At 36.0% G+C, this 72,089-nt stretch overlaps 1 protein-coding gene across 1 annotated transcript; it reads left to right on the top strand.

Annotated features, from left to right (window-relative positions):
* Positions 1–20,285: 20,285 nt before the first annotated feature.
* LOC131032398 (receptor-like protein EIX2) lies at positions 20,286–63,989 on the top strand. The gene is made up of 5 exons (XM_059210699.1): positions 20,286–21,582; positions 21,962–23,517; positions 61,916–62,164; positions 62,939–63,121; positions 63,420–63,989. The coding sequence occupies exons 1-5, from the start codon at positions 20,286–20,288 to the stop codon at positions 63,987–63,989; spliced, it is 3,855 nt and encodes a 1,284-aa protein (XP_059066682.1).
* The last annotated feature ends 8,100 nt before the right edge of the window (positions 63,990–72,089 follow it).

Below are 72,089 nucleotides of genomic sequence, written 5' to 3'. Positions count from 1 at the left end.
GAATTAATTAGTGCTATTAATAGGTTAAGACTACAAAGAAGAATTTTTTGTTAGAAAAATTTATATGTAGATGGTGGATGAATTAAAAAATTAACAAAATAATTACAAATTATTAAATTGTAGGTAGATAAAATTTAAAATAAATTATTTTTCCACCATGTCATATTATAATACTATGCACTATCATTCAAAAAATTAATAGGGTTAACAATTTTAGAGAAAAATTTAAAGAATTACAATTTTTTTTATTAAAATTGAATGACAAATTAGTTTTGAAATGACCATTTCTAAAATCAACCAATAAAAAATATATAATAGAGTGAAGATATGTCATATAAAATAGTGATATGTCATTCAAACCATAAATATAATTGACATTTGTTTGACAAATTAAATGCTTTAAAACATTTTTTTTATCGATAATGTTATGTTTTATTAATAAAGAAAGGAAAGTACATCTTCAGAAGGATACCACTTGTCCAAAACCACCCAAAAACCATCAAAAACCACCTACCCAAACCACTAACATAGTCAACCATCCCACATAAGTTCAAAATTACAGTCCCATCCAAAAAATACTGTATCAATTAACAAAAAATAGTAAATCAATACCAAGACAAAACCATAGAGTCTAAAATAGTAACGAGAATCAAATCCCGATCAAAATATGCAACCAAAACAAATTACACACTACCTGGGAGGTTTGCCAATGTGGGTTTCTCATCTGCCACCTCCATCTTCCTATGCCTTGTCCTCGGATGAAGCCTCTGACCGCCCACCTCCACATCCCCTACTTCCTCTTGAGCCTGTCTGATCACTTCCTCAAACTCCATGATTTGAGAAAACATTTTGAGTGCCTCCCACTCTCTCCTTGTCATCTCCCTAAACCTATCTTTCACCACTTCTTGTTGTCTAAGGAAAGGGATGTATCTACCCCTTAGTTCTTTGTGAAGCACATAAATTTCCTCTGAGACATCAAAGCCTTGCCTTGGAAAAACCCACTCCAATAAAGATTTCGGGTTGTCAAGGTATTCCACTGATACAATTGCCTTCATCACCCTCCTGACATTTGCACATGAGGAGTCTAACTTGAGCCCCCAAACCAAGATAAGGGAATAAATGTCTTCCCTGGTGCGGTAGCGGTGCCCAATTACCTCCAATTCCTCCCCCAAAACCAACTACACATTGCGAATTAACAGTGGATCCTTGGACCAAAATATATTTCTCAATCTTCTTTCTGAAATCGAGCTCAAGAAAGTAGTTAGGAGTTTAGTTGTTTTCAGTGTGAAAGTTGCCTCCATTGCTTCTCCGAACTACCAAACAATCACTATCAATGTAAAGCTCTATCTTGGACCAAAAACTTCCAATGTATGCTATGACAGAAAAACATTTTTTTATATTCCTCATAAATGAATTTCCCACATCCTCTACCGCCACTGTAGAAAAACTTGACATTAATTTCCCACAACATTTAAGCGATCCCAAGTCCTCGAACAGAGAAGTAGGCGTCCTTTTCTCCCACATCATATTAACTGACATCTCATTTAATCCGATTAAGCATGCCACTGTACTATGTCATCATTACCTCCTCACCAACACATCACCCAATTATCCAGCATGCACGCCACATTGGATAAAGTATTTGCCACCGCATTTCCCCCTCTTCTAATGTGAAAAATTCAAAAATCCTTGAAAGTATTAAGTTTTGACCGAATAATGAAAATAAATTTATCTAATCTCCAACTCATTGAAGCTCCTTTCACAATTGCATCTATCACCACTTTTGAATCTCCTTCTAGATACACTCTTGGAGTTTTCATGTTCTTAGCCAATTCTACCACTAATAAAGCAACCTAAACCTTTACTTCATCATTAGTCCCATCTCACAACCTTTGCACCCCTTTGAAAAGGATCTTCCCTTCGTCATCCTAGGCCACACAACTCGCACTTGAGATGCCTAGATTCCCTCTCAGTGCCCCTTCAAATTGATTTTGATCCATCCCTACTTTGATCTAGACCATTTCTCCATCTCCTTATTATCCCCCAAATTCAAAGGTTGAATCCTTGAAAACCCATGAGCGGATCGCTTTAAGACATTATTTTTAAAAAAAGAGGAAATTTTGATTTTTTTTCCCTTATTGTTTCTGTAGTCACATAAATCTGTCCACTTAATTAAATGAATACTTAGTATTTATTTGATTATTTAACCATCAATCAATAATTAATTAAATTTAATTCATCTTAACCCTCTTCTCCTATTAATTAAATAAATTATTCAATTTATTTGATTTAATTCACTTAACCAAATTCAGACCATTAATTAAATAAATAAATCATATTTATTTAATTAAATATTCTCTCACATTTAAATAAATTAATATTTATTTAAATCCCCCAAAATCCCACCTCTCACATTTAAATAAATTAACATTTATTTAAATCACCTTTATCCTCTACCCACTTGCATTTTAATACAAATGCAAGTTACACAATTATTTTAAATAAATAATTTATTTAAAATCACATTTATCCTCCACCCACTTGTATTTTCCTACAAAAGCAAGTTGCACAATTATTTTAAATAAATAATTTATTTAAATCACCTTTATCCTCCACCCACTTGTATTTTCCTACAAAAGCAAGTTGCACAACTATTTTAAATAAATTATTTATTTAAAATCCTATTTATCCTCATCCACTTGAAACCTTTAATGGTTTCCCTTAAAGTATTCAAACTTGATGGCTTTAAAGTCTTCAAACTTGATGGCTTCCTTCTATAGTCTTCTTAAGCCTTTAATGGTTTCCCTTAAAGTCTTCAAACTTGATGGCTTTAAAGTCTTCAAACTTGATGGCTTTAAAGTCTTCAAACTTGATGGCTTCCTTCTACAGTCTTCTCAAGCCTTTAATGGTTTTCCTTAAAGTCTTCAAGCCTTTAATGGTTTCCCTCAAAGTCTTCAAGCATTTTAATGCTTTATCTTCATTTTTCTCATTTAAATAAATTAATATTTATTTGAATATTTATCCAAATGCAAATTACACCATTTAATTGAAATAAATGATTTTATTTTAATTGAAAATACCAAAATTTCTCCCACTTGCATTTTCCTACAAAATCCACTTGCATGCCTAAACCCCTTCTAGAATTTTCTAATCACTTCTAAATAACCTAACCCCTTCTCTAAACTTTGTCACATTCCTAAGCAAAAGGGAAGTCACTTCTCAAACCCTCAAAGTCTTTGATAACCATTAAAGGCTTTCAACCTTCAACCACTAAATGGCTCAAAGTCTTTGATAACCATTGAAGGCTTTCAACCTTCAACCACTTAATCCCCAAAGTCTCCAATAACCATTAATGGTTACCTCAAACCCTCCCACATGGTTAAAACATTTGTTTTGACTCAACCTCTACCCAACCCAAAGGTCTCATCAGGCCATTAATGCTTTGACCATGATTATCTCTTAAACATTTGCACAAAGGTTTATCCTTGGATTAACTCTTAATCCAGTGGGTAATCTTAATTTGGACTTGACCCTTAGCCTCTAGATAACCATGAGGTCTTCTCAGGCCTTTAATGCCTCCAACCTCTTCTCTCAACCCAATCCCCTGTTGACACTTGTCACCATTTTATTGGTGCCAATTGTGCACATGGATTCCCAACTTTCAAACTTGGCCCTTGATTAAACCATTCAATCTTAACCCTTCATTTCCCCATTTCTTCTATAAATAGAACCCTTCTCCTCAAGCAAAAAAAAAGCATTTAGAGTATTGTTGTTCTACTAGCATTACCATAGAGCTTTTTCATAGCATCACTATCTACTTTTGCATAGTATTTGCTTATCATATTCAACCATCTTGAATCTCCATATGGCATCCATGGCTAGTGCTAAAAGCTGAGAGCTACACTCATTTGGGACTTGGAGAGGAGAGGAACAAGGGAGGAGCAACTATGAGCATCTTGATTAGCTATTTTATTCTATGTTTATATGCTTTCTATTTCATGCTTAATATCTCTCTTGATATGCCTGTTTAGGATAATCTTTTGTTGCTAACACTAACGTTTGTTTGTTGTTCTCTTGTGTGTGTTGCCATCAAACAAATTTTCTAATCCGTTTTGCAGAGCATCATTTGGTGAACCCGACATGAAGCCAAACACCAAAAAGATCAACTTTTTTTTTAACCAATAACATGTTTGAATGTTGAAAATGTCACACAGGTTGCGCTTTTGACACTATTTTGGTGTGTTTGAGATTATTTTGGCACTATTCACCCTGTTTCAGTGCTTTTTCCTTCTCTGTCTTTCCCTTTCTTTTAGTGCGTTTGTGTTAAATAGTGCCTCTGTTCAAACGCAGACTAGCACTATTGTAACAAAATGTTGTACAAATCACCTTGTAACCAAAAAAAAAAAAAAAAATTAGGCTTGTAGAAGCCCACCAAATAGGCGGATTTCACTAACTATTTTTCTCTTTTGTGTAGATTTAAATTAGATTAAAAAGTAGATTTATATTTTTTACTAACTTGTTTTTGAAGTTGGTTTTAAAAATGAATTCACTTTTTATTTTGGTTTAAAATTAACTTCACATTTCAAATTTGGGCTTTTAAAAAAGAATCACACATTTGTTTGGGGCTCTTAAAAAGAATTTCATTGTTCCAAGGTAAAAAGAACCACAAACTTATACAAAACAACTTTATTTCTTGCAATTTAGGAAACAAACTTCGTTTTGGTGCTTAAAATCAACAAAACAAAATTTATTTTCTTGCATCAACTTAAAAGAAATTTACAATCAACACTTTGTTTTGGGCGATCTAAAAAGAACCAGCCATTTTTCCTTCAAGCTCAAAAACAATTTTACTTCAAGCAAGATGTGTTTTCAATTCAGTTGACTAGGATTTCAAAGTTCCTAGTTTACAAAATATTTTGCCTTTGAAGTTAAAAAGAACACCATGACTGTTGGAGCAACATCTCCAAATAGTTAGATCACATTGCAATGACAGATTAAAAAGAACAAGTGTTTTTCGTGCTTGGCACACTTGTGCAAAGAGTTGGTCGAGTGGTCCTACTTCTAACACACACTATCCTCTCCCTTGGCTTTCGTGGTCCTAGGTGCAAGAGAAAAGTGTTAGTAACACTCAAAATTTTATCTTTTTAAGAGAGGCCTGCCAAGAGACACATCACTCTTGGGAACGACCTCGAGTGGTAAATCCTTCGAGCCGCTATAGAAATCAGGTGTGAGCGAAAGCTGTAGCCTTGGGTATAGCTGTTCCTACAGTGTAACTGGCCGAAAGGACAAATGGGCCCCACCACTGGTTACAAGGCTCTTAAGTGAGTCACTGCAGAATGAACTTATGTCCAAAAACATCGAACATTACTAAACACCTTTAAGTAGTAGCCCACCCATTCTATTGATTGAGGATATTTGCGATATAATTTAGTGCAAGAGCATAGATGGTTTTGCTCCCAAGATACTCACCATACATATTTCCTTGAGTAGAAACATAGCTTTTTGAAAAGTCACTTGTGGCTTGATAAAAGTGGTGACTCCCCCATCATAGGGATCATCTATTTGTTATGCTCATGCAAGACTTAGTATATCACATCCTTACCTACCAAGGCGGGATTCATAAGGTATGTAGTACCAAAGTCGAAGAAATATCAAGATGTGGGCTAAATTTATCACAACTGGCCATTTGACCTTAGGGATAAAAAGTGTTTGAAGTGTGTTCGTTTTAAAGACCAAATGCAAATTGAGCTGACTTCAGGCTTTGGAAATACACCTTAAAATACATCTAAAGGAAGGGTCATATACAAGTCCAAGGATTGGGTTGATCTAGACCCATACTCATTTGTGCCTTTGGAGGCAACATTCTTGTGTTTGTGTGCTTGCTTTGTTTTCTTGTCAAAGAAAAATCAGAAAATCACTTCCCAAAAACAAAGTATTCATCCAACCAAACATCTGTCAAAACAACCAAAAACATCAAAAATAAGATACAAACAACAAAGAGTCAAATTTTATGACCATTCTTCACATCTTGCGAAAGAAGAAGCATCATCAGAATATCAACTTGAAAAGGAGACCATTAAGCTCAAAGGCTTTGATCAAAAGGAGGAAATTCTTCTATCTCAATAGACAAATTTTTGTCTCACATAGAGTCTTTCTACATCGCATGCGTCTATACCTTCAAGGTAAAACAAACGAGTTTGATTCAGAATCATTGAATCGTAGAGCTTTTATGCAATATAGGGCTCTGAGTTATCACAAAAATCAAGGAGGAAAGATTAATCCCAACTTCTTCCCAAACATCTGCATCACCTACAACACAGCTCGAGAAATACCATCAACACCTGAAAGGGAAGAGATAGAGTTTGTCCCATTTGTAACACAAAGTTTTTATTGAAGTTGAAAACAAAACATCCATCATCTCATTCATACATCATTATTCCATCATCAATCCATCCCAAAACTCTCAAAACATTAAGACGTTCTTGTCCCAAGGTTCCTTTTTAGATATCGCTTGAATCCAACACATCACATCACTTTTTAGATTGTTTCTACATCTAGGATAAGCCCATCCTAAGAGACACATCTACGCAGGTTAAAACTAGTGCATGAGTGAATCCTCTCATTACTAGGTAGTCAAAATCTATAATACATCTCAGATTTCTCTACACCTTATCACATCCAAACTCCTCAAAAAAACAAGCAATTCAAAGAAGGAATTTCGGTTACATCTACCTTAAAGTGTTAGAGATCCACATACAACACAAATCACCAACCATCAATCTTTCATTTCATCGACAACTCATCATCATCTTCAATCAACTTCAACAAAAAGACTTGCAAGCAAAATGGCTCAAACCCGATCACGGTCAAGGCAATGAGAAATAGAAATTGAGGAAGAAGAAGACAAAAATCTCAATGAATTTCAAGAAGCACTTGGAGGAAATGCAGATGACGAAAACCCAAGTACTCCCACTCTTGCAACAATCAAAAGGGCTCAGCATAACCCTCACTTTAATAGATTGTTTGATGAAATACTCAGGAGCAATGCGGATGCTCACTTCTTAAAACTCACTCAAGAAGGAGCCAAACTCCCCTCTAACTTTGATCTTGCCCAATTAAGACAAGCATTAGAAAGACAAAGTCGCCATGAGGAGGAAAGAGGTAGAAATCACATCAGATATAACATTCCTCGAGGTAACCCACCACCTCCTCCTCCAAATGAAATAGAGATGTTGCGGCAACAAGTCGAGAATCTCGCCCAACAACTTCATAGTGGTGTTAAGACCAATCAATTCTCACTTAACGACATTTGTCCCTATCCGTTTGATAGGAATCTTTATATGCCACCCTTTCCACGAGGATTCGAAACACCCAAATTTGAAAAATATAGAGGAAAGGGGGATCCCCGTGATCATGTCTGAGAATTTCATTCCGCTTGTCTTGAAGTGGCATATGAAGACACATACCTAATGCGCCTTTTTCCCCAAAGCTTGGGAGGAACAACCACATCATGGTTTTCCCAACTACCAGGTGGCATTAGAACATTTGAGGAACTCATCCAGAAGTTCCTATCTCATTACTCTTATAACATTGAACGCGACATCACCATGGCTGATCTGTGCAATACCAAACAAAAACCAGGTGAACTATTCTCAGTATTCCTGCAACGATGGCGCCAAATGTCTAGCAGACGTTCTCTTCAGTTACCTGAACGAGAACTAGTGGAAATTTTCATTTCCAACTTAAACGAAGAAATGGAATTTCACCTGGATGTCAAAGACACAGACTCTTTTAACGATATGATCGCCAAGGGTTTAAAATGTGAAAGGGCACTCATCAAGAAAGGACTCATCAAAATCTTTAATGAACCAAAAGATGGTCCTCGCCCTCGCTTCAATAGTGATAAACCAAACTTCTGGAACAAGAATAAGAATATCGTCAACGATGGGGTTGTGGATGCTCAAACTATCTAAAATGCACAACCTGTGGTTCGATTTGCAAGACAAAATCCTCCACCTCAAAACAACACAAATGTTCCTTCTAATCAAGGTCGCATCACATCTCATGATGAACCTAGACCTCGTCAGCAAAAACAGAAACGCACATACACTCCCTTAGGGGAACCCATTGAAACAGTGTTGCGACAACTCCTCTCTCAAAATTTGGTCACTCTACCTAAACTATCAAACTATGAACCTCACATCAAACCAGCATGGTGGCGAGATACTGAACACTGTGAATTCCATCAAGGAAGAGGACACAAGACAAGTAATTGCCACCGATTGAAAGATCTCATTCAGGATCTTATTGATCGAGGAGAAATTGAAATTGAAGGACATGACCCAAAAACGACCAATAATGATCATCTGATGTTCAAGAATCCACTTCCATCACAAGATCAAAGGGGTCCTTCCACTTCCCAGCGAGGTACTGATACCACTGATTATACATAGGCTGCGTATAACTATACTATAAATCACCTGTATGATGCCAGTGAACAAATTGCAACTATAACCTTCAAAAATCCCACCTCAAATTGCAATGTTGTTACATGTCGTGGCAAGGTCACCATCAAGGCAGCTCCACAGGGCACCACCTCCATCCCAAAGCAGTACAATCTTGTGGAACACTTAGATAAAATGTCTGCGCTTATATCCATTTTAGAGCTATTGCGCCTATCGCCATCTCATAAAACAATCTTGGATCAAGCACTCCAAGAGGCGTCAGTCCCTACAAACCTGAATACGGACCAGTTTCAAGCCATGGTTGGAAATCTAAAGTCATCACCTTGTCTCACTTTTTCCGAAAGTGACAACTCTTCTTTCCAACAACCTCATAATGCTTCGCTCCACATTGAAGGCTTTATCAACCAACACAGGATCAAGCGAGTCTTGATAGATAATGGAGCAAGCCTAAACATTTGTACACTACAGTTGGTCACAGCATTGGGATATGCAATAGAATCAGTGGATCCTCGCAAGAAGATCACCATCAAGGCCTATGATGATGCAGAGCGTTCATCCAAAGGAGCTGTGGTACTACAAATCCGAGTGGGCCCTGTGGTAAAGCACATCATCTGTCAGGTTCTGGACCTTCCTCTGCCATATAATCTATTATTAGGGAGACCTTGGATACATGCCATGCAAGCTGTTCCATCTACCTACCATCAATGTATCAAGTTCCCACATAACGATACAGAGATCACAATCCTGGGCGATGCAAATCCCTTTGCATTTTGCCATAATATCAGCCATCAACCAGAAATTACTGTTCCTAATAATAGGGAAGCCATTTCCTCCACATCATATGTAAGTCCCGCCTCTCTTGCCAGTTCGAACACCCCTATACCCAAGCAAGAAAAGCTTAAGATGAAAGTAGCAGAGGAAGGTCTTGGAGAATACAACTTGAGTCAGCTCTTTTGTGTGGGACAAATGCCCACTTCTCCTAGAACACATGGTAAACCACAACAATTACTCCAGCAACCACTAATCATGCCAGCATGTGCCTTGACGCCTTTCATCCTTGGAAAGAGTCAAGAGGAAGAGACACAAGATGAGGACCTAGCGGAATGGATCTATAAAGATCCCATCACCATTGATAAACCGCAAGTTACACTTCCTACAGAACAGTATGGCAAAGGCCTCCTCATTATGCAAATAATGGGATATGATGGTCAGAGTGCTTTGGGATACTGCAAACAAGGATGACATGAACCTCTACTACCAGAATTCAAGCCCAAAGGTAATACAGGCCTAGGCTTTGAAAAAGAGATCCTTCCTAAACTTAGATTCAAAGGAAAACCCAGCAAACCATTTTGCCCACCTACTGCAAAGAGGACACCTTTCATAATCAAAGCACCATCAAGCACTATCCCCACTGCCCCATCAAGGCTCACAACTCCACCGCAACCATCACCAATGCCAAACATCCCACCAATCGAACCAGTAATCCCATCCACGGTAGCCATCACATCAATAAAACCATTCGCAGCAACAACTGTATCCGAACTCGCAGCAACATCTATGGCACCAGCCGTTCCAATAGAAGTCACTAAGTCAACACTGTCGATACTTCCAGTAACAAATCCTTTAATCCCCATCAAAATTCCTGCAGCACCGATCACTACAAAGGTACATAAACCAATCACGCCTGCAGTATTCAACTCCAGCGACATCCTAGTATGGTATAGCAATCGGATGCTGGAAAGTGATTCAGAGATCGACTCACATGAGTGGGAATTTGATTCTGCACAGCTTAACACTTCAGATGAGGAAGGCACATCACCACCTCCACCACGCAAAGATATCCCTATTTACGGAGAAGCACAGATAAAGACCACTTGGGTACTTGAGCTGGAAACATCTTCCACAGACCCTACATCTCATCCTATGCTTGATTCTGATAGGGAAAGTACCATTAACAACCTTCACCATAATGTCTTAACCCTCACTGATACATCTAATGCACTTAACCTAATCGATGAAGTAATGCCCATTATCCACCCTGAACTCATCGAATGGACCCAATCAAATCCCCCATGTCTTGACCTCTTCCAAAACAATGAGGCTATCATTGACTTTTTGGAATTAAGGGATAATCTACCAAGCGGGGATCACAAAGTTAGATTCGCCATTGAACTTAATAGCGCAGCATACTTCGGGGCGGATGCCAAACCCTTCAGCTGCAAAAATATAACAATAAAACATGGATCTTCTAGTGAAAACCACACTGTGGCACTGTTTGATCTGACAAAAATAAAAAGAAAGAGCGTATCCAATGGTGAAAACCTCTCTGAGGTGCCTAAGGATGAAGGGTTTGACATTCTCCCTGCTAATGCACAACAGGAACGATCAACGATTCTTATCGAGGAAACCAATGAATACAATGTGGGGACTCCTGAAAATCCTCATATTATACATCTGGCATCTCTTCTCACTCCAGAGGAACAACCTCAATTTATAGAGTTCTTCCAGAAGCGTCAGATCAACTTTGCATGGTCATATGCAGACATGCCTGGGCTTGATCCTGATTTAGTCATGCATCACCTCACCGTAGCAAAAGGAGCCAAACCTGTCAAGCAGAAGCTTCGTAAGATGCATCCCCAGATTGCAGTGCTAGTCAAAATAGAACTCAAGAAACTCCTAGATGTTGGTTTCATTAGGCCAATTGATTATGCAGAATGGATCTCCAACATTGTGCCTGTCGGCAAACCAAAAGGGGGCATCCGCATTTGTACTGACTTCAGAGATCTGAATAAGGCATGTCCTAAAGATGACTTTCCCCTACCAAATATCAACATCATAGTGGATCTAACAGTAGGACATGCGATGCTTTCACTCATGGATGGCTTTTCCGACTACAATCAGATAAAGATCGCACCCGAAGATCAACATAAGACAGCCTTCACATGTCCATGGGGCACATACTGCTGGAATGTAATGCCTTTTGGTCTAAATAATGCAGGAGCGACCTATCAAAGAGCGATGACCACCATCTTCCATGACATGATGCATACTATGATGGAAGATTATGTGGATGACTTACTAGCAAAATCACTCACAAGAGATGGGCATCTCCACATCTTAGATAAAATCTTTGATAGACTGGAACAATACCATGTTCAACTCAACCCAAAGAAATGTGTCTTTGGAGTGACCTCCAGGAAGCTTCTAGGATACATTGTCTCAAGCAAAGGCATTGAGGTCGATCTAGCAAAGGTTAAGGCAATAATGGACATGCCACCACCAAAGAATATCAGTTAGCTAAGGACATTACAAGGACGGCTTCAATCCATCCGAAGATTCATTGCAAAATTGGCTGATAAGTGTCACCCATTCACACATTTGCTACACAAGAACATCCGCTTTCAGTGGGATGACCGATGCCAGCAAGCATTTCAGGCGCTTAAAGACTATCTCATGAATCCACCATTGTTGATGCCACCAGATCCAAGTAGACCATTGTTACTTTATATCTCAGCGACAAGTATAGCATTAGGTGTATTATTGGCACAACATAATGCAGAAGGCAAAGAGTGTGCTGTATACTACATCTCTCGCACACTGGTTGGCTATGAACTCAATTACACACCTATTGAGCGAGCTTGCCTAGCAGTAATCTTAGCAGCCACTAAATTGCGGCACTATCTGCTGACACACAAGGTACAACTCATCGCAAAGATTGATCCACTCAAGTACTTACTTAGCAAAGCAGCATTGACAGGTCGCTTGGCCAAATGGGTGATGATTCTAAGTGAATTTGACATTGAGTATGTGGACCGTAAAGCTATCAAAGGTCAGGTTATTGCAGATCAGTTGGCTGATGCACCTCTCATAGGCGATCATCCTCTCATTTCCAATTTTCTAGATGAAGAGATATTCATGATCACAACAGCACAACCATGGAAACTATATTTTGATGGTTCATACACTAGGCACGGCTCGGGGGCAGGCATTCTGTTTATCACACCTCAAGGTGATAGCATCCCGAAGTCTTAGAGGCTCACATTTCCATGCACAAACAACATAGCAGAATATGAGGCTTTGATCATATGACTCAGACTAGCCATACAATGGAAATTAAAAGAACTACAAGTATATGGCGACTCACAACTGGTCATTTGACAAGCAACAGATGAATATCAGACCAAGGATGATAAACTCATGCCATACAAGCAAATGGTGGACAATCTAAAGATATCATTTATTACTATCACCTTTGAGAAGATACCAAGAGATTAGAATCGAGCTGCTGACACTATGGCTACTATCGCATCTCTACTACATCTTCCACAGAATTCAACACGCTACGAGTTCTTGGTAGAATAGCTTTGGATTCTTGCTTATGATATCCCCGAATCCGAAATGATATGTCGCCTTGTCGGTTCTGAATCCCCATGGTATGGTGAGTTCTACACCTATCTCCGCGATCATACCCTTCCTCCCAACCAATCAACTAACCAACGAAAAACCTTCATTCGCCAAACTTCTCGATATACCATTATTGCCAAAACCTTCATTCTCCTTCGATGTCTAGAACAGGATGAGATAACAAAGGTTTTGGAAGAGGTACATGAAGGAATTTGCGGGACTCACTCAAGTGGTCCATCACTAGCCAAGAAGATCATGCGAGTTGGATACTATTGGCCATCTATGGAAAAGGATTCCTACTACTTTGTCAGGAAATGCAAGAAATGTCAAGTTCACGGCGACCTGATACATGCACCAGCACAGGAACTGCAACCAATCACAACACCATGGCCTTTTTGTTAATGGGGCCTTGACCTTGTGGGTAAGATTCATCCATCTTCATCCAACGACCATAAATTCATTATTATCGCTACCAAATATTTCACAAAGTGGATCGAAGCTGTTCCACTTACCCAAGTCACCGGCAAGTAGATCGCCTCATTCATCCTCAACTACATCATCTGTCGGTATGGTGTACCCATGTCCATCATCACAGATAACGGTCTTCCTTTCAAAAATCAGGATGTCCATGAACTTTGTGAGAAATTTCATATCCAACACCGCTTTTCCACTCCCTATTACCCACAAGGCAATGGTCAGGCCGAAGCATCCAATAAAAACATATTGAGGATCCTAAAGAAGACAGTCAATGATGCCGGCCGTGATTGGCATGTTCAACTAAATCCAGTGATATGGGCATATCGAACTAGCATTCGAACCCCTACAGGTGCAACTCCTTATTCATTGGTCTATGGTGCAGAAGCTATCTTGCCTATTGAGGTCGAGATACCATCATTACAGGTTTCCTTGCACAATCTCATCGATGATGAAGCCTACAGAGTATCCCGTCTTCAGGACTTAGAGTTACTTGATGAGAAACGACAAGCTGCATACAATCACCTCAAAGCCTATCAGCAGCGCATGAGCAGAAGCTACAATCACCAAGTTAGACCTCGTACATTTGAGGTAGGTGATCTTGTTCTATGAGAGAATCCTCGCAACCAACCAAACAGAGAACATCAGGGCAAGTTTGAATCAAACTGGCTGGGCCCATATGTTGTCACTGCTGTGTTCGGGTCCGGGGCATATCAATTGGCTACATTAGAAGGAGAACCGCTTGCAGATCCAATCAACAGCATGCACCTCAAACGGTTTTATACCTAAGCTGAACAGAGCATCAGGCTCCCCTACATACTAGAAAATACCAAAAACATTCAGAAAAATGTCCTGAAGAAAATACAAAAACATTCAAAAAAGTAAAGAAAAAATCATGCATCCAAACGGTGAACAACCACTCCGGTGGCACCTTGGGTAAGTGCGATGGTGAAAACCTGGCAAATAGGCACCACTCGTAAAGGCTATGGCTCCATTGTCTTTCAGACTTGTTGCGATCGCATCTACTTCATACATACATCCATCCATCCAAAACCATGGCTTGTTATTCCTCTGCAATTATGATAGTACTCCATACATCTTGCATCCCGCTTTTTCATAGTCATGTCTAAAATTGGGGGCAATGCCTTTAACCTATTGATGGAAGTGGATTCTACATTGTCTTATGATTCATTAAGTTCTTCATTCAAAGCAATCGTCAAAAATCCAAAAACATTCAAAAAAAAAAAAAAATCTCACAAAAATCCAAAAACATTCAAAAATGTCTCAACAAAAATACCAAAAACATTCAAAACAATTCAAAATCCAAAAACATCGACAAACCATTGAAAATCACCCAAAAACATGGCAACACCTTGTACATATTCATCCGATCAGATACAAAACAAACATTGACAAAATACTCACACAAATGACCACTTATCACTCGACCAACACAATCAACATCAACAATCCAAACTGTCTTAAACAAGGATGCATCCTTCCTTATCAAAACAAAGACAAAATGACATTTTCTTTGACAAGAAAATTGTGTTAAGCTATCAAATACTTGGTTGATTTGTGAAGTAATTCATTCGTTTATCTGTATCAGGATCTTGCAGCATTGTTTTGTATCATTTGCACATTATTTCCAATGAAGTTCTGGGGCATGTACTAATGGTGTCTACGTGGGAAGTTCACTAAGCTATGTGATCTTATGCAAAATGCAGTCATAGATCACTACGGCTTGCTGACTACAGTGTATACCTCGACCATATGAGCATGAACCATTACCAAGGATCCATATTCTTTATTCTTTATGTATATACTATTTGTTTGTAGGTACAATGCTCTTTCTTTGGTTCCTCCTACCTCAACCAAACTGGATAAAGGTTTTATCTCTTATTATGGTATGCACTTGTCTCAGGATATGATCAACCTAAGATCAAGGAGGATGATCCAAGTCATGCATGAAAGGAGATAATCGTTGTCTGTTCCGCAAGCAATACTCTGGTCAACTTGATCCATTATATCAAGTTGCTTGTATTAACTTGCTATATAAAATCCATGTAAGAAATACTCTGGTCATCTTGAATCTTTATGTCAAGTTGCTTGTATTTTCTTACAACATTATAAAGCTCAATGATGAATAATAAAGCACCATGGATCGTCATTCCATCTCATCTGTATATATTGCATTTTGTTGCATTCAATCCATCCATACATTCATAATAGCTGCATATCATGCATACGTAGTCATAATAATGCATACTCTATTTTACTCATCTTCTTCCATAGGACTCGGTCCTAGTCCTCCATATCTTCTATCTAACATCGAATCCCCCCTCACCCTCCCTATCTTGATCATAAACCTCATCCTAATCCCTTCATCGCTTCCCATCCTCACTCATCCACAAAATTAAGCCAGTTACTCTGTCTACACAGATACATCGACTCCCACACACCTAGACTATCAACAGATACTCTGATCAAGTATCTTCGGGTCTCAACAGGTAATCGATTATGGCAATCCTAGACTACATTAGGCATTTATCATAATGACCTAGTCTCAACGGGGCTGCCATGATTCCCCACAACCATCCATCACACGCACATACATATCAATTGATCAACCAATCAAACACAATCCAACAGACAATTACATCAATTGTCTACATCTCAACGAGTATTTTGCTTCATATACCTTGACTTCATCGGAAAATTACATCAATTGTCTAAGTCACCATCAGGTCACTTTGATTCACTTACTCAGACTTTATCATGTCCAAGCGACCAACTGACATCAACTGTCACACTTTGACTTGACTGGGGTAATTAAACTGATTGCACCAGATTGTCCAACCAATTTTGATCAATTGTATAGCATCAATCCAAACCCCACACTACATCTGCTATGTATCTCTTGCATGACCTCAGGGTACTCGCTGGCTTGTTGTTTCTTCATATTCACTCCATTTTCTCCCATTCTTTCATCATTAGTTCTAATTTCTTCTATTCTACATCCCCTCCACTTTTCATTCTTTTTCGAGAGACCGCCCGATTTTTCAAAAAAATAGAATAATAATAATAAAATTTGGCCCATCTCTCGAGGGGGCATACCACCCATTAAATTTACATTTTATGGGGCATTTCTTCACACCTATTTTTCTTTCTTTGAAACGACGCGATAAAACCGCACCGTCTCAAAGAGGGGCAAATGTAGTCACATAAATCTGTCCACTTAATTAAATGAATATTTAGTATTTATTTGATTATTTAACCATCAATCAATAATTAATTAAATTAATATTTAATTAATTCATCTTAACCCTCTTCTCCTATTAATTAAATAAATTATTCAATTTATTTGATTTAATTCACTTAACCAAATTCAGACCATTAATTAAATAAATAAATCATATTTATTTAATTAAATATTCTCTCACATTTAAATAAATTAATATTTATTTAAATCCCCCAAAATCTCACCTCTCACATTTAAATAAATTAACATTTATTTAAATCACCTTTATCCTCTACCCACTTGCATTTTCCTACAAAAGCAAGTTGCACAATTATTTTAAATAAATAATTTATTTAAATCACCTTTATCCTCCACCCACTTGTATTTTCCTACAAAAGCAAGTTGCACAACTATTTTAAATAAATTATTTATTTAAAATCCTATTTATCCTCACCCACTTGAAACCTTTAATGGTTTCCCTTAAAGTCTTCAAACTTGATGGCTTCCTTCTATAGTCTTCTTAAGACTTTAATGGTTTTCCTTAAAGTCTTCAAGCCTTTAATGGTTTCCCTCAAAGTCTTCAAGCATTTTAATGCTTTATCTTCATTTTTCTCATTTAAATAAATTAATATTTATTTGAATATTTATCCAAATGCAAATTACACCATTTAATTGAAATAAATGATTTTATTTTAATTGAAAATACCAAAATTTCTCCCACTTGCATTTTCCTACAAAATCCACTTGCATGCCTAAACCCCTTCTATAATTTTCTAATCACTTCTAAATAACCTAACCCCTTCTCTAAACTTTGTCACATTCTTAAGCAAAAGGGAAGTCACTTCTCAAACCCTCAAAGTCTTTGATAACCATTAAAGGCTTTCAACCTTCAACCACTAAATGGCTCAAAGTCTTTGATAACCATTGAAGGCTTTCAACCTTCAACCACTTAATCCCCAAAGTCTCCAATAACCATTAATGGTTACCTCAAACCCTCCCACATGGTTAAAACATTTGTTTTGACTCAACCTCTACCCAACCCAAAGGTCTCATCAGGCCATTAATGCTTTGACCATGATTATCTCTTAAACATTTGCACAAAGGTTTATCCTTGGATTAACTCTTAATCCAGTGGGTAATCTTAATTTGGACTTGACCCTTAGCCTCTAGATAACCATGAGGTCTTCTCAGGCCTTTAATGCCTCCAACCTCTTCTCTCAACCCAATCCTATGTAGACACTTGTCACCATTTTATTGGTGCCAATTGTGCACATGGATTCCCAACTTTCAAACTTGGCCCTTGATTAAACCATTCAATCTTAACCCTTCATTTCCCCATTTCTTCTATAAATAGAACCCTTCTCCTCAAGCAAAAAAAAGCATTTAGAGTATTGTTGTTATACTGGCATTACCATAGAGCTTTTTCATAGCATCACTATCTACTCTTGCATAGTATTTGCTTATCATATTCAACCATCTTGAATCTCCATATGGCATCCATGGCTAGTGCTAAAAGCTGAGAGCTACACTCATTTGGGACTTGGAGAGGAGAGGAACAAGGGAGGAGCAACTATGAGCATCTTGATTAGCTATTTTATTCTATGTTTATATGCTTTCTATTTCATGCTTAATATCTCTCTTGATATGCCTGTTTAGGATAATCTTTTGTTGCTAACACTAACGTTTGTTTGTTGTTCTCTTGTGTGTGTTGCCATCAAACAGATTTTCTAATCCTTTTTGCAGAGCATCAGTTTCTAATATAAACCAATAGGAAGACTAATATTTATACAATCATTTAAAATAGAAAATTAAATATAATCATAGATTTTTTTTTTCAAAAATTTAAATTCTATTTTATGATTCATTAAACTATTGATAGAAAATGAATGCATAAATATTCCCCTCTTGATAAGAACTAAAAATATAAAAAAAGACTTGCTAAACTCAAAAAAATAATTCTAAGTGTTATAATTTTTAATTTTTATAAATGAATTATATAACTTTATTTCTGAATACAAGTCTTAAAAAAATCACCTATCTTAATATTATTTAAAATTTATCACTTCAAATGCTTTTCCATATTCTAAAATTAAATAGATTAAAGAAAGATGCATATTTGAATGTGATATTTGACCCACCCTACATTTCTTTTATGTTTTCTTTATGTATTACTAGTCCAAAGCTACATCATCATTGACTGTGTTTGTTGGGTCTAAGCCATTGATTCATTAGAATTTGAATTTAAGAGTAGGTTTTCTTAGTGATTATTTTAGGCACTTATGATGTGATCTATTTTATTCAATTTTTTTTTAATTGTATGAATGCATTTTTAAGTATTTATAGTGTCTTAATACAATTAATTTTAGATGTATACGTATTTACAAAATATTAAGAATAATTATATTCTAATAGATAATCAGTAGGTTAGTTCACACAAAGATCTAAAATTTTACAATTTAATTCACAAATTTATCACTTATTTAAGTTGTATTTTTACTTGTATAAAGTTTTAAAATTAAATAAAATAAAAAATTAAGACTTTCCTTCAATTCAAAACATTTTAAGTTTGAATAAAATCTTAATGGAATCATCATTAGGAAATATAAGATTAAATGGTGTTATATATTAAAGTTAGATAAATCATTTAAAATTTATTATTATAAGTTATTATATATGGTAGATGAGTTTAAATCAAAGTTGAGAGGTGACAAAATTTATATGTTTGGCTAAATAACAATTGTTTTTAACTGAATCTGTGAGACCATAAACATGGAAAATAGTGACATTATTATTATACAAATTAAGAAAACATAAAGGTTAAAGCATTTTTTCTTGTTTTTTTAATTGCTCAAATGGCTTGAGAGGGCCCATTAATATCCAAAAATAAAGAAATTATCACATGATATGATAGCAGATATAGTGGGTATGTAGTGTTACAGTGGGTATCGATATAAAGGTAAGGTTGAAGCCCATAATGCAATTTTATCTTAATTGACCCCCTCCTAAGTAACTACACCTAGAGCCAACATAACACATCAACATTATGAAGAAAGCAAAACATCAAAGTGAGGTATCTATTTTCATATGTATCTGCCAAAACAGTGGTGAAAAGTTCAATTATGCAATAAATTCAATTTATCCACCAAAATGTATAGGAAAAATAGCTCAATGGAAGAATGGGGCGGCAATAATAGTTACAAATTAGTGTTAGATTCTATTAATTGGTTAGTCAAATAAAAAGTTTCATTTAAATCTTTTTATGATATCTAAAACCTTCTTTAAGTAAGTCTAATAAATTATCCAAATTAAACAATTGTAAAATAAACTTTTATACATTGAAAATTACTTTTTTATGATTATTAACTTCTCATTGAAATATTAACTAATCCATAATTTTATTAAAACAACGACTTATTCCTATTAATTCACCCCAATCCACTTATACTACCTACCCCTCTTCCCTATAATAAGTGGTCAGCCTTGAATCCCCTAAACTCATGGCACCCAGAACAATTTTTTAAAATTTTAACTTAGTCCTTTTCTTTATTCAATTCATGGGTGTTTCGCACCTCCATACGTTACGTGACGTATGACTCAAATCACCCACGGCAGACTCACACTGCCCCTTCGTTGACCCCAGTCGCAGCGCCATTCTTTATAATCAGTTGCCCTCTCTTTCCCTGCCAAATCAACCCAAACTCATGGCGCCCATAGCCAAGTTATTCTTGTTCACTATAATTACCCTCTTTCTCCTCCCCTTCTGCTGTGGATGTATTCACAGGGAACGGGATGCTCTTCTTCAACTCAAAGATGCCTTGAATTACTCTTCTGATATCTATTCCTATACCTATTCACTTCATTTTACCAATCTGAGCTCTTGGGAGAAGGGGGGAGATTGCTGTCTCTGGGACGGCATTTCCTGCCATCACACGACCCGTCATGTTGTCGGTGTTGAAATATACAGTGACTTTGGAACGGAGGGTGATGATATCTTTGGAATAAACAGTAATGTTGGAATTAAGGGCGGTGTTATATCTGAGAGCTTGTGCACTCTCACTTCTCTTGCAACCATAAGCCTCAGCAACATGGGATTAATAGGTACTATTCCTCCATGTTTGGGAAAACTCTCCTCTCTCAAGAGTCTGCTTCTATATTATAATAGGTTGAGAGGGAATATTCCAGTGTCTTCTTCTCTTTCTGTTCTTGATCTGGCCGATAACAATTTTGAAGGGGAAGCTATGCTCAGTGCTATTTGTATGCTCAACAACCTTAGTGTGGTTGATCTTTCTGACAACAAGCTGAATGGGAACTTACCATCCTGTATGGGAAGTCTCTCTTCTCTCACAGAGTTGCATCTATATTCTAATAGCTTGACTGGGAGTATTCCAGTGTCTTCTTCTCTTGTTGTCCTTGATCTGGCGGATAACAATTTTGAAGGTGAAACTGTGCTCAGTGCTATTTGCATGCTCAACAACCTTAGAGTCGTTGATCTTTCTGACAACGAGCTGAATGGGAACTTACCATCCTGTTTGGGAAGTCTCTCTTCTCTCACAGAGCTATATCTAAATTCTAATAGCTTGACTGGGAAGATTCCAGTGTCTTCTTCTCTTGCTGTACTTGATCTGGCGGATAACAATTTTGAAGGTGAAACTGTGCTCAGTGCCATTTGTATGCTCAGCAACCTTAGTTGGGTTGATCTTTCTTACAACGAGCTGAATGGAAGCTTACCATCCTGTCTGGGAAGTCTCTCTTCTCTCACAGAGCTATATCTAAATTCTAATAGCTTGACTAGGAATATTGCATTGCCTTCTTCTGTTGCTGTCCTTGATCTGTCCTATAACAATTTTGAAGGTGAAACTTTGCTCAGTGCTATTTGTATGCTCAGCAATCTTAGTTGGGTTGATCTTTCTTACAACGAGCTAAATGGAAGCTTACCATCCTGTCTGGGAAGTCTCTCTTCCCTAATTAGGCTAGAAATTTCTGGAAATCACTTGAGTGGTAAGATTCCATATTCTTTAGGCAATATCTCTTTGATCAAGCATTTTGGTGTCTCTAAAAATTCTTTCAGTGGTTCTATCCCAGCTTCCTTAGGCAATCTCTCTTTGCTGAAAACCTTGAATGTATCCCACAACCAACTTAAGTGGAGCAATCCCAGATTCCTTGGGCAATCTCTCTTTGTTGAAAACCTTGGATGTATCCCACAACCAACTAAGTGGAGAAATCCCAGATTCCTTGGGAAATCTCTCTTTGCTGAAAATGTTGCATCTATGTTACAACCAACTGAATGGAACTCTTCCCTCCTCATTTTCAAGGCTCTCCTTCCTTGCTGAGCTCTATGCTAATGGGAATTTATTCAACCAGAGTATTGCTTCCTCAGCGCTACCCTCTTCACTTGAAGATCTTGCTCTCTCACTAGACCACCAACAAATAATTTCAGAGGCTTTCTTTCACAACCTTAGCAAATTGCAAGTTTTGGACTTATCAAATTGTGTACTTAATATCAGCACCACCTGGATTCCCTCATTCCAGTTGCTCAGCTTATCTTTGACATCATGCAAGGTGGATGGTCAAATCCCGCTGTGGATTTCGACTCAATTCTCACTTTTAAAGTTGGATTTGCCTGACAACGATCTTTCTGGAGAAGTTCCTTTGTGGCTATTGGAAATGAGTCTTCTCTTCATCAACCTCACAACAAATCATCTGCAAGGTCGCCTTTTGCTAAATACTTCAGCCAGGAATCCATTGGGGGTCTTGGATATGTCTAGAAATGCCTTGTCTGGTCAAATACCATCAATTTGGCCAGCTAATATAACAGTATTGTTGCTCAACGACAATTTCTTGACAGGAAATATTCCTCCACAATTAGAGGGCGTCTCTTCACTAGAGATTATAAATTTGGCAAATAACCATTTGAATGGAATCATCCCTCCAAGCTTAGCCAATTGTTCCAAGCTTCAAATGCTCAATTTGGCGGATAATAATTTGAGGGGAAGGATTCCATACGAGTTTGGTAAGTTAATTGAATTGAAGGTACTTCTGGTGAAGAATAATCAGTTGAATGGATCATTCCCTACTTCCATATCAAATTGTACAAAATTATATTTTTTAGATGTTGGGCAAAACCTCTTCAGTGGCGACATTCCAAAGTCAATAGGAAACATTTCAGAGTTGAAAGTGTTAGCAATGAGGAAGAATAATTTTCAAGGTAATATTCCTCTAGAAATTGGGCAGCTGAATAACCTACAAATCTTGGATCTTTCTTCAAATTGTCTATCAGGTCTTACACCACACAACATTTTTAGTTTACAAGCAATGATGATAGAAACACATCAAGAATTTTCCAAGGTTGACCTTTTGTTATCTAGTGGAACATACAGTGCCATATACACATATAAGAATGGATTGACTATGAATTCCAAGGGCCGAGATGAACACTACACATATATTTTCCCCACCATGGCATCCATAGATCTCTCAGAAAATCAACTAAATGGGTATCTTCCTTCTGATTTAGGAAAATTGAAGGGATTGAAGCTGCTCAACCTTTCCATGAACAATTTCAATGGTGCTATTCCAAATAGTATTGTACAATTGACTTGGTTGGAATCCTTAGACCTTTCTACAAATAATTTTTCTGGACAAATTCCTCCAGATCTTGGTTCTTTGAGCTATTTGGGAGCCCTTAACTTTTCCAACAACAATTTTTCAGGCAGTATACCACAAGGAGGACATATGACAACATTCAATGAGTCATCATATTCAGGCAATCAAAATTTAAGGGGTTGTCCACTTCCAAAGGGATGTTCCTGGCCAGAATTTGCTCCCAGTCCTCCTCCCATTTCTACATTTATTAATGAAGAGCAAAATGGGGAAAGTGTGGGGTATGACATTGGAGTGGGACTGTCATATGTAGTAGGTTTTACAACAGTGCTGGTATTTAGTGTGTTTGAAAAGAAATACTTTGAGGGAGTTGATTTGGTTTTGAAATTTTGTTTCTCATGGATCCGCAATTTGACATTGTAAAAGTTTATTTCTTTTCAAATTGAGATGGTTCAATTTAAATAGATTATAGTTTTTATCAAATCATTTGATTTGTTATTTATTTAAAAAATTGTTTTAAATTTTATTATATTTATGTTTGTCTTGTAGATCTTGAAAATTATTGTAAAGGTTTTTAATATATATTAATGATGTTTGGATTGGCTGAAATAATCTATTATTGATTATTAAACTATATAAAAATTATTTTGGAAGTTAATTGTATATATAATTTTTAATTATTTAATAATTATTACAAGATAAAATTAGAAGTGATGTTTTTGTGATTGTCAATTCAAACTAATTTGTAAACTTTTTATTTATTTATTTATTTTCTATAATAAAATGATAAAATCTTTTCAAACAAAGTAAACAATATATGGTGATAACAAAAGAAGAGGTTTGAATTTTTTTAATGTGATTTCATTTTTTAAAGAAAAATCTCCTAAAGTAATGTTTGTTTATTAAAATGCCTTACATAATATAAACATTAGATGCACCATATAATCAAATTTTAAGTACAATGCAACGCTGCAGTAAGTAGAGTATCATATCACCATGATTCTATGTATTATGTATGTAAATCATCTATCCTAAATATTCAAGTGAGAATTTGTACACCTTGAGATTGATAATTTGTTAAATCAAAACCCCCTTTCACTAACTCTAGTGTACATTTCTAATTACACATATCTGAATTCATCATATTCTCTAGTTTAAATTCATTAATGAAGACAATGTTATCATATTCTCTTAATTGTCAACAATAATAATATTATATTGGTAATTGGTTCATACTATTTTATATTTCTAGTATATTCTAAACAATTTGTTAAATTTAAATTTTTAGTACATTCTAGTATATTGCTCCTTTAAAATTCTATTACTACACTCTATTCACATTTCTTATACCTTCAAAATAATACTAGACATAACAAAATATTTAATTGTAATTTATTTTTTGAAAACTAAATTCTATTAAAATGTATTACGAATTTGTATAGAAAAAGCCCTACATTTTTCTTTGTTATCCTAAGGCATCAATATAAACAAGTGTTGCAATGCAGCCCATGATCTGAAGAAAGAAATATTTAAAATATTTATAAAATCAACGAACCAAATTATATGCAAATAGGAAATGCAAGAAAGAGACTAAGAAGTAGGCCTATGCCTCTTAACAACCCTCAAAATCTAACAAATAATAATGATAATTATAGAGTATGCATCCTACCCTAAATTGAGACAAGAAAGTCTTTGTTCGAAACCCATTAAAATATATTCCTTTCTCAACCTCATAAAATAATTTTAAAGCATCCATAAATTACTTAGGCAAATTAGGAGGAAAAATGTGATAATTTTTTTAAAAGTAATTTATGAAAAAAGAATGTTCCATCACGGCATAGCTCCCACATTGAAAATTGCATCATAGGGATTCACAAAAAAAATTGCATTCAACTACAATGCTAAACAAGATAGGTTGTTACAAACAACACATCGTAAGCATGTCAAATATGCCCAAATTTCAACTTTGGTATACTTTTGACATCAAATAAGCTTTGAGTTCAAAGATTAAGATTTTGCAAAATTTAATCCTATTGCATAAATATTGCAAAAAAAGAAACAAATCAGCTATTTGCATGAATATTATCAAAATGTCAGATTAAAAGAAAAAGAAAAAAAATTTAGCTCCTTGTATGAATACCAACATAATTTGATTGCCAAAACTCTGAAACAAAAAATAGTCTAAGCTAGAGGATTTTTTAATTTTACAACCAAAGAAATGTAACTTGGATTGCATTAGCTGAAAAGATAGATGGAATCCCATATGAAACATTATTTTAAAAATATATGCCCATAAGGCCAAGTAGATTTGGTGTGGTACATTAATAGTATTGTTATAAAACATATAGTGATAAAGACAGGTTTAAAAATATGACAAATTGACCAAAATTTTGATGAAATATACATAATGGTAAGATCTTCATAAGAAAAACAAATCAATTCATATGAAGGCATTATCTGTAGAACATGTCTATCATCTTGATGAGCTTAAGTCTAAATCATAGCTACCAGGATTTGGAGGGTATGGAAATAGATAGCTGGGAGTATTGCACCATTTTAAAATAGGATATGTGTTGGCAATTGACACTCATCCGATGATTTTTGGTGGTTTTCGGTGACTGATTTTTTGTTTAGGGTTGTCATTGATGGAAACTCTTCATGGAGATTCGTTCCGGTGGTCATAATTTTTCTTATTTAGAAGTAGGTGTTAACTGGTAGTGTGCTAACTGGTATTTCAAGAAGAACATAGCATTTTTGGGTCTACATGCTTTCTGATGATTGTGGTGCATTGAATCATGTTCTTGTTGATTGTGCCAACTTAGATACATCATCTTATTACTATATTGGTGATCCACATTTATTTTTTTGGATCCAGTCAAGCTGGCATGAAACTACACGTTACACCTTCAAGCCGACATGATGTATACCCTATTTCTGGGTGTCGATATATAAGTTTGGTGTGGGTGATCTTTTTGGCATATGATGCGATTGTATGCGAGCGAGAGGTGATCGAGAATCCATTTTGGCATAGTTTCATGTGCGCATTCTTGATCTGGCAGTTGATTGAGACAATGTACAGGGCATAATAGAGCAAAACAGAGAAGTTGATCCAATCAATGTTTTTGTGCTTATCCGAGCATAGTAGATGCTATTCCAGAGTTCATACATTGTAATTCATCATTGTAATCAGCTGTGTAAGTCAGTAAGACTTCCTTGAGGGTTGTAGCCTTCCGGGCAACTATATTTGAGCAGTGAGCTCTAGGAAGTGTGCCTAAATGCTTGTGAATTCCCCATTTGTAACATTGGTTTTCTACTGGCCATAGTGGAATAATATTGTGGGTTCAAATCCCACTATGGTTTTTCCCTTTTGGGTTTCCACGTAAAAATACTAGTGTTATGATCTTGTGGTTGTTTGCTATTTATTTCTGCATCTTAGTTTAAAGTATTTGTTTCCAATGGTTAAAAGTTAAGTTTGAAAATCTGATAACCGATAGATCACTGATTCACCCCCCTCTCAATGATCCCTGATTCCAACAATATGGAGATAGACAGTTGGGATTGTTGCATTATTTTGAATATCTTATCGGCTTTCATGTGATGGCATGTCATTTTGTGTGGGCATAAAAAGAAATATGAGCTACCAATAGAGAGAGCAATTAGTTGTTAATCATTTTGGATTCAAATTTATTTTGTTTGGAAAAATGTAACAATTTAATTGATTGTTTTTGCTGTTATACTAAAATATCAAATGTTTGATGTATCAAATGGGAGTCCCTCTAAACACCAACATTACATTATGTAATTTGAAGAGCCCCTGTACAAATATTTTTAGGGGACCATAAGAAATTTAGGATTGAAGGCTACATGGACATTGCTTACGTACTTAACTGGTGAAGGTGGACAATTGTTAAAACTTCATCATGATGTCATATTCAATAGCCAATCTAATGATTACATTTTGAGAAACAATGTACCTGGATCTTTTCTTTGTGATGATGACAAATGAAATATAAAGGTGCTTCATGGTCTTCAAATGTATACTATTTTTGACCAGCTACTACATCCCATACCTACAACATACCTTCTACAACATAGAGAAGAAGAATCTAATTTTGATTTTGAGGAAACCAAAAATAGAGAGTTGCTTTAGGCAATGATAAAAAATAAACATTGGCTAAAATGAAATTTTGTCAATCAACAGTTGTACTTTATCAATAATCAAAAGTCAAGCAAGAACTAATAGTGGTGTCACTTTTCTTACCTCTGATCACATTGCATTTCTCAAGTGCTTATATCAAAATCACTTGCCAAAAAGTAGAGAAGGTACATGATTTAGCAAAATCCGAAAATTGAGAGTTTTGTAGCATTGCATGGAAAGAGAGACAAATGACCTTAAGTTGAGCTAGTAAAACCAAATCACCTAATTACAAATAATGAGGAAAGGTCTAGCTAGTTTTTCAAGAAAATCTATCAAACATTACCAAAAAAAAAATGCAATTACCAAGACAATTAAATAGTGTATACTTTGCCTCATCAGTAAACACATAAGTTTATTTCCATAACCATAGTGATGTAGATATTTCAACAAATCCAACTAAGCATCTTCCTTGAGAATTAAAATAATAGACTCACTTGTCAAGTACTTGTGCATTATTTGTGTAAGTACTAGTGAACATGTGCTAGAGCACAAAATAACTTGGAAAACATGCTTTACAAAGATCTCATTAGATTGTCCACTTCGGATAGGTTTCATACGGTGCTCAAAATCGACAGGTTGATAGTCAACTGCAAGACCATTTTACTGTAATTCTGTAAATGTTGTTATTGCAGTTTTAATGAAGCCCAATATTGTATGCCACTGCCAGTAATAAAGATTTTTCTTTGACCATTTTCTTTAATTTTTAGGTAGAATTGGAAATATAACTATACTGAAAAAAAATTACACTCAGTGTAATAGTGATGGTAATCACTCTAGAAAATTGAGCATTTGAAATGGAGTTTATCATTAATCTTTGAAGAGAGCTCTTGCAAAATTGGGAACTCTAATATTTAGAATGATGCTCAAGACATCATTCTTTTAATAGCTTTATTTATGTAACAAAGAAGATTAAGTGGCAATGGTCTAGATGAAGAAAGTGATTTTTATAGACACATAAAATTTGTTGTCTTAATTGACTTTAATTCTAAATGGATCCATTTCATTTTCATGCATTATTTCATTTATTTTATTATCAATATTATCCATTATTAATATTATAATAATAATTATTATTATTTATCATTTATCCATTAATATTATTATTATTCTTATTATTTCTCCATTATTAATATTATTATCATCTCATATATCCATCTATCTATTTAATAATATTATTACTCTACATTTAGATTATTCATCTATTTTCATAAAACATATGCATAAGAATTACATTACTCATTTATGCTTTCTCCTCTACCCATTTACATCCACCTCACACACATGAGATTAAATTCTCGAACCCTATTATTTATCCCACACTCATAGCACAACATGGATTCACCCAAAAAATGTTTATAAAAGCAGAGCCCCTCTCCCATTTTGGCATCCACAACTTTGCATTCAAAATCCATTGTTTGCATCTTTTGATATCTTTCTTGCATTCTTACATTTTGCTTTCTTGATCAAGAGAGCACAAAATCAAGAGAAAAGTTTAATGTTAAAAGATTCCGAGAGCACAAAATCAAGAGAAAAGTTTTAACTTAATTTTTTTTAGAATTAGTTTTAATTTAGCTTTTAAATTATATTTTAATTTAGATTTTAAATTAGTTTTTAATTTTAGATTTTAAATTAAATTTTAATTTAGTTTTAGGTTAGTCTCTAATTTAGTTTTAGATTATTATTTTTAATTTAGTTTTTAGAATTAGATTTTTCACATTATATTTTAAATTAGATTTAATTTAGATTTTAATTTTCTTAATTAGATTAATATAAATATAAATTTTGTTATTAGATTAGATTTTTTATTTTAATTTAGTTTGGATTAAAATTAGGTGTATAATTTTGTTAATTAGATTAGATTTTAAATGATGTTGTTAAGTAGATTAATTTTTTTTTTGTTAATTAGACTTATGTTTAGTTTTGTGTCAGTGTGTTTTGATTTGTTTTTGTGAACCAATCTTTGTGGCTTTGTGTGCTTGTGCAGGTATCGATCATTTGTTGAAGACCAATATCTTGAAACTACTAATGACATTTATTGCTAGGACATTGGTGTTTAAAATTAACAAGTGTCTTCTATATTTGGTGCACTTGCACATCTATTGAGTGGACCTACTACTAACACACACTATCCTCTCTCATGGCTTTTGTGGTCGTGGGTGCAAGAGAAAAATGTTAGCGACTCTCAAGTTTCTATTTTCTTAGAAGGGTCTTCCTTTCGAGATGCCCTTAAAAGCTTGGTGGAAGGGAATGACCTAAGTGGTGTTTTCAATTTGGCCTACTATATAAATTGGCATGAGAGTGAAAGCCTTCTGCTTCTTGTTATTTATTCATTCCGCTAGCTCTTTATGTATACACACTTGTGTGAGATATATTAGACCTTATGATGATGGAGGAGACCCTATCCAAAGGTACAAAGACCTAACACTCGAATCAACATCGAGTCCCCGAATTATTACTAGACACCTTACTTAGAAGCCTACCCTTATTTGTCTTGGTGTGGTGATTTTAGTGCAAGGGGATAACTGGTTTTCCCCCCAAGATACTCACCATATTTATTTCCTTGAGATGAGATAGAAGTTTTCAACTTTGTATAGTCTATTTATAGCTTTCCATAAAAGGGTGATTGTGTTATGCTTCTAGACTTGGGTCCCCCTACCTATCCTCTCTCACAAAGACAAGATTGTTAAATACTCATTAAGGTGTTGAGAATTCAAGGTAAGGAAATACCGAGTTGTGGGCTAGATCATTCACATTGTGAACCAACTGAACATAGGATTTTTTCTTCAAGTTTTTTTGATTGTGTTGAGACCAATGAAAACTTGGTCTTGAGGGGCTATTGAACACACACATTTCATTTGCACTATTACCTTTCAAATAATTCAAACATTATGTTGTTGTGCTTGAGTGTCTTCTTGTCACACTTGGTCAAAAACAAGCAATTTATTTTTATTTTTTTTAAATTGAAACATAAAATTTGTGCTCTCCTTGGTCCATCTAGTAGCACACCTATGCCCCACATCCATAAATCCCACAAGTTCGTGAAGAAGTCCATATACCATCATCCTAGGAAAAAGTAATGTAGCCCAAAGGTTATTCAGAAGAGGAGATACTTCTTATACTAAAATTGTAAACTTTTGTTGAAACATCATGCATTTCTACATCACTAATGATACTTCCAAAATTATCTTAAGATAGAATTTGAACCTAAACCCTTGAGATCGCAAACTTTCTTTTTTAGAAGAGCCTTATCCCAAGCGCACAACAAAGGACAATACATTCAACCATATTATATCTCCCAACACCAATATTCTTGTAGAAAAATCTCTTCCATGTGTCTTGGGATATCATTTTCTAGTTCTGATATTCTTAGGTCCTTGCATAATCACATCATTCTATCTTGCCACACCTTGTAGGTCCTTGAATAGTCACATCATTAAACTTAGTCATACCTAGTCCTTGCATCACATCTTTAGTCTTTGCATCCTTTAGATCACTTCATCTCATTTCATATTCATTCCTTGCACTCATTCATTGGTCAAACAAATATTATCCTTTCATTTAGGTTACTCTTAAAAGGTATTAAAACAAACATTGGTTATCAATCCTCCTGTATCACTTGAGGCACATCATCCTCGAGTTAGAGAACAATTTAGCATCTTTGAGTTGGGTGGTCTACATGGAGTTCATCATCTCCTACTTAGCACACCCTCTCTTGATCGCTTTTCCTTATGTCTATCCATCATAGCACAAGTAACACCTTGCATCACAATTCCCTTCAGACCTAGAGCTGCCTTGAATCCTTGCATTTTAGCATACTAGGTTCACCATTGGTCATCAAACTTATGTCTCCTAAAATGAGAATCTAAATATTTCAAAATTGTTTGTTTCAAGATGAAGCCAACCTTATTGATTTTGAGGAGGAAGAACACATAAGCGTTTCTACTAGTGAAACATGCAAAACTTCATATTCGTAGTTGTAAGCATAGTGTGAGATGAATTTATCAGCCAACTCTTAGAAAGATTTGATAGTTGGAGGTAATCGAGAACAATTTCCATAGCGCCTCCTCCATGACTATAATAAAATAGTCTCATAAGGTATGTTACGTCTACAACAAATTCTAAAGTAGTGGTGCAAAATTCTCTCAAATGATCTTTGGGGTCCCCTTTGTTGGCTTGATGATGATGTTTTGATGTAATAGGTTGATTGATGACTTCTTTTATGTTGTCATTGATGGCAACTATGTTTTGATAGTCATGTAAGAATTTTAGGCCAACAAGTAATTCATAACTGGGAGAGAAGATAGTTAAACAGTGAATCGACAAATAGGACTTCAGGAACAAAGTTGTATTCAAGCAACCAGTATGAGCAATCAATGAAGAGTTAGGTGATGTAGTTTTGCTGGAGTGTTGGACATTATATCAAGTAGCTATGTTTCACACCGCAACAATAGATTCAATAGGATGAGTGAGTTATGATGTACAGAGCAGTCAATCATGAAGAATAGCTAACCGGTAGAACAAAGACACTAAGATTGGTAAACCGGTACACATTATGTTTTATTTTTGAGTTGTTGTGTCGGTGGTTGACATAAGTAAAGTGTGTAGTGCAAGATTGACTAGATTCATTGAACCTAGAAAATTGTTCCAAGGTTGTTATCCGACTAAGTTGATGTCTATAAAAAGTGTGATGAGTTATGAGATGAAGTATAAGATCATGAGAGAATATTGAGATTTTGATTGTGCGGTAACCTGTGAAGCTCTGTATTGATATATTGTTGAGTGGTACTGAAGCGGATCTTATCAAGCACATAGGTGCTATATGTAGATCATGTCAGGTCCCAGAGACAACTGAGAGGGGGGGGTGAATCAGTTGTCTAAATATTCAAACCAAAAACCACTTAACCAACTTAATGCTTAATACCGGTAAACTAGTTAAGTATGCCGGTAGACAGTGTTAACTGTAAATTGCTATACCGGTAAAGATTAATGCATGAAACATAAACATAAAGTCATCCACAACACATAACACCAATATTTGTACGTGGAAACCCTGTAAGGGGAAAAACCACAGTGGGAAACCTTACCCACAATCAGATGATACTACTGCAGATAGTAAGTGTACATAAATGGGGTTTGCACATGCAAAAAGGCCAATAGCCTAGAGCTCACTGCTCAATCACAAAATGGGAGTCACACTGACTATAGTTGGATGGTTAAATCCAATAAGAATGTACTACACAAAATAGCATCTTCATATGCTGGATTCAGTATTGGTGTAATGCTAATATGCTTCTTAAAACCTAGCTTCACCTTCAAATGATGTCTTCATGTATACCTCTTCTTAATCTCTCATATACCTTCACACAATTCTTTTTTGCATTCCACATTCGATCTTACAAATAAGATCTTACATTTATACCATAACCTAAGACCAATTTTAGTAGGTCGGCTCTACAAGATATTATAATAAATTCATTTTACAAACAATATAATATCTGATGCAATAACTGATTAAACATGTCGGCTTAATGCATTTACAACAATAATAAATCATCTCCATATCGTGCCACACTGATCTGGAAAAGATAAACCTGTCGGTGTAACCCTAGGTAACCCTGGACCTATTTGCCGGTAAAAGCAAATATGCAAATATGAATATACCAATGATTAATTCTTCAAAACAAAGTGTCCACACGATGTCTTCAACATTACCAAGTATTTTCCATATTATTCCAAGTGTCGGTGAATATTATATCCTATCGGTGAACCATATACCAGTAACTGTGCAATAGTTACTTGCTTGCCGGTGAATGCTACTGGATCTCCAAAGTGTCAGTGTTTTAGTAGGTGTTCACATCAATGACAAAACCATACCAAAATACCAACAATCTCCCCCTTTGGCATTGATGGCAACACAAGATGGAAAAACCATCAAAGTGCCAAAACAGAAATGCCAAATACCAAAAACCAACAATCTCCTTTAAACAACAATCTCTCCCCCTAGGAGAAACATGTGTTTATCCAAAGATTTTTAATACCAATCTCTCCTTAAAAGATAATGTGTTTTTCCATAGATATCTCTTCCCCTTTGACATCAAATGCCAAAGTTACAATAATAAAACCAAAATACCAATCAATTCAATATACCAACTACTCCCCCTGAGAAGTAGCTTCCTCATCAAAGACCAGAGTAAAAGATTTGTCTTTCAATTCTACTGGTTGATGACAATCATCAACTGTCTAAGTCTCTACCAGTGGTGGTATGACTCCAAGATGATCTATGAGATATTCAAAAGTCTCATTAGGCAAAGGTTTTGTGAAAATATCTGCAAGCTGTTTTTTAGTATTCACATAAACCAGTTTTATCTCCTTTTCTTCAACTTTTTCCCTTAGAAAAATCAGTTTGATAGAAACATGTTTTGTTTTAGAATGTAATACCGGATTCTTAGATATATCAATTGCTGTAGTGTTATCACAATATATAGTAATAGGTTCCTTGCATTTTACCTTTATGTCTTTCAACATTTGTTTAAGCCATAGTACCTGTGTATAGTTAGTTGTTGTTGCAACATATTCGGATTCTGCTGTTGATAAAGATGTACAACTCTGTTTCTTACTCAACCAAGAAACTAATCTCTTTCCAAGAAAGAATGCTACTCCAGTGGTGCTTTTTCTATCATCCACATCTCCTGCCCAATTTGCATCTGTGTATGCACACATATCAAAATTTTCATTTCTAGGATACCATAATCCAAGATTTGCAGTGCCTTGTAAGTACCGAAAAATCCTTTTTACTGCTGATTCATGATTTTCCTTAGGATTACTTTGAAATCTTGAAACAATACATATTGCATTCATAATATCAGACCTAGTTTGTGTCAAATACAATAAACCTCCTATCATAGATTTGTATCTAGTTGGATTAACAAGTGTAGATTCATCCCTTTGAGATAATTTGTCATTTGTAGTCATAGGTGTGCTTACCAGTTTAGAGTTCTCCATCCCAAATTTCTTTAGTAACTCTTTCAGGTACTTGGATTGACTCGAAAATATACCTTTATCAGTCTATGAAATCTGCCATCCTAAAAAGAATTTTTTTTCTCCAATCATAGACATTTCAAATTCTTGCTACATTTTAATAGAAAAATCCTTACATAATCCATCTTCTCCTCCAAAGATTATATCATCAATGAATACTTCTATAATCAAGATGTCATCATTAGTTATTTTGTAATATAAATTGATGTCTACATTTCCTTTAGTAAAACCAATCTTTACAAGATACTTATCCAACCTTGCATACCAAGCTCTTGGGGCTTGTTTCAATCCATACAGAGCTTTTCTTAACCTGCAAACCATATCATTGTCATCTATCAAGAAAATCCATCAGGCTGTTCAATATAGACTTCCTCTTCAAGATCTCCATTCAAGAATGCACATTCAATATCCATTTGATAAACTTTGTAGTTCTTATGAGCTGCAAAAGCCAAGAATAATCTGACTGCCTCAATTCTAGCTACCAGTGCAAAGGTTTCATTGTAATTAACTCCTTCTTTCTGAGAATATCCCTTACACACTAGTCTTTATTTATTTCTAACAACCTTACCATCTTCATTAAGTTTGTTTCTAAATACCCATTTGGTTCCAATTACATTTTTATCTTTAAGTCGGGGAACTAATGTCCAAGTATTATTTTTCCCAATTTGTCCTAATTCTTCTTCCATAGCTTTAATCCAAAATTTATCTTCACATGCCTCATTGATAGATGATGGTTCAATTTGAGAAATAAGACATACCTCTTCATTTGTCAATCTTCCTCTTGTCATAACTCCTTTAAATTTGTTTCCAATTATCTGATCTTCAGAATGATTCAATCTTACATACCAGGGTGTCTTAGTTTGTTGGTGATTTGACCTTTCAAACCTTTGAAGTTACCGGTTCCCACTAGGTAAAACCCAAGTTACTAAGGATGTATGTTTCTGCATGTTCTTGTATTGAATGATGATGTTTTAATCCTGGTCCAAGAAGTGCTCGGGAGTTAGCAGCCATTGTTAAGTGATCGTTACAACTGGAAAGTAAATAGAGAACAAATCCAATAGTTCTCATAACCTTTTGATCAAGAGATGTGAGGAGATTATGGACCATGACATCACGAGATTATGCCACGTGTCCAAGGCAGGCCAAGAAAAGCCAACGATGGGGTCACTGAAAGTGGAGAAGTAAGAGATTAGTTGGATATGCCATGTCATGCCTCTGGAGAGCCCACTTGCCACATTGGAGGGTTAATGTTAGATTGACTAGTTTGGTTCTTGAGATTTTCCACCATGAAAGATGATCAACGACTAGGTTTTAAAACTTTTTCCAATGCAAGTTAGAGTTGTTATTTCACTCGCGCAAGTAATAATGGTGGATGAGACAATGGCATTTCATTCCTGAAGATAATAAAAACACTCTCAAATATGTTTTTGATTCATAAAGAGATTCATAGTGGCTGAAGAAGATTGAACAGTTTCTTCCAGCACAAAATTGCTATTCCCCTAGTGTAATCAAAGTAGTAAGTTCATCGGTTTTGAAGCAATTGATGTTATGAATTGTGAAAAAATTTATAGTAAAAGAGTTTTAATTGTTCTAGGGTTAGAAGCTAAATAAAGAAAGGTGAAATTTGCTTGAATTACTATTGTAATTTTAAATCTTGTGTTAGCCCTAGTCTTTTCCTTCCCAATTCGAAGCTATAATAGAAAACCCTAATTCAAACAAATGAATCCCTCATGATAACATTCAGGGCAGACTGAATATTTGAAGAGAAATATTTATGATGATTTCTTAGACCAATTGAAGCCCTCGACAAATGATAGGTACCAAGGGAAAAGATTTGTTCATGGTAAAACCCTAGGAGAAGGGCTGACTGATAAAGCATACCACTTGGTGGATTCTAGGGTACCGATGACTAGGATAGAAATGTTCAAGTTATGGTATGCATAAAGAAATTTGCATTCCCCACTCTTGAGTCCCTAGCAATATGATTCCGGTAAATTAGTGGTGTCGAGCATGTTCATGGATGTCAACCATAATAAGGTTGTCTCAAATAGATATGACCCTATCTCGAGGGTTACAAGGGGAAATTAAGGAGAAAATTTGCTGACAATCAGAAGAGAGGAACTCCAAGATATTTTTGACTTATATGAACCATCTGCTAACCTGGTACAAGTAGATTTAAATGAGTTAAAGGCAGATTATTGTAAAATGAAATATTTCATTAGAATTAATTTTCTTCCAATGGATTTGGCTAGACCAGGAGAGACTACATACTACATTGGCCCTACTTCAGAGGAGTCATTCCCCTTTGGTTCTTTTGCTCATTATTTTCAGGCTACCTTTTTCACTCTATGTCAAATCATGGTTTTCAATCCAATTATAGTTATGCCACCTAATTTCATGTATATGGCCATGCAAATTCAACATCCAGATTATATAGTGGCTTTTGACTTCACCCCATACCTTGAAGAGAAGATTCATGAGGGGTTGTTGGATATTAAAAATAAAGTGGTTGGCACTAAATTCTAGTGGTATTCCTTGCTCATGCACATGTTCTTATATCAGAATGTGGATTACTTTGAAGGTACTATGAACCTCAAGAAGACAATTGACAATAAGGAAATTCTAGTGCAACTTTGGAGCACAGATATGTCTTGGGACAAACAAGAGGCTAGTTTTGTGAGATTTGATAACAACTTTTCTTCTAGGTTGAGACAAAGATTGATAGTGAACCCACCAAGGATCCCCAAGGAGCTACATGATTTTGTAAGGCCTAAAGAGAGGTTGCCACTTTTGAAGATTGAGCACAATTGGGGGGATTTCATCCCTTATCCTATTAGCACTCTTATTAGAATCTATGGTTTTTCTAGTCAACCACATGTATTGCCTTTTATTGTTCCTTTGAGAATAGGTTTTGCTGAAGTAATGTGGCAGATAGGGTGCATCCATCATAAGGAATTAAAGGGAAAAGGCAAAGGAACAATTTTCCCTAATTATACAATCATCCCATATTTTGTGATTTTGAAAGGAGGATATGAAAATTTTGACAAATTCTTTGGACCACATCATTTAAGGTTTTAAACTTTTTTCAAATGCAAGTTAGAGCCATTATTTCAGTCATGTGAGTAATAATGGTGGATGAGACAATGGCATTTCATTCCAGATAATAATAAAAGCACTCTCAAAGCTATTTTTGATTATAAGAGATTCATAGTGATTCATAGGACATCCTCGTGGCTGAAGAAGATTGATATGGTTTCTTGCAACACAAAATTGCTATTCCCCTTGTGTAATCAAAGTAGTAAGTTTGTCTGAGCTTTTTCATCTATTTTGAAGCAATTGATATTGTGAATTGTGTAAAAAATTGTAGGAAAAGAGTTTTAATTGTTCTAGGGTTAGAAGCTAAATAGAGAAAGGTGAAATTTGCTTGAATTACTATTGTAATTTAAATCTTGTCTTAGCCCTAGTCTTTTCCTTCCCAATTCGAAGCTATAATAGAAAACCCTAATTCAAAATGGCTCCCTCATGGAAACATTCAAGACAGACTAAATATTTGAAGATAAATCTTTATGATGATTTCTTAGACCAATTAAAGCCCTTGAAAAATGATAGGTACCAAGGGTAGAGGTTTGATCATGGTAAAACCCTAGGAGAAGGGTTGATTGATAAAGCATACCACTTGGCGGATGTTAGGGTACCACTGAATAGGATAGATATGTTCAAGTTATGCTATGTACAAATAGATTTACATTTCCCACTCTCAAGTTCCTGGAAATATGATTCAGGTAAATTAGTTGTGCCGAGTGTGTTCATGGATGTCGACCTTCTTAAGGCTATTGCAAATAGATATGACACTATCCCAAGGGTTATAAGGGGAAATGAAGGAGAAACTTTGTTGACAATCAGAAGAGAGGAATTCTAGGAGATTTTTGACTTAGATGAACTATCTGCTAACTTGGTACAAGTAGATTTAAATGAGTAAAAGGCAGACTATTATTAAATTAAAGATTTCATTAGAACTAATTTTCTTCCAATGTATTTGGCTATAGAAGGAGAGACTACATACTACATTGGCCCTAGTTAAGAGGATCCATTCCCCATTTGGACTTTTGCTCATTATTTTCAGGCTACCTTTTTGTCTCTATGTCAAATCTTGGGTTTCAATCAGATTACAGTTATGCCACTTGATTTCATGTATATGGCCATGCAAATTCAACATCTATATTATACAATGGTTTTTGATTTCGGCCCATACCTTGAAGAGAAGATTCATGAGGGGTTGTTGGATATTAAAAATAAAGTGGTTGGCACTAAATTCTAGTGGTATTCCTTGCTCATGCACATGTTCTTATATCGGAAAGTGGATTACTTTGAAGGTACTATGAACCTCAAGATGACAATTGACAATAAGGAAATTCTAGTGTAACTTTGCAGCACAAATATGTCTTGGGACAAACAAGAGGCTAGTTTTTTGAGATTTGATAACAACTTTTCTTCTAGGTTGAGACAAAGATTGATAGTGAACCCACAAAGGATCCCCAAGGAGGTACATGATTTTGTAAGGCCTAAAGAGAGGTTGCCACTTTTGAAGATTGAGCACAATTGGAGGGATTTCATCCCTTATCCTGTTAGCACTATTATTAGAATCTATGGTTTTTTTGGTCAACCACATGTATTGCCTTTTAATGTTCCTTTGAGAATGGGTTTTGCTAAAGTAATGTGGCAGATAGGGTGCATCCATCATAAGGAATTAAAGGGAAAAGGAAAAGGAACAATTTTCCCTGATTATACTATCATCCCATATTTTGTGATTTTGAAAGGAGGATATGAAAATTTTGACAAATTCTTTGGACCATATCATTTAAAGGTTAGCATAGCTAGACACAATGACTTGGAGGGGTTTTACAATATGTTCAGGACAAGAATAAAATGAGATATATTGCCTCATGAGCACAACTTTCCTAAGGATATAATTAGAAATGAGTTTGACTCCATGAGTTAGGATTGGAGGAAGGAGAAATGAATAATTTTTAGGAAGTTATGGGCTACAATTCATAAAATGGATCCAAGCTATGATCCAACAAAGGGTTTTACTCAATTTTGTGCTAAAGTTGATTTTAATATGAACAATTTTGATGAATTGATTCTTGCACTGAGGGAGAAGAAAGACACTTGAAGAGGTTCTTGACCAACAAGTTGAAAGAAGAGATGTGCATCATCCAATGCCCATCACAGTGGAGGAATTGGTTTTGATTCATCAAAAGAGGATGCAATAGTCAGGCTCACGACCTCTTCTACCTCAAAGAATAGATGACCTGATAGAAATGAAATTTGTTTACTATTTTTCTCAAAAGAGAGAAAGAGAAGAAAGAAGTGGTAAAGAAGAGAGCAACAACGATAGTGGAGGATTCATGAGTTGAAAAGGTAAAAGGTTAATGAAGATAGATCTTTCCCCAAAGGTGCAAATCAAACCTTTTAAAGGAGTTAAAATAATTAATCTTGAAGATTCAAATAAAAGTCCTTCGCCACCACCTGTGCCCTTTTCACCTTTAAGGTAGGTTGAAGAACAAATGGAAGAAGATAGGCTAGTAGAAACAAGTGTAGAGATACATATTGGTATTCCTCTTTTGCTCCTTAATTTGGAGTTGGACCTCACTCCTTTAAATATTTAGGGTGGAGCTTTTAGAGATGCAAGGAAGGAGGCATGTGATAATTTTATTGAGGATGATACTTTTGTGAGAAGCCTGGCCTTTTTGCAATTAATGTGGAAGATGAAAATTCAAGAATTTAAGAAGAGAACTAATGAGGGAAAAGCTTAGAGGCCAGACAGGTCTGATCAAGAAAATTAAGAAGAGGTCAAGAATGAAATGTGTTAGACAATTTAAATAACCAAAAGACAACTGAGAGGGGAGGGGTGAATCAATTGTCACAGATTACCAAAAACATTAGCAATTAAGCCTTTAATATTAGAACCCAAAACATTAATAGAGGAATAGCAGTTAAACCAATTAAGCATAAACAATAATTATAGAATAAATACCATCCACGTGACACCAATATTTATACATGGAAATCCCAGTAAAGGGAAAACCACATTTGGAAGCATACCCACAGTCAGATAATACTTCTGTAGTAAATATGTGAATTACAATTGAGGGGACTGCACTTGCAGGAAGGCCAATAGCCTACAACACACTGCTAATCACAAAAGGAGTCCCACTGGCTACATAGAAATCCAGACTATAATCTGGAGAAATGTTGAACTACAAAAGATAGCATCTCCTATACCTAAGTACAATTTCGGTTAAGCTCAATATTGGAGGACTAAATCCTCTTGCATAAATCGAATTTGATCTCTAATGATCAACCAAATTCTCTACTTGAATGATATTACATTACTCTCACATTACATCTATTTCCCATAACCATGATCTCTACCATATATATAATCTACAATGAGATCTTACATCTTTATATACAAACCCTCGACCATAAACAATTAGGTCAGCCAGTAGACAATAAATCAATTACATAATTACAAAATATGTTGGCCTTAGATTAAAGAAATAATATCCAACACATAAGACATCCCGAAAACACATCAAGAGGTCCAATCCACATGTTACATTAAACAAGTCCATAACCTAGACCAACTGGGACCCAATATAGGTCAACACGTTACATAAAATGATCTCCATTTGCCAAGTCTCAAACATGATCACCATCAACATCCTAAAAATCCACTAGAAGCTGCACCAACACCACTTATGCATATCATCAAAGATCTTCCTTCAAAAGCTCTGCCAGTGAAACCCTCGTTGGAACCAGAAACTAGGCTTCTAAGAGAACATGATAGCATCTGATCACTAGACCAAAACCAACTTGCTGAATATGAACATGAGTATCATGAATAAGATAATTCCATAACCAAATCATATCGGAGCCTACCAGATCATGTCAGATCCAAATCAACCAAAAACCACTCAACCTACCAGGACTAGAAGGGTGTCAGTAAAGCATCTAAATGGCTAGTCTTGACATCAATGACAAAACATTAATCAACACATTATCAATTCCACCAAATGGCTAACAATCTCCCCCTTTGGCATTGATGGCAACACTAGATGTGAAAAACATCTTAAGTACCAAGAAATGCCAAACAAATCTCCCCCAATGGAAGACAACCAATAGTCTCCTACTCAAAGATATAGTAATGAAATTTTGAAACAAAGACCAAACACCCCCTATGAATAATATCTCTATAAAGCTCTAAATTATACATACATCTCTCCCCTTTACTTTTTCTCATTAATATGTCTCCCCCTATCTTTTTCTTTTTCACATCAATATCTCTCCCCTTTGACATCAATGCCAGAAATCTGACAAAAATATCAAACCAAAAACATAAACCACTAAATCACAAAGCTAACTACTCCCTTTGAGCAATAGCATCCCACATCAGTGCCGGAATGAATAGTATATTTGATAATGCATACTGGACTGATGCCAAATCACATCAATCAAGTCTCTACCGGAGGGGTAGAAACTCCCAATCTATCTCTCAGGTACTCAAATGATTCTTTGGGCAAAGGTTTAGTGAAAATATCTGCAATATGCTCTTTAGTGTTCACATAAACTAGTTTAACATCATTTGCTTCCACCTTTTCCTTCAAAAAGTTATACTTCATAGATATGTGCTTTGTCTTAGAATGAAATACCAAATTCTTTGATATATCAATAGTAGTAGAGTTATCACAATGACTAACTATCGGTCCATCACAATCCACTTTTATATCCTTCAACATTTACTTCATCCATAGAAATTGTGTACAGTTAGTAGTAGCAGCAACATACTCAGCTTCAATAGTAGATAAGAAGTACATGACTATTTCTTTCTGATCCATGAAACTAAATTCTTTCCAAGAAAGAAAGCTCCACCAAAAGTACTTTTTTGGTCATCAACATGTCCAGCCCAATCAACATCTGTATATGCACATAAAGTAAAGTTATCATCCTTAGGGTACCACAAACCATATTCTGGTGTACCTTGAAAGTATCTAAAAATCCTTTTCACCGCACTCTCATGATTCTCTCTAGAATCACTCTGAAATCTTGAAACAATACAAACAACACTCATTATGGCAAGCCTAGTCTGAGTTAAATAAAGCAGACCTCCAATCATAGATTTGTATCTTGTAGGATTTACCAATGCAGAAACATCTTTTCTTGTCAATTTCTCACTTGGGAGTACAAAACAGTTTATAATATCCCATACCAAATTTATTCAACAATTCCTTAGCATACTTAGTTTGACATATGAAAATACCTTTGTTAGTCTGAGTAATTTGCAAACCTAAGAAAAATTTCATCTCACCAATCATAGAAATTTCAAACTCTTTCTCCATATTCTTAGAAAATTTTATGCACAACTTATCTTCACCTCCAAAAATAATGTCATCAACAAATACTTTAATAATCAGTATATCATCATCAGTGATTTTATAATATAAATTACTGTCAGCACTACCCTTAGTAAAACCAAGCTTCAAAAGATATTTATCCAACCTTGCATACCAAGCTCTAGATGCTTGTTTCAATCCATATAAATCTTTCCTTAACCTGCAAACCATATTTGTATCATCTGATAGTGAAAACCCATCATGTTGCTCAATATAAACTTCCTCATCAAGATCCCCATTCAAAAATGCACATTTAAGATCCATCTAATAAACCTTGTAGTTTTTATAAGCAGCATAGGCAAGAAATAATCTTAAAGCTTCAATCCTAGCTATCGGTGCAAAAGTCTCCATAATCAATTCCTTCCTTCTGAGAATATCCTCTACAAACCAATATAACCTTATTTCTTATAACTTGACCATCGTCATTCAATTTACTTTTAAAAACCCATTTAGTTCCAATAACATTCTTATTTTTAGGCCAGGGATCCAAAGTCCATGTCTTATTTTTCTCAATCTGATCTAATTCTTCTTCCATAGATTTCAACCAAAATTCATCCTTACATGCCTCAATTATTGATACCGATTCAACTTGTGAAATTAAATATACCTCATTAGTTGCCAGTCTTCTTCTTGTCATTACTCTAGTGTTCTTATCCCCAATAATTTGATCTTCTGAATGATTCAATCTCACATACCTAGGAGTCCTCTGACTCACTGTTCCTCTTCCCTATTCTTCAGTTACTATAGAATTCTCTGATACTGCTAGAGTGGCTGGTTCAACACTCTGTTCCTGTAAAGGTGCTACTAGTTCAAATATAATCATTTCCACTGCCGATTCCTTCTCATAAATTTTGTTTTGAGCTCTATTTAGCTCATCCACTTTGACATTAGCACTCTCCACAATTCTCTTCAATTCGTTGTTATAACATCTATATGCCTTTCTTTCATTAGAACAACCAATAAATATGCCTTCATCACATCTAGGATCAAATTTTCCAATGATATCATCTCTCTTGATATAACAATTAGTACCAAAAATTCTGAAATACTTAGCTGTAGGTGTATTGCCAAACCATAATTCATAAGGTGTCTTACTGGTTTCTCCTTTGGTATGTACTCTATTGAATGTATTAATTGTTGTGCTCACTACTTCTCTCCAATAGATATGAGGTAGACTATCTTCCATCATCATTGTTCTAGCAGCATCCAAGATAGTTATGTTCTTCCTTTCCACAACTCCATTTTGTTGAGGTGTCCGAGGAGCGGAAAATTGTCTTCTTATACTAGGCTTCTCACAAAAGTTATTAAACTCACCGGATGTGAATTCTCCACCATGATTTGACCTCAAACATTTAATCTTCAATCCTATCTCAGTTTCCACTTTAGCCTTAAATATTTTAAACTTTTCAAATGCCTCAATTTTTTCCTTTAGAAAAGTAACCGACATCATTCTAGAATAATCATCAATGATTAGCATGAAATATCTATCCTCTTGAAAACTTTTAACTCTAGCAGGGCCACACAAATCAATATGAATAAGATCAAGAACATAATTTGATTTATCTTGTATACTCCTAAAAGAGGTTCTGACATGCTTACCCATTTGAAATTCCTTACATACCAGATTATAGGGCTTCATAATCTTAGGTATATCCCTAACCACCTTAGTTGAACTAATCTTCACAATGCAATCAAAATCACATGACACAACCTTTTATGCCATAGCCAATTCTCATCAATTTGTATAATCAAACATGTCTTCTCATTGGAGTTCAAATGAAGTATGTTACCCATTCCTTCCCATTGCCAAAACAACTAGCAGAATCTTCTATCGGTTCATCATTAGAATCAGTAATGCCTTCCTCATCTGCTATGTAGCATGATTTGTCTCTATTTTTCCTATACTTATACTTGTTCTGATATCCAGGGTTAGGCTTAAATGATCTTTTAACTCTTTCTTCAAATCTTGAATTCCTTTTAGGACATCTAGATGCAAAATGACCAATCTTATTACATGCAAATAATGTAAAAGGTATTTTTCTTTCATACTTACTTCCTACCAGTCCTTTAGGTACTCTTCTAGAAAATAGTGATTTAAGTTGCTCAAAGTCATCATCTTCTCTCTTCATATCTTCCAATTCCTTTGCATATAAAGCTTTCCAATCTTACTTACCAGTTGCAGATGTAGATTCATGAAAAGAAGGTTCAGTCTTCATAGCTCCAGAAGGTCCAAATTCTTCAAGGTCAAATGCAAATAGTTTCCCAACCAAGGTATCTTTGTGGACAGATGTGTTACCCATTATTCTCAACTCATTAATAGCAGTAGCCTTCATTTTATAAGTTGGTGGTAGGGCTCTCAGAACTTTAGAAAAAATTTCATCTTCCCTTAAAGTTCCAACACAACATTGAATTCCCATAACAATCTCATTTACCCTTTCCATGAATGTAGTAATCCTTTCATCTTCTTCCATGTTCATATTTTCATATCTCACCCGATAGCCATCAAGTTTAGCAATCTTCACTATAGGATCATCTTCATTAAGAGTCTCCAACTTATCCCATATAGCCTTTCTAGATGATTTGTCGGTTAATCCCATTATTTGCTGATCAAAAAGTGCATAAAAGAGGGGGTCTCTTTATCTACAATCATTCTCAAGCTCCTTATCCAGGTTTGTCAGAGGAGGATTGCCAGATGTTGGATTATGAGGTGTGACACCATTCTCTATGATCTCCCAAATCTCCTTACCAAGACATTTCAAATGAGTCTCCATCCAAATGTTCCATATTGTGTAATTTCTTCCTTCAAGCCTAAGAATATCTATTCGAAAGATAGCTCTAGATGAATTGGATGAACTTGAATTGTTAGTCACCATAGGATCTTCCTCAAGTAGTTACGATTTTTGCAGAGAGGACCAATGCTCTAATACCAAATGTTAGACAGTTTAAATAAATGGAAGACAACTGAGAGGGGGGGTGAATCAGTTGTCATAGATTACCAAAACCATTAGCAATTAAAAATTTAATACCAGAATAGAAGTTAAACCAATTAAGCATAAACAATAATTACAAAATAAATACCATCCACATGACACCAAGATTTATATGTGGAAAACCTAGCAAAGTGAAAAACCATGTTGGGAAGCCTACCCACAGTCAGATAATCTTGTAGTATGTGAATTACAATTGACAGGTTTGCACTTGCAGGAAGGCCAATAGCCTAGAGCGCACTACTCATCACAAAAGGAGTCTCACTGAATACATATAATCTAGACTACAATCTAGAGAAGTGTTAAATTGCAAAAGATAGCATCTCCTATGCCTGAGTACAGTTCCAGTTAAGCTCAATACTGAAGGACTAAATCCTCTTGCATAAACCCAATTTGATCTCCAATGATCGACCAAATCCTCTACCTGAATGATATTACAATAATCGCACATTACATCCCTTTCCTATAACCATGATCTCTACCATAAATATGATCTACAATGAGATCTTACATCTACATATACAAACCCTCAACCATAAATAATCAAGTCGGCCACTAGAAAATAAACCAATTACAAAACATGTCGGCCTTAGACCGAACAAATAATATCCAACACATAAGACATCTTAGAAATACATCGAGAGGTCCAATCCACACATTACATTAAACTAGTCCATAACCTAGACCAACCGGTACCCAATATAGGTCCACACACTACAACAATAATCTCCATCCGCCAAGTCTCAAACATGATCACCATCAACATCTTGAAACTCCACCAAAATTTGTACCAACAAAACATGCATATCATTAAAGATCTTCATCAAAATCTCTTTTGGTGAAATTCTCACCAAAACTAGAAACCAGGCTTCTAGGCAAATAGGATAGAATCTGATCACCAGACCAAAACCAGCTTACTGAATATGAACATGAGTATCATGAATAAGATAGTTCCATAATAAAATCATACTCGAGCCTACTAGATCATGCCAGTTTCAAATCAACCAGAAACTACTCAACCTACTAGGACCAGAAGAGTGCCAGTAAAGCATCAAAACAACTAGTGTTGACATCAATGACAAAACATCAATGCAACACATAATCAATTCCACCTAATGGCCAACAAAATAATGGAAGATTTCAAGAGAATCAGTGTAGATGAGGGTAGGATGTTTGCAAGTCAAGATGGAGTTCTAATTTTACTAGAATAGGTTATAGAAGATGTAGTGGCCTTTGATGCAATTAGGAAATGAAAGGGCCAACAATTTAGTTAAGAGGAAGTAAGGTTGGCATTCAAAGAGTCTGATTTTGTAGATGATTATGCAACCTTGGCAATATGGGCATTAGAGGAAGGACCTAGAAAGCCTAACATTATCTCAACTTAATGGGAGGCCTTATTGTAAAGAGAGCATCTGACACATCAAGTGTGGAGGCTACAAAGTTGAATGTTGATGTTGCTAAATTGGGTCATGAAACTGCAAAGAGAGAAGCCTTGGAAAAGGCAGAGTTAATGAGAAAATTTGACAAGATTTTCAATGATTACAATGTAGTTCAACAAAAGTATGTGGAGTTTCAAATGAGACTGCAACTCCTTGAGAAAGAATAGACAAGAATCTCCTCTTCTTCAATTAGAGGGACATCAACACCATCAACATCTAGGTCATTACCTATTATCCATGAAGAAGAAACAGGTCAACCTGGCATCAATGTTGATATCCCCAATATATCATTGGTCCCATATGATGATGATGAGCCTGAAGCCACTAGATCTATTGATCCAACTCAATCTCAGCTCTTGGAGAAGATTATTTTATTAGTAAATAAGTTGAAGGAATCAAAAGATCAATGAGTCGAGCAACAAAAGGAGATAGTTACCTTAGTGCTAACTCATTTAAATGAAAAGGTTGGTAGTAGACTTAACAACATTCATGCCTTGTATTCTTTATTATTTAATGTTATTTAGAAATTTGATGATGACAAAGAGATGGCAGTTCCCTTGTTCACAAAATGGTTGCAAAGGGGAAATGAGCTCAGAATAATGTCTATGGATTCTAAGTATCATGCTAACCAACACTCCAACCAACTTATTTGTTGGTAAAATCAATGGAGGAGGCCCAAATTTTGCCAGAAAATATAGAAAGAAAGATAAGGGAGCTGATGAGAAATTTCAGTGAGTTGAGTGAAACTCTTTTGCCAGATATTGAGGATGAAAATGGGGTAGTCAAGCCTTTACAATTTTGGAAAGAGGAGGCAGAGAGAGTCATCAGTACCCATGTAAATTTAATATGTGAAGGGTTGAACATGGATATGCTAGAGGATAGCATGGACAAAATAATTGCCACGGGGTGATTTTTTTAATCTTTTGAAAGAGAGGCAAATCAAGTAGCCATTAAATACACTTCATATAGAGCTAAAGTTGATGAAGTCATGAGCTATGAATGTCCATTTGATGAAGAGTACAATGGATGGAGTAGGATGTCTCTCAATAATGAATAAGGGTTGTAAACAGTTTGATATAACTATTTTTGTCTTCTAGTAGTAGATATCTTTTTGAACCGAAACAACAGTGATGGCGGTAAAATACATCATGAGTTTTAGAGAAGCAGATGCATATTTTGATATTGGTTATAACTAATCAATGATGGAATATTATTGTAACAAACTTCAGGTATGTTTAATCATCTTGATGACAGGTGTCTCCTCTGGCCTAAAGCTTGTTAGCTCCCTTTTTTTCTATAAAACGAAATTTAGGGCTATGAGACGGGGTTTCGATTTTGGTCCCTTGAGTGTTTCGAAATTTTGGTTCCAGTAGTCTAGGTGAAACGAGTGAATTTTAAATTCATTCATAGAGTAAATAGAAAGAGTCTTGTGTCTAGTTTTTTGTAGGTTCTTGAAGGAGTTAAATGTAAATTGTGTTTTGATAGAGATGGCTAATTTATTCAATATAAATATAATTCAAATCTATTTCTCTGCAGTGTATTATTCTACCATATTTTGAATGAATAGAATCAAGATTTTTCTCATTCATTGCACTATTGTGGTGTATGTATTTTCTATTCATGCTTTGGTCTAAGGGATCAATTAAATGCTTGAGTAGAAATGCAGAGTGGTAGGGCTATTGCATGGATTTTGATAAGTAGTTTGGGTTGGGGTTGCAAATGTGATACATTGCAAGGCAATACTATCTTAGTTCTATATGTTGTTGGATAAAATTCTATTAGAATTCATTTTTATTTCATATGAATTTATGTACCCAATCGAGTAAGGCATTGATTGTAGCTTATATATGTCTTTAGTTTCAATTTTCTGTTCGAATTCACTAGAAACTTGCTATAATTGGTTAAATATCATAATATATTTGATTTTTATGTATGTTTCTATGTGCACATAATCATCTCATGCTCCAATTGGTTGAGGATCACTAAGGAAATTTCCATTCTTGATCATTCTCCCTTTCTGTTGACCCTTTATATGAGATTACCTTCTTAGTTTTATGCCTAATTTGTGAATATGGCACAAAGATCACAAATTTGCTAAGGGATTACCCTCCTAGGTCTTGCAAAGCCCAAAGTGTAGAAGTATTTGCATATCCTTGTTGTAGTTGGTTCAAGTCTGAAGGATATTTTTGAGGAATCAACTTGGTCTCTTCCTTGTAGTAGTGTAAACCAGTTTTCAAGCACCAACAAAAATGGCGACTCTGCTAAAGATTAGTTGTTTGGAATCTCTGGAAAAGAATTGAGTTGTAATTAATTTCTAGATTGACCCATCTGAGTCACCAACAAAAATAAAGACTCTGTTGGGGAGTAATGCATAATTGCAGTCAGTCTTGTCACCCATTTGGGAAAATTGCATTGAGTTTTCATTGTGTTTCTGTGATTTGATGGTTGAGCCCACAGTTTTGTGTTTCTGGTTCATTTTTTTTTGTGAAAAGGGTGTTCTATGTTTTCATGAGAAAGACATTTCAGTTTGTGAGTAAGGTTCACAAATTTCTTTCAAAGATTACCAAGTAGTGTGGTATTTGGTATCCCAAAGCAATTTGTGTGGCGACTTTGAGGTCTTTGTGCCAATGCATATATTTTTAAATAGTTCTAACAAATTTGTGAAGGATTTTGGTACTATGAGTAAAGAAAATAACACCAGAGGTTACATGAGGTTACATCCTGAAGAGAAGTTGGAAGAGCTTCATGGAGCTCTACAGAGAAATGAAACAAGAATAAATGTAGAAACTAGCACCGCTCCCTCGTCATGGAAACCTAAGCACAAGAATGCAAATAAATCACATTTAAATCCTATTCCTAAAGTTCATACATCGTCTTCTAAATTTTTTAAATCAAATAGCTAAGGATTTTTCAATTCCTTATTTTATACACTTATTCATGAAGAGGTGCAACCACATAGAAAAGAAGTTACTCAAGTTTAGTATTCAGAAAAGAAGAGACATCAGAGTAGAAGTAGAAGTCACCAAAGTGAAAATGCTATTGGTGTACCTCCTCCTCTGGGTCTCACAATATATTTTTCTCATGGTTATGAGTCAATTCAAGAACAAGGTAATGTGAACTTAACTGATTTAGATGATACTTCCAGATCTGAGATAAATTTACTAGATCCTGAAGAAGTTTTTGGATACATAGACACAGTGAGAAGGAAACTCCAAGAACAAATAAATTTGAGAAATAAGAGAGAAAAAGAAAAGGAATCTGAAGTCATTAGAGCTATAATAGAAAGAGACGGTCTAATATGACAATTGGAAACACTTAAAGCAATGACTTAGAAAAATGTTAAGCCTAGTGTTGAGGGTCCCATTCTAAGAGAGATCTTAGAGAAAACATGTGAGAAAATTACAAAAAGAAAAAGCTAAGAGTAATGTAGAAAACCAAAGGTTAATAGATTCTAGTCAGCCAAGTGCTCGGATTCCTAAATTAGATCTGGATAAAGGAAAACAAAAGGTATCTTGTATTAAGATAGATGATAAAATATCTTCAAGTATCCTAGATTTGAGTCAAGAATTATCCTAAGTTGACATTGAGCTAGAAAGAGCTAGGATAGAAAATAAAACTCTTGCAAAAGAGTTGAAGAGAATTGAAATGGAACCTCAAATGCAGAGATGAAAAGGAAAATTGATTTCCTTAAGTTGTCGACATTAAATAATACTTCATTCATTGTTGGCCCATCTAAAATTCAGGCTATTTCTGGTACGGTTTCTACAACAACACCAAATGTTAGTACAAGTACTCCTGCCCAAAATGTTCAGAATACCTAGAATGCTGGAGTTGCAATTATTGGGTAGGGAAGTCAAGTGGCTACTCAAAGAATTAGTCAACACCAACTTTCTAAAGATTTTAATACTACTACTCGGGTTAGAATGAGAACAAATACTAGTGCTACAACAAATGTTATAGGACAATTTGTTTTTGGACAGTTTCAAAGAAGACATATTCATCTAGAAAGATATAGCTAGTTGCATTTCGATGGGATCCCTAGATATCCTAATGCAATCCCAAATGATGTAAGGGATAAATTCAATAATTTTGCAGGGAATAATTCTATTATTGCTGAGGAACATCTGAGGGCATTAATTGATAAGTTAAATGACTATGAAGTGGGGCATGAGGATGTTGTCATGAAACTATTTGTGCAATCTCTAATAGAGGATGTTATGGATTGGTACAGAGGGTTACCAACTACAAGTATCAGTTCCTGGGAAGAATTTGAGAGGTGTTTCAAAGAGAAGTATGGTGATAAAATGAATGCAAGCTTGATGTTAAATGAATTCAATAACATAAAGAATTTGTTAAATGAGGATGTGGCTCATTTTCATATCAAGTTTCAAAAGGCCATGCATAAGTTGTTTTAGGTTTTAAGGTTGGATGATAATCTTTGTCTCACCACATATACGAATGCATTTGATGCAAAAATGGTGTACATCCTTAGAGATAAAGATCCTCAAACTCTTAGAGATTCTTATAGAATAGCCATTAATGTTGAAGGGAATAGAAGAGCTTTAGGTAAGCTTGGAAGAAGAGAGGATCCTAGATTTTTTAATAGTGCAAAGGACAAAGTTGAAAAGTCTTTAGGGTAAAAACCTAAAGAGGAAGATGATGGAAATGGGAATGGGATAGACTAGCCTAGTCTATGCTCCTTGATCCTCTCCTTGGATCACCAGGTGTTTCTACCACACCCTAGGGTCTCTAGGACTTCCCTTTCTTGTGGAATCCCTTGACCTTGCCCAATCCACCCACCAACAATCTATGATTTTCCTCCCTAAGTCACATCTACTCACAAGCACCAAAAAAGCCTCACATAGGCTAATAAGGGTTTAGCTCCTTCTTCACCTCCTTAGGTCCTAGCAAGGTTAGGACAGGTCTCTGACATGGTTATCCATCCATTCAAGTGCCCCCAAGAGGTTTTAATCTTCCAACTCCTTACCGATCTCACTATTTTTCTTTTTTCCTACAAAATAGGGCTACAAGGAATGTGCCTAATTAGGCATCCAATCCGGACTTTTAGGGCTCCCTCTTGCAAATGATGCACATACTTGTGAAACTTCCTAGAAGAAATACTAATCATTTGGAAAGGGCTCAAATATTTTTCTATTTTTGGGCCTCCAAGTGTTCGTACACTGCCCCAAGTGAATTTTGGGGTTTTTGAGGGTTTTTTACAAGGGTTTTAAGGCCTGCCTAGGTCATAGTGATGGTTTATTGACTTTTCCACCTTACCTAGATTGGTGGAAGCTCCTCCTTCTCACTAATGGTGCATCACACATCCCTCTACACCTCCTCCAAAGGGTTCCTCCCTCCTTTTCTTCCCTTGCTCTCATGGACCTCTGCAACTTCAACCCTTCCTAGCCGGGCATAGTCTAGTCTCGCCTAGGAGTGGGTCTTTGGAAGACTTCCCTACATTTTCAAGGGCCCTTATTGATTTGAAGTAATTTATAGGGTTTTTACTCCTATTCTCCATGGTTTCATGGTGATTCCACAATGGGGATAGGAGTTATCATTCCATTTCACAAAACAATCCAAAACTGGACAGTGACAGAGTACTTCACAAAGATAATTACAAACACACAAAAACCTACACAAGAACCTACCCTAAGTGCTCAAAATGAAAGTATAAGTACAATTCAAGATTCAAAACACCATTTAGTTAAAGAAACAATCCATTATCAACCTGTTAATGCTTCATTTGTGCTGACTGGCAACAAGAACCCAGTCATAGTCAAGGTCTCTACTCTTGGCCATACAATCTGACATCCAACCCATAATTTTAGGGTTTGAAACATATGTAGTATCCTTTCCCTAGTCTATGTGCCAAAATTAGGGTTGTCCATGCTAAGCTAAGGTTTTTGACCTATTAGGTGGAAAAGTTGCTTGACAACTTTGAAAAGTTGTCATGCAACTTTTTGCAACTTTTGAGCAACTTTTCCAAAGTTGCTTTTCTTAACTCCTAGGCCTACATTGGGTTATCCTATGGGAACCACCATGCTAAAAGGACCCCAAACTCATCCATGGCACACATAACCTCTCCTCCACAAGAAATGAGAACTTAGGACCTAAATTAGGACATAATTTAGACTAATGAGCTCATGGCTCTTATTACATTTACAATGGCTTCATAAAGAAGCAAAACACCAACAAAAACCAAAAAGAGGAAGACCTAAGAAGGGTGCTCCTACGCCATACTCCCCCTCTACACAAAATTTAAGGAATTGAGGGAGAAATGAGAGTCAGGTCAATACCAAGTTTCTTGAACTTTCCATCTTCAACCCAAGTGGCTTCAGACTCAGGTTGACCTACGAACTTCACCAAGTGTTCCATATAGACCTGGTGTCTAGTAGAATTTTTCACCCTTGACTCCAAGATCTCCTCTACTATGGGCTGCTTCATTTGAGGTAAAGCATTCACATCCAAGTCTTGTAGTATCTTGGCTTGATTCTCAACTTGTCTTGCTATTTCACCCTTGTATAGTATCAAGTCAACAACATTGAAGACTGGTGATATAGCCAAATCTGAAGGAAGATCAACCTTGTAGGCCTTATCACCATATTTGGATAGAATTCTACAAGGTCCTACCCTCTTCATTTGTAGTTTAGTAGGCTTGCCACTTTGCATTCTAGCTTTTCTCAGATGGACCATCACATAGTCACCCACTTTGAACTGAACCTCTCTCCTTCTTTCATCCACTTTTGCTTTTAGTTTCTGAGTAGACTCTAGGATGTCTTTCTTGACCTGTTCTTGGACTTCCTTGATGGTTTGAGTGAATTCCTCTGCTTGGCCACTCTTCATCTCTATGGAACCAAGTTCTCTAAGTTCACACACTCCCCTTGGATGTCTACCATAGACAACCTCAAAAGGACTCCTTCCAGTGGTCCTATCTACACTATCATTATAGGCATACTCTGCTTGGAGAATGACTAGATCCCATGTCTACCCATACTCCTTGGTTAGACACCTCAACAAGTTGCCTAACACCCTATTAATGACTTTAGTTTGACCATCAGTTTGTGGATGGTATGCTGAGATAAATGATAAATTGTTCCCTAATCTTTTCCATAAGGTTTGCCAAAAATGGCCCATGAACTTGTTGTCCCTATCTGAAACAATACTTAGTGGAAGTCCATGAATCCTTACAATCTCCTTAAAGAAGAGATGTGCAACATAGCTAGCATCATGAGTAGTTTTACATGGAATGAAATGGCTCATCTTAGAAAACCTATCTACTACCACATAGATGCTATCCATACTTGTCTTTGTCTTGGGGAGTCCTACTACAAAGTCCATGCTCACACATTCCCAAGGCCTATTTGGGACCGATAATGGTTGATAGAGGCCTGCATTACTTGATCCTCCTTTTGCCCTTTGACACACACCACATTGCTCCACATACTTTCTCACATCTCTTGGGAACTTGGGTCAATAATAGTACCTCTGTACTAGATCCAAAGTTTTGTTGACTCCAAAGTGTCCACTTAGACTACCATTGTGTTTTTCTTGGATGAGGTTTTCTCTCATGGATCCTCTAGGCACACATAACTAATTACCTTTGAACAAGAGGCCATTTGGGAGAGTTTAATCTACATAATCACCATGAAAATTATTCTCAAACTCCTTGCAAACCTTGTAGGCTGATGAGAAGTCTTCATCTACTTCATAGAGGTCCTTGAAACCTTCTATTCCTATGCTCTACAATTGCAACTCTTGAATAGTTAACAACTTCTTGCTTAAGGCATCTGCCACCTTGTTGAGTTACCCCTTTTTATGCTTGATGGTGAAGGTGAAGGATTGGAGGTATTCCATCCATTTCAAATGTCTATTTCTAAGCTTCTCTTAAGTGTTAATGTAACTCAAAGCCTAGTTATCTTTGAACACCACAAATTCCTTTGGGAGTAGGTAATGCCTCCACTTCTTGAGAGACTGAACTAGTGCATACAACTCTAGGTCATAGGCTGAGTACTTCTTCTTGGCCTCATTAATCTTCTCACTGAAGAATGCCACAGGCCTTCCTTCTTGACTCAAAACACCCCCTACTGCAATGCCACTTGCATCACTTTCCAATGTAAATAGCTTGTCAAAAGTAGGTAAGAGTAGGATGGGTTTTGTGGCTATTTCTTGCTTCAATAATTGGAATGCTTTATCAGCCTATTCAATCCACTTGAATTTGTTTTTAGGCCTCCTTTTATGGTGTCAAGTACTGGTGCACATATGCCATTGAAATTCCTCACAATCTTTCTATAGAATTGGGCTAAACCATGGAAGCTCCTAACTTTAGTCCCTGTTCTAGGGGCAGGCCAATTCAAGATTGCCTCCACTTTGCTTGGATCCATCTTCAAGGTTCCCTTAGACACCACAAATCCCAAGTAGACCAACTCTTGCTTCAAAAAGTCACACTTCTCTAAGTTGATTGCCAACTTCTCTTCATGCAACCTGTCTAGGACTAACCTTAGATGTTCGAGGTGCTCCTCTTTGGTTCTACTATAGATGAGTATGTCATCTAAGTATACCACCAAAAACCTACCCGTGAAGTCCTTTAACACCTCATTCATCAACCTCATGAAGGTTCTTGGGGCATTAGTAAGCCCAAATGGCATCACAAGACATTCATACAACCCTTCTATGGTCTTAAAAGCAGTCTTCCAGTCATCCCCCTCCTTAATTCTAATTTGATGATAACCACTTTTAAGGTCCAACTTGGAAAAATACATGGCACCTCCTAAACAGTCCATCAGATCCTCTATTCTAGGAATAGGAAATCTGTACCTTATGGTGATCATATTGATTTCCCTTGAATCAGTGCAAATTCTCCACTTGCCTCCCTTCTTTGATGCTAACACTACCGAGACTGCACATGGGTTGATGCTCTTCTTGATCAGTCCTTGTTCCAACAACTCCTGTACTTGCCTTGTCACCTCCTTGTTTTGGTCAGATGTGAGCTTATATGTAACTTTATCAGGTAGGGATGCATTGGGAACAAAGTCTATTTGATGGCTTATAGACCTTCTTGGTGGAAGTGTTGTAGGTGCTCCATCACTCACTATGTCCTTATACTCTTGCAACATTTGCTTCACCTCCTTGGGTACCTCTGCCTGCAACTTGTCTTCCTCCACCTTTGGCTTCACAAAGATGGCACACCTCACTGTCTCCTCCTCATGTAGCAAGTGTGAGAACTCTTTACCAGTAGTCAATGAGACACAAGGTGTTCTTGAGGTTCCCTCATCATTCTCTGTTAGAGACTAAATCTTAAAGGTTTTGCTATCCTTCTTGAAGGAAATGGAGTTCTCCTCTCCATCATAGATCACCTTCCTATCAAATTGCCAGGGTCTACCTAGCAGTAGGTGATAGGCATCCATGGGTAACACATCTCAAAGGATCTTATACTTGTATCCTCCAATAGAGAACTCTACCCAAGTCTGTTTATTGATAAGAACACTCTGCTCTTGGTTCAACCATGTCACCTTGTAAGGGCTAGTGTGGGGTATCCTTGTGAGTTTCAACTTCTTGGCAGCCTCATCTGATATTATGTTATCAGTTGACCCTGAATCAACTATCACCTTGCAAACTTTACCAAGGATCTTGCATCTCACCAAGAACAATGCTCTCCTATGCTTAGGTTCATCCTTAACCAGCTGTCTTATCAAGACTCTATTGAACATCATATTTTCTCCAATCTCTGATTCAATATGGTCCACCTCAGGTGTCTTGCTACTTGATGTGTCTTCATGAGCATAAGCAACCCTCTTTCCATTGTTTGATGAGGTAGGCTTGTTAGGACATCTATAGGTCGGGTGTCCCAGTTGACCACAGTTGTCGCATTTCATGGTTGCAAAGTAGGAGTTACCCCTACTAGTACCTCTACCCCTACTTGGACCCCCTTGTGCCCCTCTTCCTCTAGAATGGCCTCCTTTGAGATTGGTTTCATTGCTATGTTCAATCAACTTGGATTATCCTTGGTTCCTTTGCTCATTTGCCTTGCTTTGGTAACCACCTCGGTGATTCATTTGATCTCTACCTCTGCCTCTACCCCTGTTATTAGAGTCTCCCTTCCTTTTGTTCCTCTCTTCCACCTTAGCAATGAGCTGATGACATTTTTGGACAATGGTAGGAGTCCATAGGCTTATTTCCTCTTGAATGTTCCACTTTAGGCCACTTAGATACCTAGCCACCTTGATAGATTCCTCTTCTTGGACTTTGGATCTAAGACAAAGCTTTTGAAACTCGTCTATGTAGGAGGTCACATCAAGGTCTTTTTGCTTCAATCCCTATCTCTTCTTATGAAGTTGGACTTCATAATCCTCTGGTAAGTAGTTTTCCTTGATCTTACTCACCATGGCCTTCCAACTTGCAATAGGTAGCTTCCCCATGCTAACTCTCTTTTCTTGCAGGTACTTCCACCATGTCAAGGCTGCTCCCCTTAGTCTTGATTTGGCAACCTTAACCTTTTGAGCTTTTGTCACTCCTTCACACTCAAAGTGGTTCTCCATACCCTCAATCCATTCCATGACAGTGTCAATGTCCATCCTTCCACTGAAATGTGGCAATCTTTCAAAAGCTTTGGTATTCACAGCCTTAATGGCCTTTACAAAAGGTTCTTCATTGATCAAGGGGTCTGGTTTAGGTATAATGTCATCTATGTCAATTGTTTCCTTGCCTTTATCCTTGGTGTCCTCACCCCAAGGTTCATGTGTCCTCTGATCAACCACTTCTTGCAGCTTGTCCCTTATCTCACTCATAGCTTCTTCAAGGACTCTATTCTTCTCCTTCTGCTCTTCTACCTCCCTAGCCAGCTTTGCATTAGTGACCATTACATTCTCCCCTACTAATTCACTAGAATATAGAGACATGCACGGTCCACCAAATCTTTAACTACTCCGATACCAATTTGATGGGAATGGGAATGGGATAGACTAGCCTAGTCTATGCTCCTTGATCCTCTCCTTGGATCACCAGGTGTTTCTACCACACCCTAGGGTCTCTAGGACTTCCCTTTCTTGTGGAATCCCCTACCCTTGCCCAATCCACCCACCAACAATCTATGATTTTCCTCCTTAAGTCACATCTACTCACAAGCACCAAAAAACCCTCACATAGGCTAATAAGGGTTTAGCTCCTTCTTCACCTCCTTAGGTCCTAGAAAGGTTAGGATAGGTCTCTAACATGGTTATCCATCCATTCAAGTGCCCCCAAGAGGTTTTAATCTTCCAACTCCTTACTGATCTCACTATTTTGCTTTTTTCCTACAAAATAGGGCTACAAGGAATGTGCCCAATTAGGCCTCCAATCCAGACTTTTAGGGCTCCCTCTTGCAAATGATGCACATACTTGTGAAACTTCCCAAAAGAATTGCTAATCATTTGGCAAGGGCTCAAAAAAAATTTTGGTTTTGGGCCTCCAAGTGTCCGTACACTGCCCCAGGTGAATTTTGGGGTTTTTGAGGGTTTTTTACAAGGGTTTTAAGGCATGCCTGGGTCACAGTGATGGTTTATTGACTTTGCCACCTTATCTGGATTGGTGGAAGCTCCTCCTTCTCACCAATGGTGCTTCACACATCCCTCTACACCTCCTCCAAAGGGTGCCTCCCTCCTTGTCTTACCTTGCTCTCATGGACCTCTGCAACTTCAACCCTTCCTAGCTGGGCACAGTCTAGTCTCGCCTAGGAGTGGGTCTTTGGAAGACTTCCCTACATCTTCAAGGGCCTTGCTTGCTTTGAAGTAATGTACAAGGTTTTTACTCCTATTCCCCATGGTTTCATGGTGATTCCACAATGTGGATAGGAGTTATCATTCCATTTCACAAAACAGTCCAAAATTGGACAGTGATAGAGTACTTCACAAAGATAATTACAAACACACAAAAACCTGCACAAGAACCTACCCTAAGTGCTCAAAATGAAATTATAAGTATAGTGCAAGATTCACAACACTATTTAGTTCATAAAAAAATCCATTATCAACCTGTTAATGCTTCATTTGTGCTGACTGGCAACAAGAACCCAATCACTGTCAAGGTCTCTACTCTTGGCCATATAATCTGACATCCAACCCATCATTTTAGGGTTTGAAACATATATAGTATCCTTTCCCCAGTCTATGTGCCAAAATTGGGGCTATCCACGCTAAGCTAAGGTTTTTGACCTATTAGGTGGAAAAGTTGCTTGACAACTTTGAAAAGTTGTCATGTAACTTTTTGCAACTTTTGAGCAACTTTTCCAAAGTTGCTTTTCTTAACTCCTAGGCCTACATTTAGTTATCCTATGGGAACCACCATGCTAAAAGGACCCCAAACTCATTCATGGCACACATAACCTCTCCTCCACAAGAAATGAGAACCTAGGACCTAAATTAGGACCTAATTTAGACTAATGAGCTCATGGCTCTTATTACATTTACAATGGCTTCATAAAGAAGCAAAACACCAGCAAAAACCAAAAAGAGGAAGACCTAAGAAGGGTGCTCCTGCACCAAAAGACAAATGGGATGAGGTACTTAATACCTTGAAGGATTTAAAATTGACTATGGCAAATAATAATAAGGGTCCTATACCAGAAAAGTGACAGTTTAATAAATTTAATAGACCACCAATATTGTAGGATTATCCCTACAACACCAATGGAAAATATGGAAAAATAGTTTAGCAGCAAAAGAATAAGGAGGAGCATCAAACTCATGATCCATTGCAAAATCACATAGTGAATGTTGTAGAGGATATACTTTGGTGTGTTGCTTGTCTATCACCTCGTTCACTTGAATATTGTGCTATTGCACAATTTATTTCTGTCAAATATGAGTTACATGAAGAAGGAGAAGGAACCTTTGAGGATGATAATATTGATTGTCTCATGACTACTTCTTACCTTGGAGGGGCAGAATATTCTTCTGATATTGAAACCCAGGACTTGGATATAGATCATCAAAGGAAAATAAGTGAGTCATACCATCAACAAGTTTTTTTTCTGATAATGAGTTATGTGTTGATGATCGAATGTGTAATGTTGAACAAGGAGAGAGTTTTGTATCCTTGACGAGACCTTTAGATGAATAAATTTCCAAGATAATAGTTGCTATGATAGCTCAGATTAAAAGTAATTATCAATTAAGAAATAAAATAATTGGTGAAGATTAGGGCAAGCCTTCTGGTTTATTTATCAAAGAATTGAAAAATAAAGGAAAGGAGGTGAAGGAGGATAAGTCAGGGAAAGATGCAATCAAAATTAAGGAGGTCAAGAAAAAGGAGTGGGCTAAGAAAGATTAGATTGTAAAGCCCAGTGAGGAAACTACTTCACTCAAAATGAAAACAAAAATAGTCGAAAGGTCTTTTGTACCTATTGGAAATGACATGAAGTACAAACATAATGTTGGAGGAAACAAACCAAAGAATCATGAAGAACAATTAGGTATGTCTCTTGAATTTCTATATTACACACTTGTTGATATGCTTCAGTTGATTTCTCAGATTATGGTTAAAATTCCTTTATAAGAAATGTTAAGAATTGAGTAGAATGGAGAGAAAGTCATGGTCTGGTTCAAGGGTGTTTCTTTTTCTGATAATATTGAATATGAGAATGTTTCTCATAATGTAAAGGAACAAGTAAATAAGATTGAAACTAAAGATAAAGATCTAGGAGGAATGATTTCTCAGATTCCCCAATTTTATCTTGAAAACAGAGTAGATGAGAGCCTTGAAAATGTGGACCCTTTCTTTCTAAGTGTTATCATAAATGGAGGAGTCCTAAAAAATTGTATGATTGATTTTGGGGCTTCAAACAATGTCATGCTAGTGAGAATAATGCAATCCATGGGTTTAAAAGTAGATACTCCTCAGGGTAGATGTTGTGCTATGGATTCAAGAGAAGTGCTTGTGATAGGTACTATAAGGGAACTACCTTATAAACTTGTTGACTTCCCTAAGAATGAGTTAACCATGAGTATCCTATTTGTGGACATCCCATTGCATTATAGGATGTTGTTGTCAAGAAAGTGGAGTGCCTCTATGGGTGGAAGTTTGCAGTGTGACTTATCTTATGATAACTTTTGTATTGATGGCAGAAATGTAAAGGTTTTAAGAGAATCTAGGGTACCATATATGACGATGCAAGTAGAAAACTATGATGAGGACATGACTTGTTTTGTGGACACATAAATCAATACATTTAGAGTTAAGTATTCTCCACAAAAGAAAAAAGAACAACCTGCACCATTGGATGAGGAAGTAGAGAAATCATCAGGTGATGACAATTTATGGACGATGTATTTTGATGGAGCCAGTTATATGGAAGGATCGGGTGCAGGTGTATTATTCATATCACCACATGGAGGAACTTTGAAATTTTCTTTTACTTTGTCCTTTGCATGCACAAATAATGTGGTAGAGTATGAAGCATTGTTGTTAGGATTGAGATTAGTTGAAAAACATGGGATAAATAATCTCAAAGTCATTGGAGATTCTAAATTAGTCATACCCCAAATTAGATCTAAGTATGCATCAAAAAATAAAAGTTTGAAGCAGTATAGAAATGTTGTATGGGATCAAATTGATATTTTTTATGCATTTGGTATTGTCTAGAAGGAAAGAAGCCATAACAAAATGGTAGATCTACTAGCAAATATAGCTTTAAGGCCAGAGGATATCAGTTTTGCTGGAATCTTGAAAATTGGGGTTCAAATGAGGCCTTCAGTCCCTAACAATATTGAAAGCTGGCAGGTTTTCAATGATGATGATGACATCTTAAAATTTCTACATTGTGTAAATGAATATGAAAATAGTGCCTTTGTACAAACAATAGATGATAAAGAAACAATCTTTGGGAAGGAGGTGATTCAATTCAAGACAAAAAAAATTCCCAAAGGTCTGATTGTCCTAGAAATGGTGTTTGATAGTTAGGATAAGGCCAAGGTTGCTACCACTATCCCACACCCTGAGGATTTAGAGGAAGTTAACCTTGGGATAGAAGGAGCCCCAAGGAAGGTGTATATTGGAAAGAAGATGTCACCCAAGGTAAGGAAAATGCTGATTGATTTGTTGAGAAAATATAAGCATGTCTTTGCTTGGTCATATGATGATCTGGAGGCTTATAGGGAAGATTTATTTCAACATGAAATTCCTTTGAAGGAAAATGCTAAGCCTTTCAAACAGAAGCAGAGACCTATTAATCAAACCTTAGCACCTAAAATGCAAGAAGAGCTTATCAAGTTAAGGGATGTTGGGATTATAAAACCTATCAGACATTCATCATGGGTGTCAAACTTGGTACCTATGAGGAAAAAGAATGGAGATATCAAATTGTGTGTTGATTTTAAGAACTTTAATATATCTTCATTAATATACAACTATCCATTGCCCAATATGGAAGCAATGCTACAAAGGGTGACAGGATATGAGATTTTGTCTATGATGGATGAATTTTTAGGGTAAAACCAAGTAATGGTCAAAGAATCAGAGAAGTACAAGAAAACATTCACTACGCCTTGGGGAACTTATGTTTATGTAAGAATGCCTTTTGGTTTAACAAATGCAAGAGAAAGATTTCAAAGAGCAATGTATGTTTCATTTTCTAACATTATAAATGTGTTCTTAGTTGTATATCAGGATGATTTAACAACTTATTCCAAGAAGGAAAGTGATCACTATGGTCACCTTGAAAAAATCTTTGACAGGGCTGTTGAATATGGAATATCTTTAAAACCAAAGAAATGTGCTTTTGGGGTTACTGTGGGTAAGTTGTTGGGTCACATTGTTTCAAAAGATGGTATAAGGATTGACCCCAAGAGGGTAGTAGAAATTGACAAGGTCCCTCAGCCCAAAAAGTGAAAGGTATCCAATCATTCTTTGGCTAGAATAATTTTTTCAGAAGCTTTGTTACAAATTTTGCTGAAATTAGTAAGCCTATATCCAAGATGTTGAAGAAAGGTGCAAAGATAGAATGGGAGGGAGAGCCAGCCAAGGAATTCTAGGAGATCAAGAAGGCTATTAAGAATGCACATGTTCTAAAGACACCTGATTATGGAAAACCTATGCAATTTTCTCATTTGCATCTTTTCATACTGTTGTTGCTATCTTGCTGCAAAAGAACTTAGAGGGTTTTGAACAACCTATAGCATTTTTTAGTAAGTCCTTGCAAGATGCAAAGATAAAGTATGATTTGAATGAGAAGAAGGCCTATGCACTAGTAAAGGTAGTTAAAGCTTTTAGGAGTTATCTAATGGGAGCAACATTGGTTGCATATGTGCCTAGTGCTGAAATCAAAGACATTTCCACACAAGAGGAAGTGTCTGGAAGAAGATGTAGATGGACCAATAGGATCCAAGAATTCAATATTGATATCCAAATCAATAAGTTAGTGAGAGGACAAGGATTGGCTAAATTAATGGCTCAGAGTAATCTGGATGCCAATCAAATAAATATTGTAGAAGAGGAACATAGAGCTTATGTCTGTGCTATAGATGGTTGTGATTGGTATGATGATATTATATACTACTTGCAGAAGAGGAAATGTCCTGAAGATATGGCTGAAAATAAAAGGAGGACATTAAAATTACATGCCATAAAGTATGCCATAGTTAATGGGAAACTTTTGTGGAGAAATAGTGATGGTGTCATGCAAGAATGTGTTGACCAGGACCAGGCTCAAAGGTTATAGTTTGAATTACATGGTGGAGTTTGCAGAGGGCATTATATGGCCAAGACAACTGCACACAAGATATTAAGCATTAGGTTTTGGTGGCCAACAATTTTCAAGGATGCACATCAGTTAGTCAGAAGATGTGATCCATGCCAAAGGTTTGCAAGAAAATTAAAATTTTTCAAGAAATCTGCCATTGAAACCTATAAATGTCCAAGATCCTTTCCAACAATGGGGTATAGCTTTTATTAGAGAGATAACAAGTAAATCTAGTAGTGGTCATTCTTGGATTTTGGTAGCCACTGATTATTTCACTAAGTGGGTTGAAGCCATACCTACTAGAAAAGAAACAAGTAAGGTGGTAATTGATTTTCTCACAGATAATATATTGACTACATTTGGATGTCCAAAGCGAATAGTCTCTGAAAACGCCATAATTTTAAGGTGAGAGGAATATGAAAAATTTTGCAACAAATATGGTATCCAAATCTCATACTCATCACCTTACCACCCACAAGGAAATAGACAAGTTGAATCAAGCAATAAGAGCTTGATGGAGATTATCAAAAGAATCCTAGAGAAAAGCAAGAAGGCTTGGGATTCAAAGCTAAGATTAGTAGTTTGGACAAACAAGGTAACAGTTACGAAAGAAATTAGATGTGCACCTTTTGATTTGGTGTATGTTATTCATGCAAGGTTACCCCAAAACAACCTGATGGAAATGTATAAGTTTGTCCAAACTTATGACAATGATATAGATGATGATATGCAATTAAGGGTTGAAGCTCTGATGGAATTAGATGAAATTAGAAGAGAAGATAATACTAAAAATGAAAAATTAAAAATGCAGGTTAAAAACCTTTATGAAAAAAGAACAAATGCAAGAACTTTTCAAATTAATGATTTGGTTCTGATGTGGAATGCTAGATTAGAAGACAAAGGAAAACATGGCAAGTTTGATGCCATTTGGCTAGGTCCATATCTGATCCAGAGCAGGTGGGGAGAAGATTCATATTTTCTCCAAGATATAAATGGTGATACGCTTTAGTTTCATGTTCATGGATAATTCTTGAAGCTCTACTTTTCTTAAAGTAGTTATTATCCATGAGCATCAGTGAGGTTTTGTATATTAGTGTAGTTTCCTTTCTGTTGAAGTTGCCATTTTAGGTAACTTCTTTTTGGTCTTCTCTACAAGTGGTCTGCTTCACCAAAGATTCTGAAATTCTTGCATCATTCCTGAGTAATGATCATCCCCAACTAGAGCCAATGATAGTCCTAAAAATGACTGCACAAGAATTTTCATGTTTGAGTCAAAATATTGGTCATTCTGGATTTATTTTTCCCTATGTCAATGTTCAAGGTCTAGGGTTGAGGGTTTGTGAATTTCTGACTAAGTCTTGTAAAAGAAAAACCCCAAGCCTATTATTTTCTATCATTACCTTTTTCCACTTAAGCCAAGGGTCGATGACCATTGGTGGGGCCATTGTATTTTCCAAGCATTAAGTTTTGTTCAACCGGTACCTTTATGGTCTTTCCTAAGTTGCAAAAAAGATTTCCCTATGGTCGGTCGCTTTTAATATTCATGCCAATGCTTATAGATTTTTCGTGTCTAATGTTTTAATACTTCGGCCTATGGATAAAGGCAAAATAGATCTAGATCTGCGCTTCACCATGATTGAAGGTGCAAGGAATATAAAGACTGTGACATCACGAGATGATGCCATGTGTCTTCAGTGGAGAAGGTTGAGTCAGTGATTTGACCTTTCAAACCTTTCATGTTACCGGTTCCCAGTAGGTAAAACCTGAGTTACTAAGGATGTATGTTTATGCATGTTCTTGTATTGAACGATGAAGTTTTAATCCTGGTCCAAGAAGTGCTCAGGAGTTAGCAACCATTGTTAAGTGATCGTTGTGACTGGAAAGTAAACAAAGAATAGATCCAATAGTTCTCATAACCTTTTGATCAAGAGATGTGAGGAGATTATGGACCATGACATCACAAGATTATGCCATGTGTCCAAGGTGGGCCAACAAAAGCCAACGATGGGGTCACTGAAAGTGGAGAAGTAAGAGACTAGTTGGATATACCATGTCATGCCTCTGGAGAGCCCACTTGCCACATTGGAGGGTTAATGTCAGATTGACTAGTTTGGTTCTTGAGATTTTCCACCATGAAAGATGATCGACAACTAGGTTTTAAAATTTTTTCCAATGCAAGTTAGAGTTGTTATTTCACTCGCGCAAGTAATAATGGTGGATGAGACAATGGCATTTCATTCCAAAAGATAATAAAAACACTCTCAAATATGTTTTTGATTCATAAAGAGATTCATAGCAGCTGAAGAAGATTGAACAGTTTCTTCCAGCACAAAATTGCTATTCCCCTAGTGTAATCAAAGTAGTAAGTTCATCGGTTTTGAAGCAATTGATGTTATGAAATGTGAAAAAAATTATAGGGAAAGAGTTTTAATTGTTCTAGGGTTAGAAGCTAAACAAAGAAAGGGGAAATTTGCTTGAATTACTATTGTAATTTTAAATCTTGTGTTAGCCCTAGTCTTTTCCTTCCAAATTCGAAGCTATAATAGAAAACCCTAGTTCAAATGAATGAATCCCTCATGATAACATTTAGGGAAGACTGAATATTTGAAGAGAAATATTTATGATTATTTCTTAGACCAACTAAAGCTCTTGACAAATGATAGGTACCAAGGATAGAGATTTGTTCATGGTAAAACCCCAGGAGAAGGGCTGACTAATAAAGCATACCACTTGGTGGATTCTAGGGTATCGATGACTGGGATAGATATGTTCAAGTTATGGTATGCATAAAGAAATTTGCATTCCCCACTCTTGAGTCCCTGGCAATATGATTTGGGTATATTAGTGGTGCCGAGCGCATTCATGGATGTCAACCTTCTTAAGGTTGTCTCAAATAGATATGACCCTATCTCAAGGATTACAAGGGGTAATGAAGGAGAAAATTTGTTGACAATCAAAAGAGAGGAACTCCAAGATATTTTTGACTTATATGAACCATCTGCTAACCTGGTACAAGTAGATTTAAATGAGTTAAAGGTAGATTATTGTAAAATGAAATATTTCATTAGAACTAATTTTCTTCCAATGGATTTGGCTAGAGCAGGAGAGACTACATACTACATTGGCCCTACTTTAGAGGAGTCATTCCCCACTGGTTCTTTTGCTCATTATTTTCAGGCTACCTTTTTCTCTCTATGTCAAATCTTGGTTTTCAATCCAATTACAGTTATGCCACCTAATTTCATGTATATGGCCATGCAAATTCAACATCCAGATTATATAGTGGCTTTTGACTTCACCCCATACCTTGAAGAGAAGATTCATGAGGGGTTGTTGGATATTAAAAATAAAGTGGCTAGCACTAAATTCTAGTGGTATTCCTTGCTCATGAACATGTTCTTATATCAGAATGTGGATTACTTTGAAGGTACTATGAACCTCAAGACGACAATTGACAATAAGGAAATTCTAGTGCAACTTTGGAGCACAAATATGTCTTGGGACAAACAAGAGGCTAGTTTTGTGAGATTTCATAACAACTTTTCTTCTAGATTGAGACAAAGATTGATAGTGAGCCCACCAAAGATCCCCAAGGAGCTGCATGATTTTGTAAGGCCTAAAGAGAGGTTGCCACTTTTGAAGATTGAGCACAATTGGGGGGATTTCATCCCTTATCATGTTAGCACTCTTATTAGAATCTATGGTTTTTCTGGTCAACCACATGTATTGCCTTTTAATGTTCCTTTGAGAATGGATTTTGCTGAAGTAATGTGGCAGATAGGGTGTATCCATCATAAGGAATTAAAGGGAAAAGGCAAAGGAACAATTTTCCCTAATTATACTATCATCCCATATTTTGTGATTTTGAAAGGAGGATATGAAAATTTTGACAAATTCTTTGGACCACATCATTTAAGGTTTTAAACTTTTTTCAAATGCAAGTTAGAGCCATTATTTCACTCACGTGAGTAATAATGGTGGATGAGACAATGGCATTTCATTCTAGACAATAATAAAAGCACTCTCAAAGCTATTTTTGATTATAAGAGATTCATAGTGATTCACAGGACATCCTTGTGGCTGAAAAAGATTGATATGGTTTCTTGCAACACAAAATTACTATTCCCCTCGTGTAATCAAAGCGGTAAGTTCATCTGAGCTTTTTCATCTATTTTGAAGCAATTGATGTTGTGAATTGTGCAAAAAATTGTAGGAAAAGAGTTTTAATTGTTCTAGGGTTAGAAGCTAAATAGAGAAAGGTGAAATTTGCTTGAATTACTATTGTAATTTAAATCTTGTCTTAGCCCTAGTCTTTTCCTTCCCAATTCGAAGCTATAATAGAAAACCATAGTTCAAAATGGCTTCCTCATGAAAACATTCAAGATAGACTAAATATTTGAAGATAAATCTTTATGATGATTTCTTAGACCAATAATAAATTTACATTTCCCACTCTCAAGTTCCTGGAAATATGATTCGGGTAAATTAGTTGTGCCGAGTGTGTTCATGGATGTCGACTTTCTTAAGGCTATTGCAAACAAATATGACCCTATCCCAAGCGTTATAAAGGGAAATGAAGGAGAAACTCTATTGACAATCAGAAGAGAGGAATTCCAGGATATTTTTGACTTAGATGAACTATCTGCTAACTTGGTACAAGTAGATTTAAATGAGTAAAAGGCAGACTATTATTAAATTAAAGATTTCATTAGAACTAATTTTCTTCCAATGCATTTGGCTATAGAAGGAGAGACTACATACTACATTGGCCCTAGTTAAGAGGATCCATTCCCCATTTGGAATTTTGCTCATTATTTTCAGGGTACCTTTTTCTCTCTATTTCAGATCTTTGGTTTCAATCAGATTATAGTTATGCCACCTAATTTCATGTATATGGCCATGCAAATTCAACATCTATATTATACAATGGTTTTTTATTTCACCCCATACCTTGAAGAGAAGATTCATGAGGGGTTGTTGGATATTAAAAATAAAGTGGTTGGCACTAAATTCTAGTGGTATTCCTTGCTCATGCACATGTTCTTATATCAGAATGTGGATTACATTGAAGGTACTATGAACCTCAAGAGGACAATTGACAAAAAGGAAATTCTAGTGTAACTTTGCAGCATAGATATGTCTTGGGACAAACAAGAGGCTAGTTTTTTGAGATTTGATAACAACTTTTCTTCTAGGTTGAGACAAAGATTGATAGTGAACCCACCAAGGATCCCCAAGGAGTTGCATGATTTTGTAAGGCCTAAAGAGAGGTTGCCACTTTTGAAGATTGAGCACAATTGGAGGGATTTCATCCCTTATCCTGTTAGCACTATTATTAGAATCTATGTTTTTTTTGGTCAGCCACATGTATTGCCTTTTAATGTTCTTTTGAGAATGGGTTTTGCTAAAGTAATGTGGTAGATAGGGTGCATCCATCATAAGGAATTAAAGGGAAAAGGCAAAGGAACAATTTTCCCTAATTATACTATCATCCCATATTTTGTGATTTTGAAAGGAGGATATGAAAATTTTGACAAATTCTTTGGACCATATCATTTAAAGGTTAGCATAGCTAGACACAATGACTCAGAGGGGTTTTACAATATTTTCAAGACAAGAATAAAATGAGGTTTATTGCCTCATGAGAACAACTTTCCTAAGGATATAATTAGAAATGAGTTTGAATCCATGAGTTAGGATTGGAGGAAGGAGAAATGAATAATTTTCAGGAAGTTATGGGCTACAATTCATAAAATGGATCCAAGCTATGATCCAACAAAAGATTTTACTAAATTTTTTGCTAAAGTTGATTTTGTTATGAACAATTTTGATGAATTGATTCTTGCATTGAAGGAGAAGAAGGCCAAACTTGAAGAGGTTCTTGATCGACAAGGTGAAAGAAGAGATGTACATCATCCAAAACCCATCATAGTGGAGGAATCCATTTTGATTCATCCAAAGAGGATGCAACAGTTAGGCTCACAACCTCCTCTACCTCAAAGAATAGATGGCCTGATAGAAAAGTGACCTATTTATGAGTCTTCTCAAAAAAGAGAAAGAAAAGAAACAAGTGTTGAAGAAGAGAGAAATGACGATAGTGGAGGATTCATGAGTAGAAAGGGTAAAAGGATAATGAAGACAAAGCTTTCCCCAAAGGTGCAAATAAAAATAATTAATCTTGAAGATTTGGATAGAAGTCAAAATAATTAATCTTGAAGATTCAAAATAATGAAGAGAGAGCCTTTTAAAGGAGTCAAAATAATTAATCTTGAAGATTTAGATAGAAGTCCTTTGCCACCACCTGTGCCCTTTTCACTTTTAAGGTAGGTTGAAGAACAAATGGAGGAAGATATGCTTGTAGCAACAAGTGTAGAGATGCAAATTGGTATTTCTCTTTTGCCCCTAATTTGGAGTTGGACCTCACTCCTTTAAATATTTAGGGTAGGGATTTTAGGGATGCAAGGAAGGAGGCATGTGATAAGTTTCTTAAGGATGATACTTTTGTGAGAAGCTCAACCTTTTTGGAATTAGTGTGGAAGATGAAAATTGAACAATTTAAGAAGAGAGATGATGAGAGAAAAGTTTAGAGGCCAGATAGGTCTGATCAAGAAAATCAGGAAGAGATCAAGAATGAAATGATGGAAGAGTTTGAGAGAATCACTACAGATGAGGGCAGGATGATTTTAAGTCAGGGTGGAGTTCTAATTTTACCAAAATGGGATATAGAAGATGCAGTGGGCTTTGATACAATTATGAAATGATAAGGCCAAAAATTTAGTTCAGAGGAGGAAGAAAGGTTGGCATTTAAAGGATCAGATCTGGTAGATGATTATGCAATCTTGACAATATGGGCATTACAGGAAGGACCTTGAATGCCTAACATTAGCGACTTAAATCTCAACTTAAGGGGAGGCCTTATTGTAAAGAGAGAATCTGACACATCAAGTGTGGAGGCTAAAAAGTTGAATGTTGATGTTCCTAAATTGGGTCATGAAACTTCAAAGAGAGAAGCCTTGGAAAAGGTAGAGTTAATGAGAAAATTTGACAAGATTTTCAATGATTACAATGCAGTTCAACAAAAGTGTGTAGAGTTTCAAATGAGACTACAACTCCTTGAGCAAGGACAAACAAGAATCTCCTCTTCTGCACTTATAGGGACATCAATGCAGCATCCAGGTCATCACATGTTATCCATGAAGAAGAAACAGTTCAACTTGGCATCAATGTTGATATCCCCAATATATCATTGGTCCCATATGATGATGATGAGCCTGAAGTCACTAGATCTACTGATCCAAATCAATCTCGACTCTTGGAGAAGATTATTTAATTAGAAAATAAGTTAAAGGAATCAGAAGATCAATCAGTTGGGCAATAAAAGTTGATAGTTTGTTGGCATATGCACACTCTAATGAGACATTGTATGTGATTGAAGGTTTTGTCATTGATGGCAACCTTGCAATCCTATGGCACTAACAAGACATCATACTGACAAAGCATTACACCGGCAAGATAGTGCACCGACATCAGCAGGTCACTCAGGACATCAGCATCGGCATAGAAGAAAACAAGCATACTAGCACAAAGGTTGACAAGATTTTTGTTATGTAATTTTTTTTTTATTATTGTAAGCCAACTTGGTAAATTGTAAAATGACTCTTATATATAAAGGAGATCATTGTAGACATTTGTAGAAGTGATGTGGAAGCATTAAGGAAAATATTAGACAGACCTAATGTGCAAAATATAGGTCAAGGGTATATGTAAAAAAATAGAGTAGGAATCGGTATTGAATCTGGCATTGAAGATGCTATTGTAAAGTAGTACAAGTCATTGGATTAGTATAATCCTTATTGTAAGTCAGTGTGACTTCTCATTGAGCAATGAGCTCTAGGCAGTTGGCCTTTTTACATGTGCAGGCCCCTCTGTAAGTAATATTCTCTTATTGGCCAGTGAGTGAATATTGTGGGTCACAAATCCCATCGAGGTTTTTCCCACACTGGGTTTCCTCATTAAACATCTTGTGTTATGGTATACTTTTCATGTGGATATTCTTGATTCTGTTTATTGCATTATGTT

Source organism: Cryptomeria japonica, chromosome 8, assembly GCF_030272615.1.
Source record: "Cryptomeria japonica chromosome 8, Sugi_1.0, whole genome shotgun sequence".
NCBI lineage: Eukaryota > Viridiplantae > Streptophyta > Pinopsida > Cupressales > Cupressaceae > Cryptomeria > Cryptomeria japonica.
This window is presented reverse-complemented; position numbering and strand designations above follow the sequence as displayed.

Excerpts from the sequence above, each read along its gene's own strand:
- LOC131032398 (XM_059210699.1), top strand. The coding sequence starts at position 20,286 with ATGGCGCCCATAGCCAAGTTATTCTTGTTCACTATAATTACCCTCTTT. Across the intron at positions 62,165-62,938 it reads AAACAATCTTTGGGAAGGAG|GATGATTTAACAACTTATTC; the intron begins GTGATTCAATTC and ends GTTGTATATCAG. Across the intron at positions 63,122-63,419 it reads TAAGGATTGACCCCAAGAGG|AACTTAGAGGGTTTTGAACA; the intron begins GTAGTAGAAATT and ends TTGCTGCAAAAG.